At 48.1% G+C, this 72,089-nt stretch overlaps 1 long non-coding RNA gene across 1 annotated transcript; it reads left to right on the top strand.

Annotated features, from left to right (window-relative positions):
• The first annotated feature begins 5,657 nt into the window (after nucleotides 1-5,657).
• LOC116989702 lies at nucleotides 5,658-44,770 on the top strand. The gene is made up of 3 exons (XR_004416301.1): nucleotides 5,658-5,825; nucleotides 32,180-32,273; nucleotides 44,558-44,770. It is a non-coding gene; the product is annotated as an uncharacterized LOC116989702 (long non-coding RNA).
• The last annotated feature ends 27,319 nt before the right edge of the window (nucleotides 44,771-72,089 follow it).

A 72,089-nucleotide genomic window follows, 5' to 3' on the forward strand; every position in this document is an offset into this window, starting at 1 on the left:
CAGCATCTGCAGTTCTTTCCAAAACATTTCCCCAGATCATGATTTGGGTTTGTTTGATTTAATTTCCTTTGCAAGCCAAATTAAATATTTCTTGGTGAAGCAGCCCGACAAGATGTGATCATGTGCAGTCCTCCATTCAAAGGATGACACATTTAATCCACAGTTGGCCCTTGTTATATCTTGGCTCAACAACTTGCGTCTCAGCTTACGCAGGGTGGCCTTTAAGGATGTGCACAACTCTCATCAAAGGGATGCATTAAACAGCTAAAGTCAAAATTTATGACCCACATCAACTAAACATTTAGATACAATCGAATTCTTAGAAACATAGAAAACAGGTGCAGGAGCAGGCCATTCGGCCCATCCACAATCAGCACCTCATTCCTGCTTTCTCCCCCATACCCCTTCATTCCGTTAGCCCCAAGAGCTAAATCTAACTCTCTCTTGAAAACACTCAGAGAATTGGCCTCCACTGCCTTCTGTGGAAGAGAATTCCGCAGATCCGCAAACGTGAGGAGCCGCCTGCCGGAATAATATCAATCCCACGAACAACTTGAGTACAAGCGCGGCGCAGCGGGTAGAGCTGCTGCCTCACAGCGCCACCGACCCGGGTTCCGTCCCGACTACACGGGTGCTGTCTGTATGGAGTTTGCACGTTCTCCCCGTGACCTGCGCGGGTTTTCTCCGGGTGCCCCAGTTTCCACCCACACTCCAAAGACGTGTAGGTTTGTAGGTTAATTGGCCGGTCTGATTTGTAAATTGTCCCTAGTGTGTGTAGGATAGTGCTAAGTGTGCGGGGTGATCGCTGGTCGGCACGGACCCGGTGGGCCGAAGGGCCTGTTTCCACGCTCTATCTCTAGTCTAAAGTCATCAACCTGAAACATTGGGTACCCAAAAAAGCTGGAGAAACTCAGCGGGTGCAGCAGCATCTATGGAGCGAAGGAAATAGGCGTCGTTTCGGGACGAAACCCAGAAGGAAATAGGCAACGTTTCGGGACGAAACCCAGAAGGAAATAGGCAACGTTACCTATTTCCTTCGCTCCATAGATGCTGCTGCACCCGCTGAGTTTCTCCAGCATTCTTGTCTACCTTCGATTTTCCAGCATCTGCAGTTCCTTCTTGAAAACCTGAAGCATTAACTCTGTTGCAACTCAGTGGGCCCTCGAGCCCGTTTCAACGCCGTATCTTTAAAGTCTAAAGTCGAAATCAGAAAGTTGTATTTCTCTGGCATTTCACTCCCTCTCTCCCCCAGCCCAGTCAGTCCCTGGTGTACCAGCACAGAGTCGGGAAGGCTGGCAGCTCACTTGTTTTCAGTAGCCCCCACAAACAACGATTTGATGGTGAACAGACCATCTATTTTTAATGATGTCTGTTGAAACTGTGTCTGTGGAATTCTGTGCCACAGGAGGCTGCGGAGGTTAGGTCAGTGGATATCTTTAAGGCAGAGATAGATAGTACGGGTGTCAGGGGTTTCGGGGAGCAGGCAGGAGAATGGGGTTGAATGGCGGAGTAGACGTGATGGGCCGAATGGCTTAATTCTACTATCCCTTATACACGTCCTGGGATGCCAGAGACATCTCGACACCCATTCTTCAAAATATTATTCATAAACATTATCGGTAGAGTTGCTGTCTCACAGCGCCAGAGACCCGGGTTCGATCCTGACTACGGGTGCTGTCTGTACGTTCTCCCCGGGACCTGCGTGGGTTTTCTCCGGGTGCTCTGGATTCCTCCCACAGTCCAAACACGGGCAGGTTTGTAGGTTAATTGTACTCGGTAAAGGTTGTAGATTGTCACCAGTGCGTGCAGGATAGTGTTAAAGTGTACGGGGATCGCTGGTCGGCGCGGACTCGGTGGGCCGAAGGGCCTGTTCCCGTGCTGTACCTCTGAGCCAAACTAAACTAAAACATCCTTGATCCTTGGGAACTTCGAAAGCCTGACTAATCTTTTATCTAACTATGATACATGTGACATGTCACAAGTGGTAATAAAATATCATTCATTCATTGATAATTTTCTCCACGCTGTGCTGGAAGTTAGAGTTTGTTTTCCTTGCCCCTTTCTGCCTCATGGTGTGAAGTTTCATTCTCCAATTTTCAATAACTAACCTACAAACAACCCCCCCCTCCACCCCCTCCTCTCCCAGTTCCCACCTACACACACCCCTACCCCCAGGTGTCAGGGGTTATGGGGAGAAGGGGGTTAGAAACATAGAAACATAGAAAATAGGTGCAGGAGTAGAGGCCATTCGGCCCTTCGAACCTGCACTGCCATTCAATATGATCATGGCTGATCATCCAACTCAGTATCCCGTACCTGCCTTCTCTCCATACCCCCTGATCCCTTTAGCCACAAGAGCCACATCTAACTCCCTCTTAAATCCAGCCAATGAACTTGCCTCAACTACCTTCTGTGGCAGAGAATTCCACAGATTCACCACTCTCTGTGTAAAAAATATTTTTCTCATCTCGGTCCTAAAGGATTTCCCCCTTATCCTTAAACTGTGACCCCTTGTCCTGGACTTCCCCAACATCGGGAACAATCTTCCTGCATCTAGCCTGTCCAACCCCTTAAGAATTTTGTAAGTTTCTATAAGATCCCCCCTCAATCTTCTAAATTCTAGCGAGTACAAGCCGAGTCTATCCAGTCTTTCTTCATATGAAAGTCCTGCCATCCCAGGAATCAGTCTGGTGAACCTTCTCTGTACTCCCTCTATGGCAAGAGGGAGAGATAGATCAGCCATGATTGAGTGGTGGAGTTGATGGGCCAAATGGCCTAATTCTATTCCTATTACGTATGACCTTATGACCTTAGAAGGGGACGGCAACGGCACCTAATACTCGGGGTATAAATGCCGGAAGACATACCTGGTCCTGTACTCAATTCCTCTCAATGAGAGTCAACAAGCAACTTGCTTCCTGAAGAAAGCAGCTGTAGATGGCAGGCGTTTACGGCGACTGGCCGCACCTACACCTTCCCTAAACCCTCATCATTTAGATAGTGATCAGCCTTCGTGTGTTTACCACCAAAGTGCACAGCCGTCCTGTTCATCCACATTGCGATGCATGCGTCATCACTTTGCAAACACGGTTATAGTATCCAGATCACCCTGACAGCTGCCTCATTCCACACACGCCCACTGTAGTCACAGAGTGATACAACGTGGACACAGGCCCTTCAGCCCAACCTGCCCATACTGGCCAACATGTCTGTGACAATGTCCGTGTAATTTGAGCATAGGAGCTGTACTCATACTCGCGTATATAATTATGTAAATGCCGTCAGTGACTTTTGACCTGGAAATAAATCATTCCTGCTTTGGATCCCAACACGAGTGTGTGTGGAGGCATCTTTCTCTGTCTAATATGTGCTAGTTTTACCTGAAACGTTCCTAATAAATCTTCCCCCCCCCCTCACCTTAAACCTGGTTCTCGATTCCCCTACTCTGGGTAAGAGGCTCTGTGACTACCTGATCTATTCCTCTCATGGTTTTGTCCACAATGTACACAATCGCTGTACCTTGAATCTTGAATACGTTGTATGCTGCCTTTTCCATACACCCACCACCCTGTGTGTGTGAAATAGTTGGCCATTAGTTTCCAGAGACGCTGTCTGTCCCGCTGAGTTACTCCAGCATTTTGTGTCTATCTTCGGTGTAAACCAGCATCTGCAGTTCCTGCCTGCAACACTGAAATCCCTGTCCCTTTGTTCAACTTGAAGCCCGGCAGACCCTGGAGAATATCAATAATCCCACAGCCACTGAAGTACAGGAGGTTCTTTGTGGACTGGCCAAGACAACATTTATCTCTTAAACTGCATTGGAACAAACTATCAGGGCAATCCGATTAGTATTCAATGGGCAATGCTCACATTGGCTGCTGTTATACCTACATTGCAACAGTCATTATATTCCAGAGATACGTTATTGACTACAAGGTCATCTTGAGGTTTAGCGTAAGAAGGAACTGCAGATGCTGGTCTACACTACGATAGACACAAAACGCTGGAGTAACTCAGCGGGACAGGCAGCATCTCTGGATTGAAGGATTGGGTGACGTTTCAGACTGAAGAAGGGTTTCGACCCAAAATATCACCCATTCCTTCTCTCCAGAGATGCTGCCTGTCTCCAGTGTTTCGTGTTCACCTTTAGTTTAGTTTACAGTGCAGAAACAGGCCCTTCGGCCCGCTAGGTGCGTGCCAAACAGTGCTCACCCCCTACATTACTTCTATCCTACACAATAGGGACAATTCAGAGGCCAATTAACCTACAAACCTGCACGTCTTTGGAGTGTGGGAGGAAACCAGAGCACCCGGAGAAAACCCACGCGGTCCTGGGAAGAACTCTGTATGGACAGCACCCGTAGTCAGGATGGAACCTGGGTCTCTGGCGCTGTAAGGCAGCGACTCTGAAGGGCCTGTTCCTGTGATGTACTTTTTTACAATGTTCTAAGCAGGAGAAATGTTCCCCATGTTGGGGGGGAGTCCAGAACCAGGGGCCACAGTTTAAGAATAAAGGGGTCGGCCATTTAGGGCTGAGATAAGGAAAAACTTTTCCCCCCAGAGTTGTGAATCTGTGGAATTCTCTGCCACAGAAGGCAGTGGAGGCCAATTCACTGGATGTTTTCAAGAGAGAGTTAGATTAGCTCTTAGGGCTGACGGAATCAAGGGATATGGGGAGAAAGCAGGAACGGGGTACTGATTGTGGATGATCAGCCATGATCATATTGAATGGCGGTGCTGGCACGAAGGGCCGAATGGTCTACTCCTGCACCTATTTTCTATGTTTCTAAGCATTATTTAAAATAACAGGAGCTTCAAGAGCCCCGTTGTTAGGCCTGGCTCCACCAGGTGGGGTCGAGGCTGGCATGGAGAGGGTTGTGGGGGGGGGGGGGGCTTCTTGTGGGCTCTGCCCCTCACGCCTCAGGGGGCAGTGGCTGTAGGAATCCTGTATTACTGGGGCGAGACGGGACTTGCTGGTTTAACCCCCTCTTTGCCCCCACCGCTCCAGCGCTGCAACTCTCTGTATCTCTCCAACCCTGGCCCCTCCCCACCTCCGGTTAATCCCCCCCCTCCTCACACACATTCTTTCTCCCCCTCTCCTCCATCCCTCCCCCCCTCTCTCTCCCCCTCCCCCCTCCCCTATTATCTCCCCCTCTCTTCCCCTATTCTCTCTCTACCCCCTTCTCTCTCTACCCCCCTCTCTCTCCCTTCCCCCTTCCCTCCTTCTCCACCCTCCCCCCATCACTCTCCCTCCCCCCCACCCTCTCCCCCCCCCCCACCCTCTCTGTCCCCCCCCCCCTTAACAGCCCCCCAGACATTCCCTGCGCCACCCCTTTCCCCACTTCTGCAGGTTTGGGGGTGACGTCTCGCCTGACAAGGTGACAACTCCCCCCCCCCCCCCCCCCCCCACACTAACTCTGGGGGCAACTTTGTGGGTGGAAGACGCAGCCTTGCCCCGTTACAGGGGGCAGCGACCGGCCTGAACCATCCCCCCCCCCCCCCCCCGCGGCCGATTGAGCGCCGAGAGGGTTAAACTGGGGGCTGGCTGCCCTGCGAGTTTCATTCGCAGATAAGCGTCGGGGTTTAAGGAGTATTTGCAGGACTGGCTCTGCTGTGCACACACACATACATACACACACGCACACAAATACCTAGCAGAGAGGCTGCCTGTACTGAGCTCAGGCGCTGGGCGCTGGCAGGAAGATACTCGCTCACTCACTGCAGAGAGTTCGAGTCCCGGAGCCCAGGAGAGCGAAAGAAGTCTCCTAAACTCACTGAAGACAAGTGATGCCTTGAAGCAGCCGAGCTGGGTCGCCGTCACCCGGGTAAGTTGTGGGGAAGTTTTTCTTTAAGCTACTTTAGTTCTTCATGTGTCCACTGCCTACAGCTTCCACATTTCCCTCCTTCACCCTTCGTCTCCTTCGATCTCTCGTTTTCACGCCTTGCCCTTCCATATCTCCGCTCCCCCCTCCCCTCCCCTGACTCTCCGTCTGAAGAAGGGTCTCGACCCAAAACATCACCCATTCCTTCTCTCCAGAGATGCTGCCTGTCCCGCTGAGTTACTCCAGCATTTTGTGTCTACCTTCGGGTACGACTTCGTCCATTGATTAGGCTTTGGGCTGGAGCACGAAGTGCAGTTCTGCCCCCCACCCGTAACACGGTAAAGGGGTAGGGGCTACCTGGGGTTGTAGTGCTCGGGGGGGGGGGGGGGGGGGGGGGGGGGGGGGGGGGGGGGGGGGGGGGGGGGAGGGAGAGAGGGGCTGCAAAAAAAAGTTTCAAAGTTCAGCTCAACCACTGCCCCAGTCTGGATGTTGTTACCGTCCCCGCCTCAACTACCTCCTCTGGCAGCTCGTTCCATCCACCCACCACCCTCTGAGTTAAAACAAAAGTTGCCCCTCAGGTTCCTATTAAATCTTGCCCTTCTCACCTTAAGCTTGTGTTCTCTAGTTTAAAGTGAGTGGGCCAAGATTCAGTGTGAATCTGAGGGATGACTTTCTCACACAGAGGGTTGGTGGGTGGGTGGGTGTATGGAACGAGCTGCCACAGGAGGCTGGGTCAATAGCAACATTTAGACAGGTGCAGCAGCTCAGTTGGTAGAGTTGCTGCCTTACGGCGCCAGAGACCCGGGTTCGATTCTGACCTCGGGTGCTGCGTGTGTGGAGGCTGCACGTTATCCTGTGACCTCGTGGGTTTCCTCCGGGCGCTCCGGTTTCCTCCCACATCCCAAAGACGTGTGGGTTTGTGGTATTAATTGGCCCTCTGTAAATCGCCCCCAGTGTGTGTGGAATGGGCAGGTACGTGGATAGGAAAGGTTTGTAGGTTAATTGGCTTCAGTAAAGTTGTAGATTTGTCCCTAGAGTGTATGATACTGCTGGTGTACGAGGATGGCTGGTCGGTGTGGACTCGGTGGGCCGAATGGCCTGTTTCCGTGCTGTATCTCTAAAGTCCAAAACCTCAACGTATAAAGGAAACTGGGCCAAATGGGACTACCCTGAATGCGGCAATTTGGTGGGAATGGAGGAGTTGGGCCGAAGGGCCTCTTTTTGCACGGCCATGTGACTGAAGATATCTTTCCACTTGTGGAAGATGGCAAAACTCGGAGTTGTAAAATGACTCACAAATCCTGTCAGGAATTCTGGAGAGAACACTTTTTCCCAGAGAGTGGGCTCTGTGGAATTAATGCCCTCGGGAAAGGGTTTAAGGGAAAGACGGATAAACTCGGGAGGCAACGGGTTGTGATAGGAGGATGGAGAGGCGCAAGAGGAGACTAGTACAGAGGGGCCCAATGGCCTGCACAAGGTACAATGTTAAGCAAATTGCTGCAGATGACAGTGGAGGCCATCGATGGGAATTGGTAAAGCAGAGATAGATAGATTGTGGATTGGTACGGGTGTGTGGGGTTGTGGGGAGAAGGCAGGAGAATGGGGATGAGAAGGAAAGATAGATTAGCCACGATTCAATGGTGGAGTAGACTCGATGGGCCAAATGGCCTAATTCTACTCCTATAAAGCTATGAACTTACGAAACAAGGAACTGCAGATGCTGGTTTACACCAAAGGTAGACACAAAATGCTGGAGTAACTCATTGGGTCGGGCAACATCTCTGGAGATTCTTCAATCTAAGTTAGGGTCCCGGCCCAAAACCTCACCTTTCCATGTTGTAGGTTGACCTCATGTCAGGGGTTATGGGGCGAAGGCAGGAGAATGGGGTTGAGAAGGAAAGATGTCAGCCATGATTCAATGGCAGAGTAGACTCGATGGGCCGAATGGCCTAATTCTGCTCCCATGACCTGAACAACTTATAAAGCTATAATGTTGAGCCTGAGTTCTGGGGTGAGTGGAGGGAATGTTTCTGCTCACAGAATGTGCCACAGAACAGCACAGGAACAGGCACTTTGGCCCGTACATCTGTGTCGAACACGATGCCAAAATAAACTCGTCTCCGCTGCCGGAACATGATACATATCCCTCCATCCCCACCGAAAGTTTCGGACACCATGATTGTATCTCCCTCCATCACCACCCCGGGCAGCGTGCTGCACGCTCTCACCACTCTGCAAAGATAATTGGAGTCATAGAGTCACACAGCAGGGAAACAGGCCCTTCGGCCCAACTTGCCCACGCCGACCAACATGCCCCAGCTACACTAGTCCCACCTGCACTAGTCCCACCGGCCCTTATCCCTCCAAACCTGTCCTATCCCTGCACCAGTCCAACTGTTTCTTCATCATGGTGATAGTCCCCGCCTCAATTACCTCCCGCACTTTGTGGGGTTTTTTTTGCGTTAAAATCTTTTCAACTAAGATGTTGAATGTGTCAACGAGCTGCAGTGCAGTGTGAGTGGTCCTCTGCTCCTCTGGCCGTTTCCCCCGACACATCTCATCAGCAGTTTTCCAGAATGTTTCTCCCATCAGGAATCGCACAAAGAATATCTGCGAAGAATAGCTTGGACGAGCAGCGATGTCATAAGTGATAGGAGCAGAATTAGGCCATTCGACCCATCGGGTCTACTCCGCCATTCAATCGTGGTTGATCTGTCTCTCCCTTCTAACCCCATTCTCCTGCCTTCTCCCCGTAACACCTGACACCCGTACTGATCAAGAATTTATCTATATCTGCCTTAAAAATATCCACTGATCTGTGGCCTCCACAGCCTTCAGTGGCAATGAATTCCACAGATTCACCACCCTCTGGCTAAAGAAATTCCTCCTCATCTCCTTCCTAAAGGAAAGTCCTTTAATTCTGAGGCTGTGCCCTCTAGTCCTAGACTCTCCAACTAGTGGAAACATCCTCTACACAGCCACCCTTTCCAGGCCTTTCAATAAGTTCCAATGAGATCCCCCCCCTCATTCTTCTAAACTCCAGCGAGTACTGGCCCAGTGCCGACAAACGCTCATCATATGTTCACCCACTCATTCCTGGGATCGTTCTTGTTTTGATGGGATAAGCTCCTCTCGGCTTTGAGACTAAGTTGATGGATAGCCACAGGACAGGATGCTAAGAGCAGTGTTTGTGTTGCGTTGGCTGCTAGTGGTGGTGATTGCTAAGAGGAGGTTAGGACCCCATTGCAGTATGCTGGGGTGCGTTAATAGTCCATCTTAAAAAGTTATTAATAACTTCAACCCATGTCACTTTATGAGGCAAGCATCCAGTACAAATAGTTTGCATTGCGAAATTAGAATTAGTTTCTTTACTGTTGAGTTTGGCATAGTTTTCTGCAGCGGCCTCTGGAACTTCTAGCAGTAATAATGTATAACTTTTGATACATGCATTCAGATTATGTATAATTCATCAGAAATCGCAGTTCAGTTAACAAAAAGCCTCAATTCAGCTGTCCTTGGGATAGCCAACACTGTGAAACTTTAGTGTGGTTTAGAGACACAGCGTGGAGACAGGCCCTTCGGCCTACCGAGTCCATGCCTACACTAGTTCTGTCCAACGCACTCGGGACATTTTACAGATTATAATGAACCGACAAAGCTGCACGTCTTTGGATTGTGGGAGGAAACCGGAGCGCCCTGAGGGAAAACCCACGCAGGTCACGGGGAGAACGTGCAAACTCCGCACAGACAGCACCCATGGTCAGGAGCGGATTCCAGGTCTCTGGCGCTGTAAAGGGCCTGTCCCACTTGGCCGTCATTAACGTGACAGGCCGGTAGTGAAGCCCCTGTCCCACATACGTGTCCTTGGCACGCTAATTACGCGACCTCGTGGTCGCGTTGAGGCGCGACGGTCCCGTGAAGGTCGCGCGTGACTTCATGCGTCCGCACAGCAGTTTGGAGCGCGTGACGTTATTTGAAGATGGACACAAAATGCTGGAGAGAAGCAACGAATGATGTTTCGTGTCGAGACTCTGCTTCAGTCTGAAAGAAGGGTCTTGACCCAAAACGTTTTGTGTCTATCTTCAATTTTCTTGGCCCCGCTCTGGGAGTAGAAGTGGGGGCGGATCCGGACCGCAACGGCCATGAGCCCCAGGCCGTGCTCAGCGATGGTTTACCGGCTTCTGCTGCTGTTGGAGGTGAGACGTTGCGTCGCGCCAGGGTCTTGGGCCTGTCCCACTTTGGCCGGCAGTTACGCGACAGACCGTTGGTGCGTGAAGATTTTGGAGAGCCGCGCGATGTCGTGCACAACTACATACCCCTCCTCGCTCCTCAGTGGGACCGCCCCCTCGTGGCCACACGATGCCCGTGCGCCTCAACGCGACCACGAGGTGGCGTAAGTTGCGTGCCAAGGACACGCAAGTGGGACAAGCCCTTAACTGTCGCGCTCGTCATCATGCATCACCACAGCCATCTGGAGCGCGTGATGACATTTGAATTCCCAGTGGAAAGTTGTTTAGTGCATATTTTCTTTCGAATTATGGTGTAATTCAGAAAATTGGTCGCTGTGGGTTCTGTATTGTGGGTGGATGGTTCCCTGCACTGAGGGAAATGGTGAAACACCTGGAAATGAAGTAACTTTTGTGGGTTCCCTGGAGGGGGGGGGGGGGGAGTTCGAAATGGGGGTTCGAAATGAGGAGAACTTGACACGTTGTGAGTGAAGAAAAAATAAATAAACAGGTAAAATCAGAACCGACTCGGCGTAGAAGCCAAATACCGAATATTGTTCCTTCACTCCCTGACCTTGCATTAACATTGAACCTTGTTCCGCAAACTCAATTATCGGTGTGGCTGCCCGTTGAACAAAATGTTTAAAACTATAAAAAGTGTCAAGTGTCTGAATATTCGCAATTTTTTATGAATCATCATTAGCATCAAACGTGGCAGATGTGCGGACCACAATATGTCACCTACATGTACACAGGTACAAATGACTCAATAGAGATGACTTATTCTCTGGGGACTTTCTGATTTCAAACTCCATGGCAAACTGCACCTACATCCCACTATCAGAAGCATTTACAATCAAGATAGAAACATAGAAAATAGTTGCAGGAGTAGGCCATTCAGCCCTTCGAGCCTGCACCGCCATTCAATATGATCATGGCTGATCATCCAACTCAGTATCCTGTACCTGCCTTCTCTCCATACCCCCTGATCCCTTTAGCCACAAGGGCCACATCTAACTCCCTCTTAAATATAGCCAATGAACTGGCCTCAACTACCTTCTGTGGCAGAGAATTCCACAGATTCACCACTCTCTGTGTAAAAAAAAAAAGAAAAAAAGATATTCGCGATGGTTGATTCGTATACAACACTACTGCACGTACGAGGTCAGGACGTCAGCGTGCGTACGGGATACGTGATTCCGGAGGCGCGCGAAGATTTTGTGCATTACAAAATCCTGGAGCGCCGCGGGAAACCATACCCCTCCGCGCTTCTCCATGCGACCGTCCCGCACGGCCCACACGCTACCCGTGTGTCTCAACGCGACGACGAGTTCGCGTAATTGGCGCGCAAACGACGGCCAAGTGGGACAGGCCCTTAAGGCAGCAACTCTACCACACTAGATAAAAGTGCTGGAGAAACTCAGCGGGTGCAGCAGCATCTAAAGAGCGAAGGAAATAGGCAACGTTTCGGGCCGAAACCCTTCTGGGTTTCGGCCCGAAACGTTGCCTATTTCCTTCAAGGGTTTCGGCCCAAAACGTTGCCTATTTTGTTCACTCCTTTAGCATTGAAACCCTTCTTCAGGCTGATGAAGCTCCTTGCTGGGAGCGTTGGTGCGGGTGAAAGGACATTAGAGCTAGAGGCAATAACGTCTTTGGAGAGGGGGTGCAGGACTCGATGGAAAAGATTGATAGCTTGTACCGTGTGTCATTGTAAACATCTTCCCCTTTCCAAATCCCTGAACCAGGACAGCTGCAGAAGCCTGGCAGGTGGAAGTTTAATAGGATGACTTGTGGAGCAATGGAAGGGGAAGTGCTGGGAATATGAGGTGACCTGGTTGAAATCCTCCCTCGTGTATTGAACCAATGAACAGCTGATCGATGGTTGGCTCCGATCTAACTAAAGTTAGTCTTCATCTACCTTGTAAAAGTGTCTCATAATTTTAGACAATAGACAATAGGTGCAGGAGTAATAATAATAATAATGGATGGGATTTATATAGCGCCTTTCTAATACTCAAGGCGCTTTACATCGCATTATTCATACATTCCTCAGTCACACTCGGTGGTGATGAGCTACTTCTGTAGCCACAGCTGCCCTGGGGCAGACTGACGGAAGCGTGGCTGCCAATCTGCGCCTACGGCCCCTCCGACCACCACCAATCACTCACACACATTCACACACAGGCAAAGGTGGGTGAAGTGTCTTGCCCAAGGACACAACGACAGTATGCACTCCAAGCGGGATTCGAACCGGCTACCTTCCGGTGGCCAGCCGAACACTTAGCCCATTGTGCCATCTGTTGAGAATAGAAGCAAAGATGTCCTTCTGCAGTTGTACAGGGCCCTAGTGATACCACACCTGGAGTATTTTGTGCAGTTTTAGTCTCCAATTTTGAGGAAGGACATTCTTGCTATCGAGGGAGTACAGCGTAGGTTTACAAGGTTAATCCCCAGGATGGCGGGACTGTCATATGCTGAGAGAAAGGGTTTGGACACGCTTGAGGCAGGAAACATGTTCCCGATGTTGGGGGAGTCCAGAACCAGGGGCCACAGTTTAAGAATTAGGGGTAAGCCATTTAGAACGGAGATGAGGAAACACCTTTTCTCACGGATAGTTGTGAGTCTGTGGAATTCTCTGCCTCAGAGGGTGGTGGAGGCGGGTTCTCTGGATACTTTCAAGATAGAGCTAGATAGGGCTCTTAAAGATAGCGGAGTCAGGGGATATGGGGAGAAGGCAGGAACGGGGTACTGATTGGGGATGATCAGCCATGATCACATTGAATGGCGGTGCTGGGCCTACTCCTGCACCTATTGTCTATTGGCTCACATTCATTTCATTCCTAAACCTCCCACCGACCTGCAGCTACTTTCCCCATTTACAGATCGTCACATATTTCTCAGGGGAGCTTCTGCCTTTCTGTTAAACCCAACGCAACAAGATCTGAAATCTGAGCAGCTGTTTGTGGTTCTCCAGCTCAAACACAACATGGATAGTTCACACACTCATAGTTCCCCTGTTTCCACTTTGTTTCTCTTTCCTGCTGCCTTTCCTTTTCTTTTTCCACAAGTGGAAATGGAGTAGGCCATTTGGCCCTTCGAGCCAACACCGCCATTCAATGTGATCATCCACAATCAGTATCCCGTCCTGTCTTCTCCCCATATCCCCTGACTCCGCTATCTTTAAGAGCCCTATCCAGCTCTCTCTTCAAAGCATCCAGAGAACCGGCCTCCACCGCCCTCTGTGGCAGGAAATTCCACAGACTCACCACTCGCTGTGAGAAAAAGTGTTTCCTTGTCTCCGTTCTAAATGGCTTACCCCTTATTCTTAAACTGTGGCCCCTGGTTCTGGACTCCCCCAACATCGGGAACATGTGTCCTGCCTCTAGCGTGTCCAAACCTTTAATAATCCTATATGTTTCAATAAGATCCCCTAGGCTTTAGAGATACATTGCGGAAACAGGCCCTTCGGCCCATCGAGCCCGCTCCGACCCGCGACCACCCCGCACATTAACTTGATCATGCACATACTAGGGACTATTTTACATTTTTTTACCGAGGCCAATCAACCTCCACAGACTCACAACTCTCTGTGTGAAAAAGTGTTTCCTCATCTCAGTTTTAAATGGCTTTCCTCTTATTCTTAATTTCAATTCATCAGTCGAGTCTTCTCATCACTTCCTGTTTTCCAGATAAAACAGGGTTTGTTTTGTTTTCAGTCTCTTTACATAATTATACTTCCTCATCATTGGAATCATTTCCGGTAAATTCTACACCTTAAATGCGTCTAATGCAGAACTGAAGGCGCTGGAGGTCGCACTGATGTTTCTAACAGCAAGTAAGAATTCCATTGTTCTATCTGGGACATATGGCAATTAAACATTCTTGACTCTAGAATAGACAGTGAGGAGCAAGGTTGCCGGACATGATCTCAGCATGGAAGATCAACCTTGCATAACTCTGTGTGTAAGAAAGAACTGCAGATGCTGATTTGCACCAAAGATAGACACAAAGTGCTGGAGTAACTCAGCGGGTCAGGCAGCATCTCACAGGAGAAAAGGAATAGGTGACGTTTTGGGTCGAGACCCTCCTTCAGACTGGCCCTGTCTAATGAAGGGTCTTGACCTGAAATGTCACCTATACCTTTTCTCCAGAGATGCTGCCTGCCCCGCTGAGATACTCCAGCAGTTTGGTGTCTACCAGCCGGGCAAGAATGATGACTGTTTGTGATCCATTTTATTCAACTCCTTCTGTTGGTCGAGGGAGAGAAAGGCGCTCATATGATGTGGGCAGATCAGATGGGTGGATCAGTGAAAGGCCCTGGATAGAGTGGATGTGGAGAGGATGTTTCCACTAGCAGGAGAGTCTAGGACCAGAGGGCACAGCCTCAGAATATAAGGACGCACTTTTAGAAAGGAGACGAGGAGGAATTTCTTTAGCCAGAGGGTGGTGAATCTGTGGAATTCATTGCCACAGACGGCGGTGGAAGCCAAGCCCTTGGGCATTTTTTAAGCGGAGATTGACAGATTCTTGATTAGTACGGGTGTCACAGATTATGGGGAGAAGGCAGGAGAATGGGGTGAGGAGAGAGAGATAGATCAGCCATGATTGGATGGGCCGAACGGCCTAATTCTGCCCCGGTGATTTATGAACTTATGAACTTGGCTCCAGGGCACGTTGTGAATTCTGGGCTGAAAGGCCAACCAGGAAACCGGAACAATTATGGAAAATAAACACAGTAGTAGTTCCTACATAAGGATTGGTGAACCACAGCTGTAATAACAGGATATGGAGAATTGCAAAAACGATAAACACGACTGGGGCTTATGGATAACTGCGGATATGGGAATGGGAGATGTGGAGGGAGATATGACCAACACTGTTACTGAGGTTAATGTACTGCTCCAGGCAGTGAAGCTGCCGCCAACACAAGCGACTATTCACATGCTCGCCACAGAAACACATCTACAAACTCCTATCACAATCTCTCCACACTCTTCCTGCAGCAACATTTATTACTTCAACTATGATCTATTCTCTGCCTAGGAATTCTCTGGCTCAGAGGGCGGTGGAGGCCGGTTCTCTGAATGCTTTCAAGAGAGAGCTAGATAGGGCTCTTAAAGATAGCAAAGTCAGGGGATATGGGGAGAAGGCAGGAACGGGGTACTGATTGGGGATGATCAGCCATGATCACATTGAATGGCGGTGCTGGCTCGAAGGGCCGAATGGCCTCTACTCCTGCACCTATTGCCTATTGTCTATCTACATGCTGTAAATGGCTCGATTGTAATCATGTACTGTCTTTCCGCTGACTGGTTAGCATGCAACAAAAGCTTTTCACTGTACCTCGGTACATGTGACAATAAACTGAACTAACTCGGCGGGTCAGGCAACGTCTCCGGAGACAAAGGATGGGTGACATTTGAAGTTAAGGTAGACAAAAATGCTGGAGAAACTCAGCAGGTGAGGCAGCATCTATGGAGAGAAGGAATAGGTGACGTTTTGCGTCGAGACCCTTCTTCAGACTGATGTCGGTGGGGGGGTGGGGGGGGGGGGGGGAGGCAGGAAAAAGAAAGGAAGAGGCGGAGACAGTAGGCTTGTGGGAGAGCTGGGAAGGGGAACGGGAGAAAGCAAGTCTTTTTCTTCAGAGGCGCTGGAGTTAAGTCTTCGGTAAACTGCTCAACAGCTCATTGCTTTAAGGTATACAAAATATTGGAGAAACTCAGCGGGTGAGGCAGCATCTATGGAGCGAAGGGATCAGCCATGATCATATCGAATGGCGGTGCAGACTCGAAGGGCCGAATGGCCTACTCCTGCACCTATTTCCTATGTTTCTATGTTTCTATGAAAGAATAGGTGATGTTTCGGGTCTCGACCTGAAACGTCACCTATTCCTTCGCTCCATAGATGCTGCCTCACCCGCTGAGTTTCTCCAGCACTGGAGACCAACGGTCTATCTTTGATCAGACTTTACTGGACTTTATCTTCCACTAAACGTTACTCCCTTTGTCCTGTGTCTGTACACTGTGGACGGCTCGATTGTAATCACGTATTGTCTTTCCGCTGACTGGATAGCGTGCAACAAAAGCTTTTCACCGTACCTCGGTACACGTGACAATAAACTAAACTGGACTGAACTGAAGATTGACAAAAGTGCTGGAGAAACTCAGCGGGTGCAGCAGTATCTATGGAGCGAAGGAAATGGGAAACGTTTCGTGCCGAAGCCCTGAAGGAAATAGGCAACGTTTCGGGCCGAAACCCGGAAGGGTTTCGGCCCGAAACGTTGCCTATTTCCTTCGCTCCATAGATGCTGCTGCACCCGCTGAGTTCCTCCAGCATTTTTGTCTACCGTCGATTTTCCAGCATCTGCAGTTCCTTCTTAAACATCAACTGAAGATTGTGTCACTTTGAAAAGCAGCAAAGCTTGTAGCCCTCCTATCAAGGATGGGCTGAAGGGCCTGTTTCCCCCACTGAATCTCCAAAGTACAGACTTAACTTAAATTTAAAAAAATTAAATTTCTTTATTTATATAGCACATTTTTAGTCAACTTGCATTGACCCCAAAGTGCTTCACATAATTACATCCACACACACAGGCAAAGGTGGGTGAAGTGTCTTGCCCAAGGACACACACAGGCAAAGGTGGGCGAAGTATCTTGCCCAAGGACACAACGACAGTATGCACTCCAAGCGGGATTCGAACCAGCTACCTTCCGGTTGCCAGCCGAACACTTAGCCTATTGTGCCATCTGTCTTAGCTTTAAGATGAAAGGGGCAACGTTTAAATTAGATGTCGGAAGCAAGTTGTATTTTTATTTCACACAGAGAGGGGTGGTGGGTGCATTGAAGGTGCTGCCAGGGGTGATGGTGGCAGAGACAGACACGATACTGACCCTAAAGAGACTTTTAGACAGGCACATGGATTCAGCTTTGTGTTAAAAACATCCGGATACAAAAAACGTTCCAGGCGGATAAATGTTGGCAGTCACTGAGCACGGCGACCAAGCCGTAAACAAGCATCATAGGCCTGTCTTGCTAAGGAAGTGTTTTCATGGAGTTGCCATCCCTGCCCAATCCAGGGGGAATATCTTATTTGTTTAAATCAAAATAAACTTTATTCAGAATTTAAAAAATATATATACACAGCGCCAAACATGGACTGTGTTTGAATGACAATAAAAGGCATTCTATTCTATTCTGCAAAAGTTCTTCCGACATTCTCCGAGGCTCTACTTACATTCGTTAGTGTTTATGAGTTCGTAAATTAATCAGTTATAGGAGCAGAATTCGGCCCCTCGAGTCTACTCCGCCATTTAATCATGGCTGATCTAGCTATCGTTCGTTTTGCGGCACGGTGGCGCAGAGGTAGAGTCGCTGCCTTACAGCGCTCACAGCGCCAGGGACCCAGGTTCGATCCCGACTACGGGTACTGTCTGTACGGAGTTTTACGTTCTCCCCGTGACCTGCGTGGGTTTTTAATCCGGGATCTTCGGTTTCCTCCTACACACTCCAAAGACGTGCAGGTTTGTAGGTTAATTGGCTTTGGTAAATTGAACCTAATCTGTGCAGGATAGTGTTAGTGTGCGGGGATCGCTGGCTGGCACCGACTCGGTGGGCTGAAGGGCCTGTTACCGCGCTGTATCTCTAAACTGAAGTAAACTATACTCTCAACTCCATTCTCCTGCCTTCTCCCCATAACTCCTGACTCCTGTACTAATGAAGAATCTGTCAATCTCTGCCTTAAAAATATCAATTGACGGCCTCCACAGCCGTCTGTGGCAATGAAATCCACAGATTCACCAACTGTGATTAAAGAAATTCCTCCTCATCTCCTTTCTAAAGGTATGTCCTTTTATTCTGAGGCTGTGCCCTCTGGTCCTAGACTCTCCCACTAGTGGAAACATCCTCTCCACATCCACTCTACCCAGAACATATCCTCATATAGTCATAGAGTGATACAGTGTGGAAACAGGCCCTTCAGCCCAACTTGCCCACACTGGCCAACATGTCCCATCTTACACAAGTCCCAGCTGCCTGCGTTTGGTCCATATCCCTCCAAACCTGTCCTATCCATGCACCTGTCTGACTGTTTCTTAAATGTTGCGATAGTCTTCAACTACCTCCTCTGGCAGCTTGTTCCATACACCCAGCACCCTTTGTCTTAAAAAAAAGTTACCCCTCAGATTTCTATTAAATCTTTCTCCCCTTCACCTTGAACCTATGTCCTCTGGTCTCGATTCCCCTACTCTGGGCAAGAGACTCTGTGCACCTACCAGATCTATTCCTCTCATGATTTTGTACATCTTAAAAATAGATAGATAGATAGATATGCCTTTATTGTCTATCAATAGCGCAGTCAGGGTATATGGGGAGAAGGCAGGAACGGGGCACTGATTGGGGATGATCAGCCATGACCACATTGAATAGCGGTGCTGGCTCGAAGGGCCAAATGGCCTCCTCCTGCACCTATTGGCCTACAATGCATTTCGTTGTCTCTGTACTGTACACTGACAATGACAATTAAAATTGAATCTGAATCTATTGTCTATTGTCTATTTCTATAAGATCACCCCTCATCCTACTGCGCTCCAAGGAATAGAGACCCAGCCTTCTCAACCTCTCCTGATAGCTCAGACCCTCTAGTCCTGGCAACATCCTCGGTAAACCAGGCACCCCCGCCACTCATGTGACACCCTGGGGTGCTATCCCTTCCCTAGTTTGTGGGGTGGCTCCAGTGCACTTTCACGATCGTCTCGAAGCAAGCTGTGATGTAGAGAACATCTGTGCAGCACAGAACGCCACAGGAGATCCTTCTTCCCTGTGGCTATCAAACTGTACAACTCCTCCCCCTTCTGTCGTGGGGTGGACTGAGACTGACTCCCCTCCCCCTCTCCCCCTCCCCCCCTCCCCCCCCTCCCCAATCTCTGTGCATCGACGCTTGAAGTTCACGTTTCATGTCTCTTGTGTTTTTATGACTGTTGGCTGATCAATTTCCCTCCTGGGATATATAAAGTTCTATCGACTGGTATCGTATGTAACTCATGCTCGTAGGGTTTAGAATCCTGTCCAGCGCTGAGTTCTGGTGGATTCCAATTTGCAAACATTCAGGACTTTGATTTTTTTTTTGTGATAAATCTTTGAAACAGAGAGAGGAAGTAGGTTTGGTTTCTTCAACAATTTTGAGCTGATTGCATCAAATTGTGTGTCAACCTTTGGCATGTGTTCACTTCCATGCTGTGTCCATTACACAACAGGACCACGGTTCAGTGGTGGGGTCGACGAGAGTGTCATAAACCCACGACCTTGTGTTGACCTCCGAGGTTGGATTCCAAACCCCTCCATGGGCTTGCCCCTCCTTTACCTCAGAGAGTCGCAGAGGGATACCATCAATGATAAGTGCAGAATTAGGCCATTCGGCCCATCAAGTCTACTCTACCATTCCATCGTGGCTGATCTACCATTGATCATATCCCCTGTCATTTTCCTGTAAAACGCTATCCAGCAACGGGGCAAAGCTCGTAGAGTTGCTGCCTCACAGCGCCAGAGACCAGGGTTCGATCCTGACTACGGGTGCTGTCTGTACGGAGTCTGTCCCTTCTCCCCGTGACCTGCGTGGGTTTTCTCCGGGTGCTCCGGTTTCCTTCCACACATCAAAGACGTGCAGGTTAGTCGGTTTATTGGCCTCTGGCAATTGCCCCAAGTATAGGGGGGTTGCACGTAAGGTCACTGGGTCATAGGGCTTGACGCACGGAGCCGCTCAATCCATCTGGAGGACATCTGTAACTTCCGATATATGTTATTAATGCAAGAAACGCGTACTTTCCTACCTGTTAAAAACAGCCAAAATGTTGAATTTTTGTGCTGAAAATTTTTTGTGGGAAGTCGGGGTAAGTGTGAGAGACATCGTACCCAACTTCAGAATTCCAAAAGTGAAGCGAAATGAAGGTAAAGAGAAGCGAGAGCTGAAGGGACAACAGCAGCTAAAGCGCTTGGTAAACATTGGCCGTGCAGATATCGGAATTGAAAATATTGGGAATTATCGCGTTTGCTCACTGCATTTCATCAACAGTAAGGCATTATTTGTGTTTTTTCTTGATTCCTTTGGTATCTAAAAAGCCTCAGAAGTGATAAATCTGGCTGTAAATTTTGCTTCAGATGCGTTTTCATTTTGTATGTAAAAACCCACTTGAGAACCATGGGCGATTTTAAAATTTTACAGCCAGATTTATCATTTCTGAAACTTTTTAGATGCCCAAGGAATCAAGAAAAAACACAAATAATGCCTTAGTTGATGAAATGCAATGAGCAAACGGCCAATGTTCGCCAAGCACTCTGGCTATTGTCCCTTCAGCTCTCACTTCTATCTACCGTCATTTCTCCTCACTTTTGGAATTCTGAAGTAGGCTAAATGTCTCACACGCTTATCCCGATTTCCATAATTATTCACAGCGCAAAAATTGACAATTTCGGCGGGTGTTAACAGGCCCGCTACGCTGGAAACAATGGTCAGTGCCTACCTGCAGTTCATCGCGTGTACTCCACTTGGAGTAGCATAGCAACAGTACGGGTCATGGGTCGTGACCCGACTGCCGGGAAACCTCCCTATAGATGGATGATGGGATGTAGGGAATTGATGGGAATGCAGGGGGAATATAATAAAGGGAGTATTAGTGTGGGAATGGGATTTTTCTGTGAACAAAGATAGACACATTGAGGCCCATTTTATATCATATGGAAATGTGGATTAATGTAATGAAACTTGGGTGGCACGGTGGCGCAGCGGTAGAGTTGCTGCCTCACAGCGCAAGAGACCCGGGTTCGATCCCGACTACGGGTGCTGCCTGTACGGAGTTTGCACGTTCTCCCCGTGACCTGCGTGGGTTTTCTCCGAGATCTTTGTTTTCCTCCCACACTGCAAAGACGTGCAGGTTTGTAGGTTAATTGGCTTGGTGTAAATGGTGTAAATTGTCCCTAGTGTGTGTTAGTGTGCGGGGATCGCTGGTCGGTGCGGACTCGGTGGGCTGAAGGGCCTGTATCCGCGCTGTATCTCCAAACTAAACTAAAGTGAACTTCACAGCGAAGGTGTACTTGAATGCCACTGTAGATTATTACCAACAGGGCCTTAAATATACGATCACCCACTGGCCAATATGTACAAACTCACCAGGCCTTGGGTTCCCCCCTGGGTCATAGGGTCATAAGGAATAGGAGCAGAATTAGGCCATTCGGCCCATCAAGTCTACTCCGCCATTCATTCATGGCTGATCTATCTCTCCCTCCTAACCCCATTCTCCTGCCTTCTCCCCATAATCTCTGACACCTGTACTAATCAAGAATCTATCTATCTCTGCCTTAAATATTTCCACTGACTTGGCCTCCACAGCCGTCTGTGGCAAATAATTGCTCAGATGCACTACCCTCTGACTAAAGAAATTCCTCCTCATCTCCTTCCTAAAAGAACGTCCTCTAATTCTGAGGCTGTGCCCTCTAGTCCTAGACTCTCCCACTGAATCTGGATTGAACCACAGTAGCTGATCTGCACGGGAGGTAAAATATTTGAGCCACAGAGCCAGAGTGCCTGGAAACAAACCATTTGGCCCAGTTTATCCATGCCAACCAATATGTCCCATCTACACTAGTCCCACTTGCCCACATTAGGTCCCTATCCCCACAAACATTTCCTATCCATGTACCTTCCAAAATAAAACTCAAATGCCGTTATAATGCATGCCTCAACTACTTCCTCCGGCAGCTCATTCCACACACCCAACACCCACTGTGTATAAACATTGCTCCTCAGATTCCTTTCCCTTCTCGTCTTAAACCTGTGTCTGGAAGAATCTGTTTTGTTTAGTTTACATCATCAGTTTTAGGTACAGCATGGAAAACAAGTCCACTCGGCCCATCAAGTCCGAGCTGACTAATTATCACTCATTCTTAGGCCCCCCTCGGTCGTGGCTGACCTGACCATGGGTGTCTGTCTCCAGGGTTGGAGGACACCTGTGCGTGACTTTGTTTAACGTGGGGAGACTGGTGCACAGACAGCCACCCCACACACGGTCCTTGACAGATCTGGGTCAGGATCCAGTGGCATGGAGTCCAAGACGACCGGAGACCCTTTTCCGCCGCAGCCTTCATCCGCCTTCCCAGCCGTTGTGACGTTAGCTCCACTAAGGTCAGCCATCGTCCTCCGCCTGTTCCACCGTTGAGGTCTTGGTTGGATTGGCTCTTTGTCAGCTAAACACTAGCTCTATCCTACACACACTAGGGACAATCTACAAATCCCAATTAACCTACAAACCTGCACGTGTTTGGGATGTGGGAGGAAACCGGAGCAGCTGAAGAAAACTCACGGGGAGAACGTACAAACTCCGTACAGACAGCACCCGTAGTCGGGATCGAACCCGGGTCTCTGGCGCTGTAAAGGGCCTGTCCCACGTGGGCGCACGGTGTGCATTACGCGCGCATGGTGCGTGGTGACGCACGGTCGCCCGCGTCTCCCCAGGATTTTGGGATGTACAAAATCTTCGCATGCCACCTGCGTGACGCGCAAACAACGCCCAAGTGGAACAGGCCCTTGAGGCAGCAACTCTACCGCTGCACCACCGTGCCGGCCTGATCTGCTGCTGCGATGTGTTTACTTGCTTTGTTGGTTGTTGTTTGGAGCCAGTGATGAATGAGCGATAAATGGTGCAGCGGCCAACCAGGGTCAGGGCAACTGGCTCTGTTTGCCAGAGATGTTGGGATGTTATCAGAAGCCAACAGTCTGGAACCAATTTTCCACGTGGCCATTTTACAAATATTTTCCTTGGGCTCACGATTATTTCTCCACAATTTAAATTAGAAAGCCGACTTCACGACTTATTGCTTCATGATGGTACGTGCGATTCTGGACACAAACAGGCCATTTGGCCCATTGCTTATACCCTTGCTGCTCACTACAATTGCCTAGAACATGTGAAACAAGGAACTGCAGGCGCTGCCTGACCCGCTGAGTTACTCCAGCACTTTGTGTCTATCTTCGACATCTCTGGAGAAACTCGATCCCAGTTTGAAGCAGGGTCCCAACACGAAACATCATCTATTTATTTTCTCCGGAGATGCTGCCTGACCCGTTGATCTACTCCAGCACTGTCTGTCTCTGGAGAAAAAGGATGGATGACGTTTTGGGTCAGGATCCTTCTTCAGACCGAATCGTCACCCAGCCTGTTTCTCCAGAGATGCTGCCTGACCCGCTGAGTTACTCCAGCACTTTGTGTCTATTTTTGGTATAAACCAGCATCTGCAGTTCCTTGTTTCATAAGTTCTAGGAGCAGAATTAGGCCATTCGGCCCATCAAGTCTACCCTGCATTTCAATCATCGTTGATCTATCTCTCCCTCTCAACTCCATTCTCCTGCCTTCTCTCCATAACCCCCGACACCCGCACTAATTAAGAATCTATCTCTCTCTCTGCCTTAAAAATATCCATTGACTTGGCCTCAACAGCCTTCTGCGGCAATGAATTCCACAGATTCATCACCCTCTGATTAAAGAAATTCCTCCTCATCTCCTTTCTAAAGGTATGTCCTTTTATTCTGAGGCTGTGACCTCTGGTCCTAGACTCTCCCACTAGTGGAAACATCCTCCCCACATCCACTCTATCCAGGCCTTTCACTATTCTGTAAGTTTCAATGAGGTCGCCCCCTCATCCTTCTAAACTCCAGCGAGTACAGGCCCAGTGCCGACAAACGCTCATCATAGGTTAACCCACTCATTCCTGGGATCATTCTTGTAAACCTCCTCTGGACCCTCTCCAGAGCCAGCACATCCTTCCTCAGATATGGGGACACAACTGCTCACAATATTCCAAGTCTTTATAAAGGAGAAGCGAAGGAATTTATTTAGTCAGAGGGCGGTGAATCTGTGGAATTCATTGCCACAGAAGGCTGTGGAGGTCAAGTCAGTGGATATTTTTAAGGCAGAGATTGAGAGATTGTTGATCAGTATGGGTGTCGGGGGTTATGGGGAGAAGGCAGGAGAATGGGGTTGGGAGGGAGAGATAGATCAGCCATGATTGAATGGCAGAGTAGACTTAATGGGCCGAATGGCCTAATTCTGTTCCTATAACTTATGAACAAAGTGCTGGAGTAACTCAGCAGGTCAGGCAGCATCTCTGGAGAAGGTGGATAGGTGATGTTTCGGGTCGGGTCGGGTCGGTTCGGGACCCTTCTTCAGACAGGGTCTCGACCCAAAACAACACCAACATTTTCCATAGTTAGACACACAAACCTGGAGTAATTACTCCAAATGACTCCAAATACCCGGTAGTCTCTACCTATGTTCCGCGCGGTCTCTCCCCCCCCCCCCCCCCCCCCACCCCCCCCAAACTCATCCACAGACAGGGTCCACGTTCCCCGAACGCTGCGAGCCCTGTGTCACCAGCCATCTCCCTCTCCTGACATTCCAGCATGGATTGAATCTCAGCCGTTCCCCGTTTATCAAGGGGAATGAGCGCTGCCTTCTAATTGACCTCTCGGCATTGTATGCGTTGCTTTAATCTAGAATGAACGAGCTTATCACAATCCGCGATGATAGCACGTAGAGGGGACATTGACTGTTGCTGTTGCTGCCCTACAGTGGTGCGTGACTGTGTGACGTGCTGTTTGTCAGGAGCCCGGGGGGAACAGTGCTGGCTTTATTGGGACGTGAGTGAGCCCGCCCGCACTGTTTTGGCTGGTTGCTGTGTGGCTCGCTACAGTGTAGTGTGTTTGCCCTGTGACACACTCGACGTAAATATACTCACACGTCATTGAGAGACCGGGTGGGGGGGGGGGGCATTGAGAACGTTGTACCTGACCTGACTCTTCAAGAGAGTTTAAGAAGGAACTGCAGATGCTGGAAAATCGAAGGTAGACAAAAGTGCTGGAGAAACTCAGCGGGTGAGGCAGCATCTATGGAGCTGTTTACATGTTTTTCCTCTACATGCTCAATTTTTGTAAGGTGTCCTTGAGACTCTTGAAAGGCGCCCATAAATAAAATGTATTATTATTATTATTATGGAGCGAAGGAAATAGGCGACATTTCGGGCCGAAACCATTCTTCAGAGTGAGTGCTACCTTCATGAGAGTTCTTTACTAATCCTCCTTTGTCTGCAGCCCCTGTCGTTCCTTTTCGACTGTTTCTCCACTTCTCTTGTGAAAGTTCCTCTTCCATTCCGCTTCCACTTCCAGCTCCGGCAACATGAACCAGTTCACGACAACTCGCAGAGGTTTTTTTTTTTAACCTTGGGTAGACAAAAATGCTGGAGAAACTCAGCGGGTGCAGCTGCATCTATGGAGCGAAGGAAATAGGCAACGTTTCGGGCCGAAACCCAGAAGGAAATAGGCAACGTTTCGGGCCGAAACCCAGAAGGAAATAGGCAACGTTTCGGGCCGAAACCCAGAAAGAAATAGGCAACGTTTCGGGCCGAAACCCAGAAGGAAATAGGCAACGTTTCGGGCCGAAACCCGGAAGGGTTTCGGCCCGAAACGTTGCATATTTCCTTCGCTCCATAGATGCTGCTGCACCCGCTCAGTTTCCCCAGCATTTTTGCCTCCCTTCGATTTTCCAGCATCTGCAGTTCCTCCTTAAACATTTTTTTTAACCATCCCGTCAGAACTATCAATATTGATACTCTTGTGGTAGAGTCCGAGAGTCGTACTGCGTGGAAACAGGCCCTTCTCCCCCAACTTGCCCATGCCGACCAACATGTCCCACCTACACTAGTCCCACCCGCCCGCGTTTGGCCCATTTCCCTCTAAACCTGTCCTATCCATGTACCTGTCTAAATAGACAATAGGTGCAGGAGTAGGCCATTCGGCCCTTCGAGCCAGCACCACCATTCACTGTGATCGTGGATGATCATCCCCAATAGTTCCTGCCTTCTCCCCATATCCCCTGACTCCGCTATCTTTAAGGGCCCTATCTAACTCTCTCTTGAAAGCATCCAGAGAACCGGCCTCCACTGCCTTCTGAGGCTGAGAATTCCACAGACTCACAAATCTCTGGGTGAATTTTTTTTTCTTTTCTCCGTTCTAAATGGCCTTCACCTTATTCTTAAACTGTGGCCCCTGGTTCTAGACTCCCCCAACAGGGGGAACATGTTTCCTGCCTCTAACGTGTCTAATGTCTCTGAAACGATATGATAGTACCTGCCTCAACTACTCCCTCCAGCAATAGACACAAAATGCTGGAGTAACTCAGCGGGTGAGGCAGCAGCTCTGAAGAGAAGGAATAGGTGACGTTTCGGGTCGTGACGAAGGGTCTCAATTTGAGTTCCTGATTTACTCCAGCATTTTTGTGTCTTCCTTCGGTATAAACCAGCATCTGCAGTTCCTTCCGACACATAGAAACATAGAAACATAGAAATTATGTGCAGGAGTAGGCCATTCGGCCCTTCGAGCCTGCACCGCCATTCAATATGATCATGGCTGATCATCCAACTCAGTATCCCGTACCTACCTTCTCTCCATACCCCCTGATCCCCTTAGCCACAAGGGCCACATCTAACTCCCTCTTAAATATAGCCAATGAACTGGCCTCGACTACCCTCTGTGGCAGGGAGTTCCAGAGATTCACCACTCTCTGTGTGAAAAAAGTTCTTCTCATCTCGGTTTTAAAGGATTTCCCCCTTATCCTTAAGCTGTGACCCCTTGTCCTGGACTTCCCCAACATCGGGAGCAATCTTCCTGCATCTAGCCTGTCCAACCCCTTAAGAATTTTGTAAGTTTCTATAAGATCCCCTCTCGATCTCCTAAATTCTAGAGAGTATAAACCAAGTCTATCCAGTCTTTCTTCATAAGACAGTCCTGACATCCCAGGAATCAGTCTGGTGAACCTTCTCTGCACTCCCTCTATGGCAATAATGTCCTTCCTCAGATTTGGAGACCAAAACTGTACGCAATACTCCAGGTGTGGTCTCACCAAGACCCTGTACAACTGCAGTAGAACCTCCCTGCTCCTATACTCAAATCCTTTTGCTATGAAAGCTAACATACCATTCGCTTTCTTCACTGCCTGCTGCACCTGCATGCCTACTTTCAATGACTGGTGTATCATGACACCCAGGTCTCGCTGCATCTCCCCTTTTCCTAGTCGGCCACCATTTAGATAATATTCTGCTTTCCTGTTTTTGCCACCAAAATGCATAACCTCACATTTATCCACATTATACTGCATCTGCCAAACATTTGCCCACTCACCCAGCCTATCCAAGTCACCTTGCAGTCTCCTAGCATCCTCCTCACAGCTAACACTACCCCCAGCTTAGTGTCATCCGCAAACTTGGAGATATTGCCTTCAATTCCCTCATCCAGATCATTAATATATATTGTAAATAGCTGGGGTCCCAGCACTGAGCCTTGCGGTACCCCACTAGTCACTGCCTGCCATTGTGAAAAGGACCCGTTTACTCCTACTCTTTGCTTCCTGTTTGCCAGCCAGTTCTCTATCCACATCAATACTGAACCCCCAATGCCGTGTGCTTTAAGTTTGTATACTAATCTCTTATGTGGGACCTTGTCGAAAGCCTTCTGGAAGTCCAGATACACCACATCCACTAGTTCTCCCCTATCCACGCTACTAGTTACATCCTCGAAAAATTCTATAAGATTCGTCAGACATGATTTACCTTTTGTAAATCCATGCTGACTTTGTCCAATGATTTCACCACTTTCCAAATGTGCTGCTATCCCATCTTTAATAACTGACTCTAGCAGTTTCCCCACTACCGATGTTTGACTAACTGGTCTGTAATTCCCCGTTTTCTCTCTCCCTCCCTTCTTAAAAAGTGGGGTTACGTTTGCTACCCGCCAATCCTCAGGAACTACTCCAGAATCTAAAGAGTTTTGAAAGATTATTACTAATGCATCCACTATTTCTGGAGCTACTTCCTTAAGTACTCTGGGATGCAGCCTATCTGGCCCTGGGGATTTATCGGCCTTTAATCCATTCAATTTACCCAACACCACTTCCCGGCTAACCTGGATTTCACTCAATTCCTCCAACTCCTTTGACCCGCGGTCCCCTGCTATTTCCGGCAGATTCTTTATGTCTTCCTTAGTGAAGACGGAACCAAAGTAGTTATTCAATTGGTCCGCCATATCCTTGTTCCCCATGATCAACTCACCTGTTTCTGACTGCAAGGGACCTACATTTGTTTTAACTAATCTCTTTCTTTTCACATATCTATAAATACTTTTGCAGTCAGTTTTTATGTTCCCTGCCAGTTTTCTTTCATAATCTATTTTTCCTTTCCTAATTAAGCCCTTTGTCCTCCTCTGCTGGTCTCTGAATTTCTCCCAGTCCTCCGGTATGCTGCTTTTTCTGGCTAATTTGTACGCATCATCCTTCGCTTTGATACTATCCCTGATTTCCCTTGTTATCCACGGATGTACTACCTTCCCTGATTTATTCTTTTGCCAAACTGGGATGAACAATTTTTGTAGTTCATCCATGCAGTCTTTAAATGTTTTCCATTGCATATCCACCGTCAACCCTTTTAGAATTAATTGCCAGTCAATCTTGGCCAATTCACGTCTCATACCCTCAAAGTTACCTTTCGTTCAGAACCATTGTTTCTGAATTAACAATGTCACTCTCCATCCTAATGAAGAACTCAACCATATTATGGTCACTCTTGCCCAAGGGGCACGTACAACAAGACTGCTAACTAACCCTTCCTCATTACTCAATACCCAGTCAAAAATAGCCTGCTCTCTCGTTGGTTCCTCTACATGTTGATTTAGATAACTATCCCGCATACATTCCAAGAAATCCTCTTCCTCAGCACCCCTGCCAATTTGATTCACCCAATCTATATGTAGATTGAAGTCACCCATTATAACGGTTTTGCCTTTGTCGCACGCATTTCTAATTTCCTGTTTGATACCATCTCCAACTTCACTACTACTGTTAGGTGGCCTGTACACAACACCCACCAGCGTTTTCTGCCCCTTAGTGTTTCGCAGCTCTACCCATACCGATTCCACATCCTCCAAACTAATGTCCTTCCTTTCCATTGCGTTAATCTCCTCTCTAATCAGCAACGCTACCCCACCTCCTTTTCCCTTCTCTCTATCCCTCCTGAATATTGAATATCCCTGGATGTTCATCTCCCAGCCTTGGTCACCCTGGAGCCATGTCTCCGTGATCCCAACAGGCTGGCCACATCTTTGCCGTGGGTAACGGGGTAACCAAAACCGAGCACAACCCTCTAAATGTGGCCTCAACACCATCTCGTACAACTGTTACATAATTTCCCAACTTCTATACACATCATGTGCGGGGAGGAAGTACAGGCGCTGGCTTCAACCGCAGATAGACGCATAAAGCTGGAGTAACTCAGCGGGAACAGGCAGCATCTCTGGAGAGAAACACCGGTGACATCACACTGACTGATGAAGGCCAAAGTGCCGACAGCTTTCTTGAACACCTGCGACGCCACTTGCTTTGAACATGTACCTGCACTGAGATCCCTCTGTTCCACAACACTACCCAGAGCCCCACCATTCACTGTGTAGGCTCTGCCTGGTCTAACTACTGTAAATGCAACACCTCGCACTTCTCTGCATTAAACTCCATCAACCATTCCCCAAAGAGTGAATCACCTCCTGTCCAACCTGCTTTATCCCCTTGTATTCCCTTTTCTCTCATAAACTCAACAAGTTCCCTTTAGAACATTGACTTCTCTAATTTCAGGTAGTCCTTGCTTTCTCCCTCCTTCTCTTCCCCTTCCCAGCTCCCCCACAAGCCCACGGTCTCCGCCTCTTCCATTTTTTCCCCCACACCTGCCCCCCCCCCCCCCCCCCCATCAGTCTGAAGAAGGGTCTCGACCCGACATATCACCCATTCCTTCTCTCCACAGATGCTGCCTGTCCCGCTGAGTTACTCCAGCATTTTGTGTCTATCTTTGGTTTAATACCAGCATTCCAGAACTAGGGGGTCACAGTTTAAGGATAAGGGGGAAGTCTTTTAGGACCGAGATGAGAAAATCATTTTTTACACAGAGAGTGGTGAATCTGTGGAATTCTCTGCTACAGAAGATGGTTGAGGCCAGTTCATTGGCTATATTTAAGAGGGAATTAGATGTGGCTAATTTAGCCCTTGTGGCTAAAGGGATCAGGGGGTATGGAGAGAAGGCAGGGATGGATGATCAGCCATGATCATATCGAATGGCGGTGCAGGCTCGAAGGGCCGAATGGCCTCTACTCCTGCACCTATTTTCTATGTTTCTATGTTTCTATCTGCAGTTCCTTCCCACACCGATAAAATGCTGGGTAGACAAAAATGCTGGAGAAACTCAGCGGGTGAGGCAGCATCTATGGAGTGAAAGAATAGGTGATGTTTCGGGTCTCGACCTGAAACGTCACCTATTCCTTTGCTCCATAGATGCTGCCTCACCCGGAAGGGTCTCGACCGGAAACGTCACCTATTCCTTCTCTCCATAGATGCTGCCACACCCGCTGAGTTTCTCCAGCATTTTTTGGCTTCTTTTGATTCTCCCAGCATCTGCAGTTCCTTCTTTAACAAGTTCCCTTTTTAAGTTATTGGTCTTAACTATTTCCTGTGGACCTGAGTTTCACATTCTCACTCCCGCCCCCTTCCCTCTCCCCCCGTAAAGACTTCACTGGAATTATCTTTTGGATTTGTCTGGTGTTTTTATGACTTCTAGATTTGGGTTCTTCTAGAAGAGGAGAGTGAAATGATTAATGATTCATCTGGTTCATTAATACATGCCCCATCTATACTGGTTCTACTTGCCTGCGTTTTGTCCATATCCCTTCAACCTTGTCCTTTCCATGTACCTGTAGGGGCAGGGGGTGGTGTCAGGGGGGAGGGGGGAGTGTCGGGGGAGAGGGTAGTGTCGAGGGAGAGGGGGTGGGAGGAGAGTGTGGGGGGTATGGAGAGAGTTGGTGGGGAGAGAGGAGAGGGGAGGGGAGAGGTTGGAGTGCCGGTAGTGGGAGGGGGAGTGTTGTGGGGGGGGGGGGGGGGGGGTGGAAGGGGGGGGCATCGGGGGGGGAGGGGTGTATGGGGTGTATGTCGGGGGGGGGGGGGGAAGGACGAAGGAATCCACCATGGAAACAGGCCATTCGGCCCAACAAGTCCACGCTGTCCATTGATCACCTGTTCACACTAGTTCTATGTTATAAGCAATAAGAATAAGGGGTAAGCCATTTAGAATGGAGACGAGGAAACGCTTTTTCTCACAGAGAGTTGTGAGTCTGTGGAATTCTCTGCCTCAGAGGGCGGTGGAGGCCGGTTCTCTGGATACTTTCAAGAGAGAGCTAGATAGGGCTCTTACAGATAGTGGAGTCAGGGGGAGAAGGCAGGAACGGGGTACTGATTGTGGATGATCAGCCATGTTCACATTGAATGGCGGTGCTGGCTCGATGGGCCGAATGGCCTACTCCTGCACCTATTGTCTATTGTCTGTCTAACTGTTTCTCTTGGAACCATATGGTGCAACACAATTATAGAAGCTTACTGCTTCAGGACTGGACGAGGGATGGTCGAGATTATAAACAATGATCTCCTTACTTCTTTTCTTTATGTCTTATTATCTTTTTCCTATTTTCTTTTCTTCAACTTTCTTCATTCATTCTTCTATTTTTCTTCTTCTTCACACACTATATATCTCACGTCTTTCTATCCTTTACTATCTGATTTATTTTTCTTATTCTTATTCTTCCTTATTATAACCAAAAAAAAAAAATGAGAAGCTGTACATAAAATGTATTATGAAAATATATATTAGGCACTTTGGTGCCATATGATTGTACTTCTAATAAAATAAAATATAATAAAAAACCAAAAAACAAAACAAAACTGTTTCTCACCAGCCTCAACTACCTCCTCTGGTAGCTCGTTCCATACACCCACCCCTCAGATTCCTATTAAATCTTTCCCCCTTCACCTTAATCCCATGTCCTCTGGTCCTCGATTCTCCTGGTCTAGGCATGAGATTCTGTGCATCTACCCGATCTATTCCTCTCATGATTTTGTACACAGTTAGCAGAGAACCTATTCATCGCTGACTTACAAAAAAGCAGACACTGGGCGGGCTGGGCTGGGCCGGGCCACATCTCTGTATTAAACATTGTTCTGTCTCTTGCAGGGGAATATCCAGTTCGTTGGGAGGTGGATTGTGCAGCCAGGAACTCCTCAGAATGAAGAAAAGCTGGAGCTCCCTCTGTGTTGGCAGCGTGGAGGTAAGCAGGGTATTGGGCCACGGGTGCTTGTTGTGTAGAACGCCAGGAGTGGGTAACCCACCCAACCTCCCCCAGCGAGTCTGACTCGTGCCCCGTTAAATCCCACTCTTCCTCAGTCACACAAACCAACCTCCCTTCCATTGACTCCATCTACACCTCACGCTGCCTCGGCAAGGCCAGCAGCTTCATCAAGGACCAGTCTCACCCCTGGTCACTCCCTCTTTCCCCTCTCCCATCAGGCAAGATGTACAGAAGCGTGAAAACGAACGCACACACCTCCAGATTCAGGGACAGTTTCTTCCCGGCTGTTATCGGGCAACTTAAATTCCCACATAATCAATAATAATATAAATGTCCTGTTCTAGTTTATTGAAGGCCGTTCATAAGTCATAGGAGCAGAATTAAGCCATTCGGCCCATCGAATCTACTCCGCCATTTAATCGTGGCTGATCTATCTCTCCCTCTCAACCCCATTCTCCTGCCTTCTCCCCATAATCCCTGACACCCGTACTAATCAATAATGTATCTATCTCTACCTTAAATAGTCCCAATGACTCGGCCTCCACAGCCATCTGTGGCAAAGAATTCCACAGTTTCATGACCCTCTGGCTAAGAAAACTGCTGCTCATCTTTTTATAGATGTCTAAGGCTGCGCCCTCTGGTCCTAGACTCTCCCACTAGTGGAAACATCCTCTCCACATCCACTCTATCCCGGCCTTTCACTATTCGGGAAGTCTCAATAAGTTCCCCCACACAACTCTGTCGGTGTTCACATTGGGTAATTGGCTCCCGACTGGAGTAAATCTCCCAGTGACTGCGGGAGGATCGATGTCCTATCAACGAGCCATCCCCCTCTCTGTACCTGTCCCCTCCAACAGCCGGATCCAGCAGCCACCTCCAAACCATGCCTCCCCACAGGAAATAGACTCCAATTACAGATCTAAACCTTCCCTGGTCAAATATATAACTGTTGAAGAGTCAAGAGTGTGTCATTGTCATGTGTCCCAGATAGAACAATGACATTCTTACTTACAGCAGCACAACACAATATGGAAACAAATATGTGAACATAGTACTGTATATAATAACGAGGGAGAAAAAAAGTTCAGTGTGTATTTATATATATATGTGTGTGTGTGTGTGTGTGTGTGTGTGTGTGTGTGTGTGTGTGTGTGTATATATATATGTATATACACACACACATATATATACACACACACACACACACACACACACACACACACACACACACACACACACACACACACACACACACACACACACATATATAAACATATAGATCATTTACATATATATACAAGCACACATACGCACACACAAAATGACAAACAATAATAGTACAATAATAATAATAGTCTATGTAGTTCAGAACTCATTTCAGGTTGTCGTGTAGGAAGGAACTGCAGATGCCGGTTTAAACCAAAGATAGACACAAAGTGCTGGAGTAACTCAGCGGGACAGGCAGCATCTCTGGAGAGAAGGAACGAGTGACGTTTCGGGTCGAGACCAGACTACTTTAGTCACGAAACATCACCCGTTCCTTGTCTCCAGAGATGCTGCCTGTCCTGCTGAGTTACTCCAGCTTTGTGTGTCTAACTATGGAAAATGTTGGTGTTGTTTTGGGTCGAGACCCTGTCTGAAGAAGGGTCCCGAACCGACCCGACCCGACCCGAAACATCACCTATCCACCTTCTCCAGAGATGCTGCCTGACCTGCTGAGTTACTCCAGCACTTTGTTCATAAGTTATGGGAACAGAATTAGGCCATTCGGCCCATCAAGTGTACTCTGCCATTCAATCATGGCTGATCTATCTCTCCCTCCAAACGCCATTCTCCTGCCTTCTCCCCATAACCCCTGACACCCGTACTGATCAAGAATCTATCTTTCTCACCTTAAATATATCCACTGACTTGGCCTCCACAGCCGTCTGTGGTAATTAATTCCACAGATTCACCACCCTCTGACTAAAGAAATCCCTCCTCGTCTCCTTTCGTTTGTGTCCGAAAATGCAATGTGTGTATGAACTGCTGCTTCATGTGGTCTGTAGAGGGCAGAATTACCCCTCGTATAGTCTGCCGTCAATGTGGAAAACTGAAGTTGTATAGTCAGAACGGTTTGTTTCATTAGAGCAATTAGTTGGAATGAATAGGGCCACTGTGAGCTGCAGAGATACCGAGAGACTCGTGCTCCCACCCCCCTCTGCATTTATCAAAGGGTAAGAAGGTTATTCAAACCCTGGAGCCGATCTCCTCCATCACATGTCCTCATCTGCCACAAACTATGTCACCAGGTTCAGGGCCAAGTTCACATTCCTTGTCACATGCACCGATTAAGGCCCAGTGATATTTGAGTGGCCGAACTAAGTGAAAAGCAACGTCACACAGCACATAATATAAAGTTTAACATCAATGCGCCAACACCAACGCTCAAAATGTGGATTTCAAATATGTCGGAAACGGCATATCTGGAATAAATGCAACTCCTTCTCGCAGGTAAAGCAGACCAGTTCTTATTGATTTGATCTCCTTTTATCGATTTCTTACAAGCATAGGGTGCAACACAACCATAGAAATAAAATGGTGATGGGTGGCCTGGAACATTAAATAGGTATATAGCTTCCAATCTCCTTTTGCCCTTTTATCTTCTTTTTTCTTTTCTTTTTTTCGTCTCTTTCTCTTTCTACTTCTTCTTCTTTCTTCTCTCGGACAATCTTTCTATCTCACGCGCCTCTTATCTCCTCTTTTCTACTCTGTTCTTCCTAATTCCTGTTTTATTATTAAATTAAAAAATAAGAAGTTGTATATGAAATGTAACATGTCGACAAGTATTAGGTACTGAGGCACCACATTATTGTACTTACTACTAACAAAAATAAACACATAAGTTTAACATCAACATCCACCACAGAGGGATCCACATTCCTCACTGTGATGGAAGGCAATAGAGTTCAGTTACCTTCCTCCTTTGTTCACCCGTGGTTGTGGCTGTTCAACCCTCCGCAGTCGCTGCTGCCGACGGTCCGATGTCCGAAGCCCACGCGTCGGGATGACGGGAACTCCGGCCTCGGGACGGATCGGAACATGGAGATCCCAAGTCGGCCTCTTCTTACCAGAGACCGCGGGCTTCACGGTGTAATGAGGATGCAGGGTGACTTGGACAGGTTGGGGGAGTGGGCAGATGCATGGCAGATGAAGTTTAATGTGGATAAATGTGAGGTTATCCACTTTGGTAGCAAAAATAGGAAGGCAGATTACTATCTGAATGGTGTCAGGTTAGGAAAAGGTGCAGTACAACGGGATCTGAGGGTCCTCGTTCACCAGTCTATGAAAGTAAGCATGCAGGTACAGCAGGCAGTGAAGAAAGCAAATGGCATGTTGGCCTTTATAATAAGAGGAGTCGAGTATAGGAGCAAAGAGATCCTTCTGCAGTTGTCCTAGTGAGACCACACCTGGAGTATTGTGTGCAGTTTTGGTCCCCTAATTTGATGAAGGACATTCTTGCTATTGAGGGAGTGCAGCGTAGGTTTACAAGGTTAATTCCCGGGATGGCTGGACTGCCATATGCTGAGAGAATGGGCTTGTACACTCTGGAGTTTGGAAGGATGAGAGGGATTCTCATTGAAACATATAAGATTGTTAAGGGTTTGGACACGCTCGAGGCAGCAAACATGTTCCCGATGTTGGGGGAGTCCAGAACCAGGGGCCACAGTTTAAGAATAAGGGGTAAGCCGTTTAAAACGGAGACGAGGAAACACTTTTTCTCACAGAGAGTGGTGAGTCTGTGGAATTCTCTGCCTCAGAGGGCGGTGGAGGCCGGTTCTCTGGATACTTTCAAGAGAGAGCTAGATAGGGCTCTTAAAGATAGCGGAGTCAGGGGATATGGGGAGAAGGCAGGAACGGGTACTGATTGGGGATGATCAGCCATGATCACATTGAATGGCGGTGCTGGCTCGAAGGGCCGAATGGCCTGCTCCTGGCACCTATTGTCTATTGTCTATTGTCTATTGTTAAAGTCCACAGGCCCCCCCTCGGAGCTCCTTCACTGGCGATCCTCGGGAAAGGACCGCAGGCTCCGCGGTGTTAAAGTCCGCGCGCCCGTGACTTGAAGCTGCGGGCCGGACTCCCTGAACTTACCTAACATACTGGCTCCATCATTGGCCCTCTTTAATAGAAGATAGACACAAGATGCTGGAGTAACTCAGCGGGACAGGCAGCATCTCTGGAGGGAAAGAATGGGTGACGTTTCTGGTCGAGACCCTTCAGCGATTGGCCTTTTTTACCTTTATTTATACCTTTATTTGTCATTCAGACCTTTCGGTCTGAACGAAATGCTGTTGCCTGCAGCCATACATGTAATAATAACAAAACACAATAAACACAAATTAACATCCACCACAGTGAGTTCACCAAACACCTCCTCACTGTGATGGAGGCAAAAGTCTTAGAGTTACTGTCTCTTCCCTCCTCTTCTCCCTCTGCGCCGAGGCGATACCCCACCGGGCGATGGCGGCCCGGGGGGTGGTCGAAGCTGCCCGCAGCTGTTGCAACGGGTGCTCCGGAAAACAGGCACCAGCCAGTGACCTGCGAGCTCCCGACATTGTCCTCCACCGGCCCGCGGCCGAGCCCAGGATCCAGGTCGCCGCCGCCTCAGCCGCCGTAGCACCGTCTCCGCTCCGCACCGGGCCGCCCACAAGGCAGCGTCTCAGCCCCGCACCGCACACGGAAGCACCTTCCAGCCGGTAGCCGGTCCGCCCTCACGGCAGCGTCTCAGCCCCGCACCGGTTTAGTTAGTTTAGTTCCGTTTAGTTTATTGCCACGTGTACCGAGGTACAGTGAAAAACTTTTGTTGTGTGCTATCCAGTCAGCAGAAAGACTATACATGATTACAATCGAGCATTTACAGCTTTAGAGATTTAACAGAGTCTGCAGGGTAGCTTTCTTTCCACAAAGGGTGGTGGGTGTATGGAACGAGCTGCCGGAGGAGGTAGTTGAGGCAGGGACTATCCCTACGTTTAAGAGACACTTAGACAGGTACATGGATAGGACAGGTTTGGAGGGATATGGACCAAACACGGGCAGGTGGGACTAGTGTAGCTGGGACATGTAGCTTCTCTTCCCAACTAAACAACATCTTTCCTATAACATGACGGCCCAAACTGAACACGGTACTCTAAATGCTGCCTCACCAAAGCCTTGTACATTAATTTGTACGTTCTCCCTGTGACCGTGTGGGTTTTCTCCGGGTGCTCCGGTTTCCTCCCAAAATCCCAAGACGTGCAGGTTTGTAGGTTAATTGGTTTCTGTAAGTTGTACCCAGTGTGTAGGATGGAACTAGTGTAAGGGGCGATCGCTGGTCGGTGCGGACTCGGTGGGCCAAAGGGCCTGTTTCCACGCTGTATCTCTAAACAATGTAGAGAGAACTAAAGCGCCTGTTCTGGGAGTGTTCGATGTTCCGCCAAGGCTGGAGCTGTGTTTTAGTTTTTAGTTTAGAGATACAGCGCGGAAACAGGCCCTTCGGCCCACCGAGCCCGCACCGACCAGCGATCCCCGCACACTAACACTACCCTACACACACTAGGGACAATTTACACTTACACCAAGCCAATTAACCTACAAACCTGCACGTCTTTGGAGTGTGGGAGGAAACTGAAGATCTCGGAGAAAACCCACGCAGGTCACGGGGAGAACGTGCAAACTCTGTACAGACAGCGCCCGTAGTCAGGATCGAACCCGGGTCTCTGGCGCTGTGAGGCAGCAGCTCTACCTGCTGCACCACCGTGCCGCCCTTGTTATGTACGCACTGTGAATACTAGTTCTTGGGATGGAAGAATGTTATGTTTCATGACGTCAAGCATGCAAGAATGTTTATAAAACTATATATATCCTAATGGCACTTTCCCAAAGCTGCGTTGAATTATGTAAATAAATGCGCAATAATTTATTAGCTTACCAACAGATATTTGCAGTTAGTTTTCCACAAATTCTACTAAAAGTGCCTTATTTAAAGATGGAGCCAGTCACTGGGAAAATGTACAAACTGCATACGGAGATTGTACAGAGTTTGCACGTTCTCCTCGTGGGACCTCGTGGGTTTTCTCCAGGAGCTCCAGTTTCCTCCCACACTCCAAAGACGTGCAGGTTTGTAGGATATTTTGCTTTGGTAAAGATTGTAAATTGTCCCCAGTGTGTGTAGGGTAGTGCTAGTATACTGGACACAGACTCGATGGGCCGAAGGGTTTGTTTCTGCGCTGAATCTCTAAACTAAATTAAACTAAACTGAAGATTTAGCTGGAGTAAAAATTGGCCCTAGTGTGTGCAGGATAGTGTTAGACAATAGACAATAGACAATAGGTGCAGGAGTAGGCCATTCGGCCCTTCGAGCCAGCACCGCCATTCAATGTGATCATGGCTGATCATCCACAATCAGTACCCCGTTCCTGCCTTCTCCCCATATCCCCTGACTCCGCTATCTTTAAGAGCCCTATCTAGCTCTCTCTTGAAAGTATCCCTCTAGTTTCCCTCTCCCCTGACTGTCAGTCTGAAGAAGGGTCTCGACCCGAAACGTCACCCATTCCTTCTCCATTCCAGAGACGCTGCCTGTCCCGCTGAGTTACTCCAGCATTGTGAGTGTGACATTGTTAGATAGACAATCTTGGGTGTAAACCAACATCAGCGGTTCCTTCCTACACATTCTCTCCTGTTGGCGGTTGGGTGAGACATGCAGCAGCTATAGGCAGCCGCTTCCAGAGAGCTGGGGCTTGCGAGCGTTTTAATGAGTTTTCCCGGCTGCCTGTCGGGCCGAGAACCAGTCGGTACGTTTACGCTCCATATCATGACACACAGACATTGATTTGTCAGTTAATTAGCTTCCCCACTCATTCTGCGACACCCACTCATCGATGGCCTGTGACCTCTACAGTGGGGGAGCAGCACTTCACCGCGTTAATGCAATGACACGTTTAACCCCTTCCCTTCTCGATCACAATCTGGTTTTTATTTCATCCTGGGCTGATTCAGCAGAGATCGACACCGACGTAACAAAACCCAGGCTCAGTTTACAGAGACAGATGCTCAGTAAAGGTTAATAAACATTCAGACAGGTACATGGGGCGGGACAGTCCAGGACCAGAGGTCACAGCCTCAGAATTAAAGGACGTTCTTTTAGGAAGGAGATGAGTAGAATTTCTTCAGTCAGAGGTCGGTGAATCTGTGGAATTCTTTGCCACAGAAGGCTGTGGAGGCCAAGTCAATGGATATTTTTAAGGCAGAGATAGATAGATAGATTCTTGATCAGTGCGGGTGTCAGGGGTTATGGGGAGAAGGCAGGAGAATGGGGTTAGGGGGGAGAGATACTGTAGATCAGCCATGATTGAATGGCGGAGTGGACTTGATGGGCTGAATGGCCCAATTCTACTCCTATTCCTTTCAACCTTGTGATAGGGCAGGTTTAGATGGATATGGGCCAAACGCAGGCAGGTGAGACTAGTGTAGACGGGGCACGTTGGTTGAGTTTCCACACTGTATGACTCCAACTGTGGTCGAAAATAGCAATAGATAGGTTTAGTTTGAGATACAACATGGAAACAGGCCCTTCTGCCCACCGAGGCCTTGCCGGCCAACAATCACCCTGTACATTAGTTCTCTCCCATACACACACTATGGACAATTCACCAAAGCCAATTAACCTACAAACCCGCACGTCTTTGGAGTGAGGGAGGAAACCCACGCAGTCACGGGGAGAACGTACAAACTCCGTACAGACAGCACCCGTAGTCTGGATTGAACCCTGGACTCTGGTGCTGAAAGGCAGCGACTCTACCACTGTGCCACTGTGCTGCCCTTCGAGAATACAGTGTGGAGTCCAAGACATTGGGTATTTTTAAAGTGTAAGAAGGAACTGCAGACGCTGGTTTGAAGTGAAGATAGACTCAGAGTGCTGGAGTAACTCAGCGGGACAGGCAGCATCTCTAGAGAGAAGGAATGGGTGACATTTTGGGTCGAGACCCTTCTTCCAAATGTCCCCCGTTCCTACTCTCCCGAAATGCTGCCTGACCCACTGGGTATTTTTAAAGTGGAGATTGCCAGACTCTTGATTAGTGTGGTGGGGAGGGAGGGGTCAGGGGTTATGGGACGAAGGCAGGAGAATGGAGGTTGAGGGGGGAAAATAGATCAGCCATGATTGAATGGTGTACTAGACCCGATGGGCAGAGTGGCCTGATGCTGCTCCAATGACTTATGAATTTGTCACTTTTCAGACTGGGTTTCAAAAATGTGACCTCAGATGTTAGCTAAGTTCTAGAGCCATTCATTTGCCCTTATCTGCATGATGAAAGTCTCCAGTGTTTGAGTCCAGTTAATATGATGTTGCTTTCACTGATCCCATCCTGCAAACATCTTTCAGATGGAATGTCGGGCCTGGGAGTATCGTCATCCCAGAAATATTCCTTGGCACCAGATCCATTTTCCACCAGCGTCTGGGAATCTGTTTCATTTCATTTTCTGACATCACTCAGAATCTCTGGGTCTAACTCAAGTGCGACCAAGGAATGTAGTGTCTTTTACTCAAAGTAATGTTCACTGCACTCCGACCCTTCGGTTCTTTAAGGGCGGCATGGCGCCAGAGTCCCGGGTTCGATCCTGACTACGGGCGCTGTCTGTACGGTGTTTGTACATTCGCACCAGCTTTTCATTTTCACCCTGCAAACAGCTAACAATGGCCTGTTTCCTTTAGCATTTGTGTTTAAGAAGGAACTGCAGATGCTGGAAATTCGAAGGTAGACAAAGATGCTGGAGAAACTCAGCGGGTGCAGCAGCATCTATGGAGCGAAGGAAATAGGCAACGTTTCGGGACGAAACCCTTCCGGGTTTCGGCCCGAAACGTTGCCTATTTCCTTCAAGGGTTTCGGCCTCAAACGTCGCCTATTTCCTTCGCTCCATAGATGCTGCTGCACCCGCTGAGTTTCTCCAGCACTTTTGTCTACCTATGACATTTTCCTTATAGAAACTTACAAAAAACTTACAAAATTCTTAATGGGTTGGACAGGCTAGATGCAGGAAGATTGTTCCCGATGTTGGGGAAGTCCAGAACAAGGGGTCACAGTTTAAGGATAAGGGGGAAGTCTTTTAGGACCGAGATGAGAAAAACATTTTTCACACAGAGAGTGGTGAATCTCTGGAATTCTCTGCCACAGAAGGTAGTTGAGGCCACAGTTCATTGGCTATATTTAAGAGGGAGTTAGAGTGGCCCTTGTGGCTAAAGGGGGTTCAGGGGGTATGGAGAGAAGGCAGGGATGGGATACTGAGTTGGATGATCAGCCATGATCATATTGAATGGCGGTGCAGGCTCGAAGGGCCGAATGGCCTACTCCTGCACCTATTTTCTATGTTTCTATGACATTGTCTGCTGCTCAGGTAACGTTGCCTATTTCCTTCAAGGGTTTCGGCCCGAAACATTGCCTATTTCCTTTGCTCCTTTAGCATTGTAACTTTTTTTGCATATCTTTCATTCATTGTTCCTTATCTCTCCATATCGCCGTCTATATCTCTCGTTTCCCTTATCCCGAACCATTCTGAAGAAGGGTCTCGACCCGAAACGTCACATATTCCATCTCACCAGAGATGCTGCCTGTCCCGCTGAGTTACTCCAGCTTTTTGTGTCTATCTTGAGTTTTTTTGAAGATGTGACCAAAATAGTCGATGAGGGCAGAGCTGTAGATGTTGTGTACATGGACTTCAGCAAAGCATTCGACAAAGTTCCACATGGTAGGCTGCTCTGGAAGGTTAGATCCCATGGGATCCAAGGAGAGATACATAGCTGAATGGATAGAAAATTGGCTCCATGGAAGGAAGCAGAGGGTGATGGTGGAAGGTTGCTTCTCGGACTGGAGGCCTGTGACTAGTGGTGTGCCACAGGGTTCGATGCTGGGCCCGTTACTGTTTGTCATCTACATCAATGATTTGGATGAGAACACACAGGGCAAGATTAGCAAGTTTGCTGATGATACAAAAGTGGGTGGTTTAGAAGATAAGTGAAGATGGTTGTCAAAAATTGCAGCAGGATCTTGATCTTTTTCGATCCAAGATCTAGCCTACTCAACCTCGCCCTGTAGCTCAGGCCCTCGAGTCCTGGCAACATCCTCGTAAATCTTCTCTGCACCCGTTCCAGCTTAACAACATCTTCCAAACTCTGTTGACTGATACGGAACACAATACGCTAAATGTGGCCTCACCAACATCTTCTATGCAACATGACATCCCAACTTCTGTACTCGGTAGTCTACCTGCGATGTCTCTTTCAAGGAACTATACACCTACACTCCTAGATCCCTCTGTTCTGCAGCACTCCCCAGAGACCTGCCATTCACTGTGTAGGTCCCTTCTCCGTGGATTGTCACCTTGTCGTGGTGGAGAAGCTTGTGTGGACCTGAGATCCTGAGAGCGATGCCGTCTGGAGCTGTGCTCCCGGTAGGGCCACCCATGGCGGTAAGGTCGAGGGGGAGGTCTCTGACAAAGAGCAATCCAACCAGGACCTCAACGGTGGAACAGGCGGAGGATGATGGCTGACCTTAGTGGAGCGTCACAACGGCTGGGAAGGCGGATGGAGGCTGCAGCAGAAAAGGGTCTCCGGTCGTCTTGGACTCCATACCACTGGATCCTGACCCAGATCTGTCAAGGACCATGTGGTGGCCGTCTGTGCACCAGTCTCCCCACGTTAAACAAAGTCACGCACAGGCGTCCTCCATGAGAGGACAGTCATACACGTTTCGAGTGACCACCGATGATGAGGTCCTGCCCAAATTACACGCCTCAAAATACAACACCTCACACTTCTCTGTATTACATCCCATCAACCATTCCTCAGCCCATCTGGCCAATCGATCCAGATCCTGCTGCAATTTTTCACAACCATCTTCACTATCAACAATATCACGTTAGTATCAGCTGCAAACTTGCTAATCTTGCCTTGTCTGTTTACTTCCAAATCATTGATCTAGATGACTAACAATATTTGAGGAAATACCAACTTTTGCTGCCCTTGTCAATTGTTAGTCTCTGACTGATACCGATTTATTGACGTATGTTTAAGTGACGTATATCTCTTAACGATTCAGAATTTACTTTGATTTAAGAAGGCACTCAAAACATTAAGAGGTCACTTTCCTCATGATAAATCGCTGAGAGATGTGACTCTCTTATACACGTGACAATAAACTAAACTGAAATGATCTGAAAATCTATCATAGACAATAGACAATAGGTGCAGGAGTAGGCCATTTGGCCCTTCGAGCCAGCACCGCCATTCAATGGCTGATCATCCCCAATCAGTACCCCGTTCCTGCCTTCTCCCCATAGCCCCTGACTCCGCTATCTTTAAGAGCCATATCTAGCTCTCTCTTGAAAGCATCCAGAGAACCGGCCTCCACTGCCCTCTGAGGCAGAGAATTCCACAGACTCGCCACTCTCTGTGAGGAAAAAGTGTTTCCTCGTTTCCGTTCTAAATGGCTTACCCCTTATTCTTAAACTGTGTGTGGTCCCCGGTTCTGGACTCCCCCAACATTGGGAACATGTTTCCTGCCACTATCGTGTCCAAACCCTTAAAAATCTTATATATTTCAATAAGATCCCCTCCTATCCTTCTAAACTCCAGAGTGTACAAGCCCAGCTGCTCCATTCTCTCAGCGTATGACAGTCCCGCCATCCCGGGAATTAACCTGGTGAACCTACGCTGCACTCCCTCAATAGCAAGAATGTCCTTCCTCAAATTAGGAGACCAAAACTGCGCACATTACTCCAGGTGTGGTCTCACTGGGGCCCTATTGTTGCAGGAGGTGTGTATGCTCCTGTTTGCAAGGACTTTCAGGAGTTACATGCAGCCACAAGGAATTGCAGATGATGGTTTATTTAAAAAAAAGACACAAAGTGCTGGAGTAACGCAACGGGTCAGGTGAGACCTCTGGAAATTGAGAGAAGGAATGGTGACATTTCGGGTCAAGACCCTTCTTCAGATATCCTCTCCCCTGACTCAGTCTGAAGAAGGAAGGGTCTCGACCCGAGACGTCACCCGTTCCTTCCATCCAGAGATGCTGCCTGTCCCGCTGAGTTACTCCAGCATTATCTGCAGTCCTACCCCTCACACAAACCTAAACCTGGTGACAGGCAAGAAGTTTCTGGAAAGTTTATCCCGTCCAGCGTTTTTCCTCCTGTTGCGAATGTCCTGCTGGATTTTTCACCCCCGTTTTTCCCACGTCTCCATCCTTTCCCAGAGACACCGAGATTCCCCGGACATGCTGACTCCGTGCCAGCCCTCCACATTCGGCCTGGTCAAGCGACGATCATCTGGAACCATGCTGCTCCCTCCGTTGTCGTGGCGACAGTCCAGACTGTCCGACGGATATCGGACATTGAGGGAAGACTCGGGGCTGAGGATAAGTGTTCCTGTTCAGGGGGAACCTCAACTGCAGGACGCCGGCAAAAGGTAGGACCTGGTCTTCCTGACGCCTGTTGTCCAAGGGGTGTGCAGGAAGGAACCGCAGAGAAACATCGAAAATAGGTGCAGGAGTAGGCCATTTGGCCCATCAAGCCAGCACCGCCATTCAATGAGATCGTGGCTGATCATCCAGAATCAGTACCCTGTTCCTGCTTTCTCCCCATATCCCTTGATTCTGTTAGCTAGAGGCTGGTAGATGAGTTAACCAGAAGATAGACACAAAATGCTGGAGTAACTTAGCGGGACAGGCAGCATCTCTGGAGAGAAGGAATGGGTCACGTTTCGGGTCATAAGATCATAAGTGATGGCAGTAGAATTAGGCCATTCGGCCCATCAAGTCTACTCCGCCATTCAATCATGGCTGATCTATCTCTCCCTCCTAACCCCATTCTCCTGCCTTCACCCCATAACCCCTGACACCCGTACATCCGAAGGGCTGTGACCCTTCTTCAGACTAGAATCGGAGGGGGGGGGGGGGGGATGGAAACTAGAAATATATGGATATCGATATATCTCTCGTTTCCCTCGCCCCTGACTCTCAGTCCGAAGAAGAGTCTCGAACCGAAACGTCACCCATTCCTTCTCTCCAGAGATGCTGCCTGCCCCGCTGAGTTACTCCAGCATTTAGTGTCTATCTATTGTCCTAGGGATGCTGCCCGAATGTTAGGGTGAATTGCTTCTGTCTTTGCACTGAGTCTGTGGAGAAGATGTTTCCACTGGTGTGAGAGTCTAGGACCAGTCAAGGCACACACAGCCTCAGAATAAAAGGATGTCCCTCTAGAAAGAAGAGGAGGAATGTCTTTAGTCAGAGAGAGGTGAATCTGTGAAATACATTGGGGATGATCAGCCATGATCACATTGAATGGCTCGAGGGGCCGAATGGCCTACTCCTGCACCTATTGTCTATTGTCACAGAAGGCTGTGGAGACCAACTTGTAAGGTATTTTCATGGTGGAGATAGATAGTTTCTTGATTGGTACGGGTGTCAAAGGTTATGGGGAGAAGGGTTGAGAATGGAGTTGAGAGGGAGAGATAGATCATCCATGATAGAATGGTGGTGTAGACGTGATGGGCCGAATGGCCTAATTCTGCTCCTATCACTCATGAACATGGTCAATTTTCAATTCCTTTACCCTGGTACCTCACGAACCAGTGTGCGGTCGAGAGACTGGCCGCAGGACTGAACTACTCTTCGCCCTCCATGGCTGCTGACCGACCCGCTGAGTATTTATTTCACCTGAGTTTGTATTTGTTGCTGAGAGCTGGCAGTTGTAGAGCAGCGATCTGCAGGAGGTGACACCAGGTGTTTCAACATGAATAAATATTGAAGTTCACCTATAATCATTTTCAAACACACGGTAAATTTGAAGGTTATCGGATTTTATTTAATTAGTTTTTTTTTGTGTTTTTGCTAAAAGTCACAGGTTGGCTGTTGGTCGGTCGAGGGTTTGTATTCCGTCACACCGCCATTACCTTCGGCCGTGACTAATTATATTCTGTTCCCTCGTTTAACCTGGACTGATTATTATAGCGTGCAAACATCACAGGGCGATAAAGATTTAGTGGGGACAAAGTTACCTGAGCAGCAGACAATGTCATAGAAACATAGAAACATAGAAACATAGAAAATAGGTGCAGGAGTAGGCCATTCAGCCCTTCGAGCCGCACCGCCATTCAACATGATCATGGCTGATCATCCAACTCAGTATCCTGTACCTGCCTTCTCTCCATACCCCCTGAACCCCCTTTTGCCACAAGGGCCACATCTAACTCCCTCTTAAATATAGCCAATGAACTGTGGCCTCAACTACCTTCTGTGGCAGAGAATTCCACAGATTCACCACTCTGTGTGAAAAATGATTTTCTCATCTCGGTCCTAAAAGACTTCCCTCTTATCCTTAAACTGTGACCCCTTGTTCTGGACTTCCCCAACATCGGGAACAATCTTCCTGCATCTAGCCTGTCCAACCCCTTAAGAATTTTGTGAGTTTTTTGTAAGTTTCTATAAGAAAAATGTCATAGGTAGACAAAAGTGCTGGAGAAACTCAGCGGGTGCAGCAGCATCTATGGAGCGAAGGAAATAGGCAACGTTTCGTCCCGAAACGTTGCCTATTTCCTTCGCTCCATAGATGCTGCTGCACCCGCTGAGTTTCTCCAGCATCTTTGTCTACCTTCGAATTTCCAGCATCTGCAGTTCCTTCTTAAACACAAATGCTAAAGGAAACAGGCCATTGTTAGCTGTTTGCAGGGTGAAAATGAAAAGCTGGTGCGAATGTACAAACACCGTACAGACAGCGCCCGTAGTCCACCTTCGATTTTCCAGCATCTGCAGTTCCTTCTTAAAGACAATGTCATAGAGTGACTGGAGCACTCTGGGAGAGGGGAGGGGCGGAGATAGGGTTTGTGTGGGAAGGAACTGCAGATGCTGGTTTAATCCGAAGATAGACACAAAAAGCTGGAGTAACTGGGCGGGACAGGCAGCATCTCTGGCGAAAATGAACAGGCGATGTTTTGGGTCGAGACCCTTCTTCAGACCGAGAGTCGGGGGGAAGGAAACGAGAGATATAGACGGTGATGTAGAGAGAGATATAGAACAAATGAATGAAAGATATGCAAAAATGTAACGAAGATAGAAGAAATAGGTCTGAAGAAGGGTCTCGACCCGAAACGTTGCCTATTTCCTTCAGGGTTTCGGCCCGAAACGTTGCCTATTTCCTTCGCTCCATAGATGCTGCTGCACCCACTGAGTTTCTCCAGCATTTTTGTCTACCTTCGATTTTCCAGCATCTGCAGTTCCTTCTTAAACAACATGCTGTCTGACCCATTGTGTTACTCTAGCTTTTTATGTCACTCTTCAGAGAAAGAGTTTAGTTTAGTTTAGAGATACAGCGTGGAAACCGGCCATTCGGCCCATCGAGTCCATGCTAATCCGTAATCACCGCACACTAACACTATCCCACACACACTAGGCAAAATTTACAATTTTACAGAAGCCAATTAACCTACAAACCTGCACGTCTTTGGAGTGTGGGAGGAAACCGGAGCACCCGGAGAAAACCCACGCAGTCACGGGGAGAACGTACAAACTCCGTACAGACAGCGCCCGTAGTCAGGATCGAACCCGGGTCACTGGCGCTGTGAGGCAGCAACTCTACCGCTGCTCCACCGTGCCGCCCAGGTTAAGGGTGGTTTGAACAAAAGAGAGAGAAATGGGCAGGAGATAAAATGGCAGCGGAATTAGACCAATTTTAAGGAGGAAAGATGCAGATCTAATACTCCTCCAAATCCCATTCTGCAGTGTCAACAAGGCCATTGGTCTGAGTTGGATTTACAGTAAACCAGCCACGAAATTACACTCTTAAAAAAAACCGAGTGAGTAATAGGGAAATATCTCCTTGAAAAAACACAAATCGGTTTGCTAAACTCAAAGCAAATATCTTAAATCACTTCTGTGTAGAAAATTAAATTGCATTAACCGGACAAAACAGATCACTTTCATTAAGTGCGGAATTAAGTTGGAGAGAAAACTCTGCTCAGCAATTAAACTACACAGAGCCACCATCTATATCCTTTATTAGACCACATAGAAGAGATTGATGTAATGATATTATTGTGTGAGTGATCTAGGGTGATGGAGTGATTGCCGCTCCGGGCTCCATTCAACACATGAAGTTGGATCTTGACTCAAGCGGGTGAGGCAGCATCTCTGGAGAAAAGGAATAGGTGACGTTTCGGGTCGAGACCCTTCCTCCGACCTGCAGTAACATCATCCCCGCACATTAACACTATCCTACATGCACCAGGGACAATTTACAATTTTACCAAAGCCAATGAACCTACAAACCCGCACGTCTTTGGAGTGTGGGAGGAAACCGAAGGTCTCGGAGAAAACCCACGCAGGTCACGGGGAGAACGTGCAAACTCCGTACAGACAGCACCCATAGGCGGGATCGAAACCGGGTCTCTGGCGCTGTGAGGCAGCAACTCTACCGCTGCACCACCGTGACGCCATTGTTATTAGTCATTTATATTCGATATAATCCAACTGAATTTATCCAACTTAATTCTGCATTTAATGAAAGTGATCTGTTTGTCTGGTTAATGCGCTTTAATTTTCTACACAAAAAATATAATAATTCATATTTTTATTATTATTAATGATATTGTTATTAACAATTATTAATAATCTTAGTTCCAATTATTCAATTGAAATAATTAAACGAATTTTCCAACTTAAGTTTTGTTAGCTTGCTGCCAAGATAATGAGAGCTGCACCATTCTCTTGCGCTGACTCACCTATGTTGATGTATTGTTTGTGGAACTATATTGGAACAGGCACAAAATGCTGGAGTAACTCAGCGGGACAGGCAGCATCTCTGGAGAGAAGGAATGGGTGACGTTTCGGGTCCGAAGAAGGGTCTCGATCCGAAACGTCTCCCATCCCTTCTCTCCGGAGATGCTGCCTGTCCCGCTGAGTTACTTTAGACACAAGGAACTGCAGCTGCTGCAAAGTCAAAGATGAGTTAAGGAACTATCGCACTATCAGACTGTCTACTTCAGAAGGTAGACACAAAATGCTGGAGTAACTCGGCGGGACAGGCAGCATCTCTGGAGAGAAGGGAATGGGTGACGTTTCTGGTCGAGACCCTTCTTCAGACTGGGTCTTGAATCGAAACGTCACCCATACCTTCTACCCAGAGATGCTGCCTGATCCGCCGAGTTACTCCAACACTTTGTCTCTTGCTTCGGTGTAAACCAGCATCTGCAGTTCCTTCCTACATATGTACAAAACAGGAGCCTTTCCCCCACTCACCCATTCACTTGCACCATGGCTAACTGTGTTAATGAGACTTGCCTTGGCTTCTTCACATGTAAACCCCATGTCTAGAACATTTTATTCCACTTTAATGTTGACATTCTCATTTAATCCTGCTCCTTCTCCACACCCTGGCAAAGAAAACTCACCACATGCTCACTGCCGTCCAATCCCCGCTGAAAACAGAGAGGTCGGTAAGACTGAAATAATCTGATGTGGGTTGACTTGACTGACCTGTGGCCAGGTGGTGAATCTGTGGAATTCTTTGCCACAGACGTCTGTGGAGGCCAAGTCGATGGATATTTCATAGGCAGAGATAGATAGTTTGATCCTTGATTAGTACGGGTGTCAGGGGCTATGGGGAGAAGGCAGGAGAATGGGGTTAGGAGGGAGAGATAGATCAGCCATGGTTGAATGGCGGAGTAGACTTGATGGGCCGAATGGCCTAATTCTGCTCCGATCTTTAGTCAGAGGGTGGTGAATCTGTGGAATTCTTTGCCACAGATGGCTGTCAAGGCCAAGTCAGTGGATATTTTTAAGGCAGGGATAGATTCTTGATTAGTACAGGTGTCGGAGGTTATGGGGAGAAGGCAGGAGAATGTGGTTAGCAGGGAGGGATAGATCAGCCATGATTGAATGGCGGAGTAGACTTGATGGGCCGAATGGCCTAATTCTGCTCCTATCACTTATGACCTTATGACCAGCTTAGTGCTTTTAAATAATGATAGATAGCAACAAAATGCATTGAATTCAAAGTTAATTAAAAAAAACTGCAATAACTGAAGCTTGCCTGCCTTGGTGTGAGAGTGTCTAAATACAGAATCAATCTTTCACCACATATTGCCGCATTGTCAGCATGTGTGTGAGTGTTTGCAACACAGCCATAATTACCTTGCACAGCGACGGTGTTAGGATGCTGGGGAAAAGTGGCTGTTTAAATAAGTACTGATCCTGACACAAATATCCATCATTTCTCCACTCAGCAATTATTCCAGTTAGAAACATAGAAACATAGAAAATAGGTGCAGGAGTTGGCCATTCGGCCCTTCGAGCCTGCACCGCCATTCAATGTGATCATGGCTGATCATCCAACTCAGTATCCTGTACCTGCCTTCTCTCCGTACCCCCTGATCCCTTTAGCCACAAGGGCCACATCTAACTCCCTCTTAAATATAGCCAATGAACTGGCCTCAACTACCTTCTGTGGCAGAGAGTTCCACAGATTAACCACTTTCTGTGTGAAAAATGTTATCCTCATCTAGGTCCTAAAAGATTTCCCCCTTATCGTTAAACTGTGACCCCTTGTTCTGGACTTCCTCAACATCGGGAACAATCTTCCTGCATCTAGCCTGTCCAACCCCTTAAGACATTGTAAGTTTATATATGATCCCCCCTCAATTTTCTAAATTCTAGCGAGTACAAGCCGAGTCTATGCAGTCTTTCTTCATATGAAAGTCCTGACATCCCAGGAATCAGTCTGGTGAACCTTCTCTGTTCTCCCTCTATGGCAAGAATGTCTTTCCTCAGATTAGGAGACCAAAACTGTACGCAATACTCCAGGTGTGGTCTCACCAAGACCCTGTACAACTGCAGTAGAACCTCCCTGCTCCTATACTCAAATCTACAGTTACAAGTATCGTACTTGCATTTATCTGACTGATTGATAACAACAGCTTGCATTTGCGTGGGGCATTTCCCTTGATCAGTGCAGGTGTCAGAGGTTATGGGGAGAAAGCAGGAGAATGGGGTTAGGAGAGAGAGACAGATCAGCCATGACTGAATGGCGGAGTAGACTTGATGGGCCGAATGGTCAAATCTATTATTCCTTATGACCTTACAACTACGCAACATGTCCTCGAATGCACAGCAGCCATCATTCTTCAAGCATTTGACGAGAACCTACACATTAGGACTAATTTAGTGTCAATGAATATCTCAAAGGCGGAGGGATTTAGGTACGGCATTGGGAACGTTAGGATTGAATGCGTTAATGAATTAATTGATGAATGCTTTATGAATTAATACTTTATTGTCCCAAGGATTGGGAAAGTATTGAGATCACGGAGCTTCCTAGAATTCAACGAGGTTTGAAAATAATGAGCGAAGACATTTGAGACAAAGTCAAAGTCAAATTTATTCGTCACATACACCCGAAGGTGCAGTGATATGAATTTGTCAGCAGCGATACACTTAAAAAGTACACACAATACACAATAAGATTTAACACAGACATCCACCACAGCATTCTTCACTGTGGTGGAAGGCACAAGGTTCAGCCAGTCCTCCTCCTTGTTCATCCGTGGTCGGGATCATAAAGACTATGGAGATACAGTGTGAAAACAGGACCTTTGGCCCGCCAAGTATGTGCCAAACAGCGATCACCCTGCACACACGAGCACTACTAATAAGCAATGGGGGCCATCGGGCTGAGTAACCTGACATTAAGGTGCAACAAGAAGGATATCAGCGTCGTCATCAAAATCTGACCCTGTTGGGAATTTTACAGTGAAGGTACAGACATGCATTGGCAAAGAGTGGGTAACTCAGAAAGACTGGAGAAACTCAGCGGGTGCAGCAGCATCTATGGAGTGAAGGAAATAGGCAACGTTTCGAGCCGAAAACCCTTCTTCGATGAGACTGTGATTGAGTTCTCTGGACTCTTCTTCTGGCCTGCTTGTGAACCTCCATGGTCCAATCAAGCCCCATTCACTGTCACCTCTCTGCACGTTGGGTTTTCAATGTTGAACTCAATTTCAAGATTCTCAGTGCAGTTTTCCAATCTCTCCCCAAGGCTTCAGTTTAGTTTAGTTCAAAGATACAGCATGGAAACAGGCCCTTCGGCCCACTGAGCCCGCGCCAACGAGCCATCTCCCATGCGCCAGGTCTATCCTACACACTAGGGACAATTTACGGAAGCCACTTAACCTACAAATCTGCACTTCCTGGGAGTGTGGGAGGAAACCGGAGCACCAGGAGAAAACCCACGAGGTCACAGGGAGAACGTACAAATTCCGTACAGGCAGCACCCCAGGTCAGGATTGAACCCGGGTCTCTGCAGCTGTGAGGTAGTAACTCTACCGCTACGCTCCCCTGGCCTTGACTTCTCTATTCTTTTTCACCTCTTGTTCTTTACCCAATTGTTCTTAATATTCTCAAGTATCCAACTATTTGTGTATTTATATTTAGACAATAGGTGCAGGAGTAGGCCATTCGGCCCTTCGAGCCAGCACCACCATTCAATGTGATCATGGCTGACCATCCCCAATCAGTACCCCGTTCCTGCCTTCTCCCCATATCCCCTGACTCCGCTATCTTTAAGAGCCCTATCTAGCTCTCTCTTGAAAGTATCCAGAGAACCGGCCTCCACCGCCCTCTGAGGCAGGGAATTCAGGGAATTATAGCAGGGAACAAGATAAGATCAACTCTACAAAACAGATCTAATTTTCATTCATTTAATCTCTGAATCAGGGCAACAATTCCTGCAACAATCTGCTCAATCTGTTCAGTATCAAACTGCCAATTAATTGGCTTGAGCAGCATAACTTATTTTTCTGACACTTTGCATTATTGTGAAATTGCCAAGTGTTTTGTTTTCTTCCCGAAAGGAAATGTTCCACCATTTTGTTGGTGGCTGGATCATTGTCCATCAGTTATCTTCACTGAGGTCTCTTGGGATCCAGTTCCTATATTACCCCAGCGTGGAAACAGCCCCTAATCTGCCCATACACTACTTCAATCCTACACGCACGCACTAGGAACAATTTATAGAAGCCAATGGCTGGTTGGCGCGGGCTTGGTGGGCCAAGGAATCTAGTCCATGCCACCAGGGACAATTGACAACATTGCCACAGACATCTGTGGAGGCCAGGTCAGTGGGTATTTCCAAAGCCGAGATTGACCGGGGCTTGATTGGTGCTGGTGTTGGGGGGGGGTTATGGGGAGAAGGCAGTAGAATGGGGTTGAGTGGGAAAGGTAGATCAGCCATGATTGGATGGCGGGGTAGACTTGATGGGCCGAATGGCCTAATTCTGCTCCCATGATTTATGAACTTATGAACTCCATTGATGACATCTATCGGACTCTTCCCTCATTGTTCAAAGTCTCCCAAATATTGTCTATGCATGAGGATGTAAGCGTGTGGATCTTCCTGAGAGAGGGAGATGTGTTTTAACCACTGCTTTTTCATCTGTATTTGTGTTCGGGCGCTGTGTTGCCCGGTTCTGGTTGAGGGAGTGTCAGTGCTGTCCTTCAATCAATGAATCCACAAGCTGAGCCTACGAATCAGGTTTGAGTTGCACAACCTGGTGTTGAATTCCTGGTGCGTTTATCCCTACTGTGAGAGGGGAGGGGAGGATTGAGTGCAAGTGAGCACCGCTCTCGCTGCTGGAGGCTTGAGTCTGTGGAGAGACAGAGAGAGAAATCTGCTTCAGCGCTGGTGCTGGGGATAAAAACGCGGATGAGGCTCGGACAGGAGATATCTTCCCTCTGCTCCGTCGCTCAAGCGGCTGCCGTTTGGTTGTTTGTACAGTGTCTGGGAATTGAAAGATTCGTCGAAGCTCTCAACCCGGACCCGAATTAAATCGGATTGAAGGAAATATCATCTTCGATCTTCGAACTCCGATCTCGGCAGCACGAAACCATTCCAACCCCAGCCCTTTAAAAAAAAAAAATCTGGGGTACAAAATATACCAATATTAACACAGAGATGTCGGAAAAATCCAACCCAAAAATTATCCTTTCTGAGATGGTGAAGGCTCAGTTTTTCATTTGAAGGATAAAGTTTTATTGAACTTTGACTCGGATTATAACTTAAATGTTTAAAGTTGTTTTTTTTTGCCTAAAATGTAATTTCTGCGACTCTTGGCTCGATGGATTGAACAGCAACAGGTTTCACTAGCCCCCTATTAATAATTCATCGGCGCTTAAAGATACTGATCGGCTGTAATCGGATTGCAAATCTTTTAATAGATGGTTGAGGTTTAGACATTCAGACCGGCTTTTTGTCTAATTCAATGGAAATGAGTTGGAGCGTCTAAAATGTTTCACGCTGAACTTTCAGCACCAGAGTTGTGGACAGCGCCTTGATTCAGAACCGGGCTGATCGGGTTAGTCAGACTACATTTATTTGCCTTTGGTCGCTTCAGATTTGAATGCATTTGTAGTTGAGGAGAAAATGGATCGCTGCCTTTAAATATCAGTTCAGGGTTGAGATAAAGGGGCCTCTACGCCACTGGGGTCCGGCCAACTTCAACTGTTTCCATTGAAGGTGCGGCGAGCGCTCTAGTTCCCCCCACCCCTCCGTTTCAGTTCATTCTCCCCAGAGATACAACCACGGGCCACAAGACCACGAACATGGAACCGGGGAAGTGTTCAGCCCTGTTCCGGGAGACGGCAGGGGCGGCCAAACCTGCCAAACACCTGTGGAGGCAACCCAGGACCCACATCAAGATCAAGCAGCGTTTTTACTCGGACACTGAGAGACACATGCGTCAGCGGGCCCTCGATAACCTCCACCCTCTGGAGAACGGTGACCGACCCAGCCTGAAGAAGCCACGGATGTCCTGGCCCTCCACCTTCCACGGCCTCAGACGGTAAGCCACACGCCCACCCACCCACCCGAGTGGTCACCCAGCATGTTGTAGACAACCACCAGGGGTTATCTAACACACCACCCAGAGCCCCTTAAAATACCTGCTAGACCTGCCCTTATAATAATAATAATAATAATGGATGGGATTTATATAGCGCCTTTCTAATACTCAAGGCGCTTTACATCGCATTATTCATTCACTCCTCAGTCACACTCGGTGGTGGTAAGCTACTTCTGTAGCCACAGCTGCCCTGGGGCAGACTGACGGAAGCGTGGCTGCCAATCTGCGCCTACGGCCCCTCCGACCACCACCAATCACTCACACACATTCACACACAGGCAAAGGTGGGTGAAGTGGCTTGCCCAAGGACACAACGACAGTATGCACTCCAAGCGGGATTCGAACCGGCTACCTTCCGGTTGCCAGCCGAACACTTAGCCCATTGCTTATGGGTGGTTTATGTGTGTGTGTAGGTGTTTAAATGTGTAGGAAGGAACTACATTTTGTCATTGACTTTTGTATTCTGGTTAAATCATCAGAATGGTGAATTAGACTCGATGGGCCGAATGGCCTAATTCTGTTCCTAGAACTAATGAATTGATGACCTATTAAGTTTGATTATCAGTTTTTACACTTTTGTTCTTAAACTAATTGTGTTTTACACTCCACGTTTACACCTTCACCAGGTGAGCTTTATTTCCCCTTTTACGGCCTTAATATTTAATTTTCATATCTGATATTTTCACTCTGACTGCTGGGTTTCATGACCCTGTGTCCTGCAAACGCCGTTGGGTGAAATAATCTAGTCGTAGATCTTCATTGTGTAGGAAGGAACTGCAGATGCTGGTTTAAACCGAAGACAGACAAAAAATGCTGGAGTAACCCAGCGGGACAGGCAGCGTTTCGGGAGAGAAGGAATGGGTGACGTTTCGGGTCAAGACCCTTCTTCAGAGGGTCCGCACCCGAAACGTCACCCAACCCTTCCTTCCAGAGGCGCTGCCTGCCCCGCCGAGTTACTCCAGCATTTTGTGTCTGTCTTGGGTGTTTAAAGGAGTTTAAACCAGGGCAGGTTTCCTTTCCACACATGGTGGTCGGCGCCTGTTTGTGTTACCAAGGGTTGTGGTGTTGGCATATAACAAAGTGGCAATTCTGAGGTTTTTAAATAGGCGCATGACTATGCATAGAATGGGGGGGGATATGCACCATGTACATGCAGAGATTAGTGTGGCTTGGTGTCATGCTCACAACTGACTGTGGGCTGAAGAACCTGTAAGATCATTGGATATAGGAGCATAATTAGGCCACTCGGCCCACCATTCGATTATGGCTGATCTGTGTGTGTGTGTGTGTGTGTGTGTGTGTGTGTGTCTGTGTGAATGTGTGTGTGTCTGTGTGTGTGTGTGTGTCTGTGTGTGTGTCTGTGTGAATGTATATGTCTGTGAATGTGTGTGTGTCTGTGTGAATGTGTGTGTGTATGTGTGTGTCTGTGTGTGTGTGTGTGTGTGTGAATGTGTGTGTGTCTGTGTGAATGTATGTGTCTGTGTGTGTGTGTGTGTCTGTGTGAATGTATGTGTCTGTGTGTGTGTCTGTGAATGTATGTGTCTGTGTGTGTGTGTGTGTGTGTGTGTGTGTCTGTGCATGTGTTGGGTGTGGGTGTGCACATGTGTCTGCGTGTGCGCACGTGTGTCTGTGTGTGTGTTCGCGTGGGTGTCTGTGCGTGTGCACACGTGTGTCTGTGTGTGTGTTCGCGTGGGTGTGTGTGTGTGCGTGTGTGTGTGTGTGCAGGGTGTGCGTGTACACGTGTTAGTGCCACACAGCCATTATATAAAGCAGATGAACCGTGAGAGTGTAAGTGTGGATATTGCTCTGTCATGAGGCTGCTGTGTAAACAGAGAGAGGTGTTGAGACTTGCTGCATTATCCAGACTCCTGCAGCATCCCATTGTGCACTGCCCTTTCACAGCTTCATTTCCCATTCCTAAAATATACCGTTTCATTTCATCGCCCACTGACACCTATTTGACCATAGTCTGTGACTCTCAATTGGGGAGCTGAAGGATTTAATCACAGTCCACCTGTTTTGCCCCAGTCCACCTATATTGTAAGCAAACCCAGGGTCTCAAACCAAAACGTCACCCATTCCTTTTCTCCAGAGATGCTGCCTTTCCCGCTGAGTTACTCCAGCTTTTTGTGTCTATCCAGTGGTATGAATCCTGATTTCAAGTAACCCTTGCATACCCCGTCTCTCTGTCCATCCCTCCCCCATCCAAGTTGCCTTGCTAGTTCTTCACTATTTATCACCTCAACCACTGCCAACAATGGACCATTGTGGGCTCCACCTTTCTCGAGTCATCGGTGCCAGCTCTGATTTGTTCTTTGTACCTTTCCATTCCTCTTGTTTCCCTCTCCCCGGCTCTCAGTCTGAAGAAGGGTCTCGACCCGAAACGTCACCTATTCCTTTTCCTCCAGAGATGCTGCCTGACCCGCTGAGTTACTCCAGCACTTCGTGTCAGTTAATGTGGCTAATCTGGAACCGTGGACTCTGAGAGATTAAACGCATGAAACAAAAATGTACATGGAAATTTAAAAAAAATCTGTAGATGCTGGAAATCTGAAATGAAAACAGAAACTGCTGGTAACATTGAGTGAGTCAGAGGTATCTGTGCTAACAATGGGTCACAGACACAAAACATTCACTCTTTCTCTGTGTTCAAGAAGGAACTGCAGATGCTGGAAAATCGAAGGTAGACAAAAATGCTGGAGAAACTCAGCGGGTGCAGCAGCATCTATGGAGCGAAGGAAATGGGCAACGTTTCGGGCCTGAACCCTTCTTCAGACTGATAGGGGGTGGCAGGGAGAAGGAAGGAAAAAGGGAGGAGGAGGAGCCCGAGGGCTGGGGGATGGGAGGAGACATCAAGGGCTAACAAAACTCTTTCTCTGTCCCTGGCTGAGTTTGGTGTTGACTTTTTCCACCATTCTCTGTTTTAGGAGTTTAGAAGGATGAGGGGGCACCTCATTGAAACGTACAGAATAGTGAAAGGCCTTGATAGAGTGGATGTGGAGAGGATGTTTCCACTAGTGGGAGAGTCTATGACCTTTTAGGAAGGAGATGAGGAGGAATTTCTTTAGTCAGAGGGTGGTGAATCTGTGGAATTCTTTGCCACAGACGGCTGTGGAGGCCACAAGTCAGTGGATATTTTTAAGGCAGAGATAGATAGATTCTTGATTAGTACGGGTGTCAGGGGTTTAAGAAGGAACTGCAGATGCAAGAAAATCGAAGGTAGACAAAAATGCTGGAGAAACTCAGCGGGTGCAGCAGCATCTATGGAGCGAAGGAAATAGGCAACGTTTCGGGAGAAACTCAGTGGGTGCAGCAGCATCTATGGAGCGAAGGAAATAGGCAACGTTTCGGGAGAAACTCAGTGGGTGCAGCAGCATCTATGGAGCGAAGGAAATAGGCAACGTTTCGGGCCGAAACCCTTCCGGGTTTCGGCCCGAAACGTTGCCTATTTCCTTCGCTCCGTAGATGCTGCTGCACCCGCTGAGTTTCTCCAGCACTTTTGACTACCTTCGGGTGTCAGGGGTTATGGGGAGAAGGCAGGAGAATGGGGTTAGGAGGGAGAGATAGATCAGCCACGATTGAATGGCGGAGTAGACTCGATGGGCCGAATGGCCTAATTCTGCTCCTATCCCTTACAATCTTATGATCTTTTAGCCTGCACGTGTGCTACGGAGAAGGAGATGCAGAGGGTGGAACACATGTTGAAGTTTGCAGCAGCTGTCGGCCAACAGTTGATGGTATTTGCATTTGGTTTATTGATGACAAGCGCTCTCTTTAAAGTACTTTGCAAGGTTAGCTTGGAAAGGTGTGAGGCTGGAAGGTTTACCCTGGCAAGCTGTAGGTTCTGTCAGGATGATGGCTGGAGTTACTTCCACCTGAATTCACTTGTCGAGAGTGAGGAATAAAAATAAGTGATGCTATTGATGGATCGGACTTCTGATACGCTAATCACAATCGTAAGGCAGGAGGCAGCTCAATAATATATGCTGCCAACCCTGATGGGATTGGTTTGAGAATTAAGGGACAGATGTTTAGGGGTAACATGAGGGGGAACTTCTTTACTCAGAGAGTGGTAGCTGTGTGGAATGAGCTTCCGGTGGAAGTGGTGGAGGCAGGTTCGATTTTATCATTTAAAAATAAATTGGATAGGTATATGGACGGGAAAGGAATGGAGGGTTATGGTCTGAGTGCAGGTAGATGGGACTAGGGGAGAATAAGTGTTCGGCACGGACTAGAAGGGCCGAGATGGCCTGTTTCCGTGCTGTCATTGTTATATGGTTATATGGTTCCATTAAAACAGCTGTGGTTGGGGAAAGGTTGGAGGATTCGCGAATACATGAGCAAATGTTGCTCGGTGTTAGTGTGGGAAGGAACTGCAGAGGCTGGTTTAAAATAGACAACAGGTGCAGGGGTAGGCCATTTGAGCCAGCACCGCCATTCAATGTGATCATGGCTGATCATTCCCAATCAGTACCCCGTTCCTGCCTTCTCCCCATATCCCCTGGCTCCGCTATTTTTAAGAGCCTTATCTAGCTCTCTCTTGAAAGCATCCAGAGAACCCGCCTCCACCGCCCTCTGAGGCAGAGAATTCCACAGAATTACACCGAAGATTGACACAAAAAGCTGGAGTAACTCAGCGGGACAGGCAGCATCTCTGGAGAGAAGGAATGGGTGATGTTCTACTGCAGTTGTACAGGGTCTTGGTGAGACCACACCTGGAGTATTGCGTACAGTTTTGGTCTCCAAATCTGAGGAAGGACATTATTGCCATAGAGGGAGTGCAGAGAAGGTTCACCAGACTGATTCCTGGGATGTCAGGACTGTCTTATGAAGAAAGACTGGATAGACTTGGTTTATACTCTCTAGAATTTAGGAGATTGAGAGGGGATCTTATAGAAACTTATAAAATTCTTAAGGGGTTGGACAGGCTAGATGCAGGAAGATTGCTCCCGATGTTGGGGAAGTCCAGGACAAGGGGTCACAGCTTAAGGATAAGGGGGAAATCCTTTAAAACCGAGATGAGAAGAACTTTTTTCACATAGAGAGTGGTGAATCTCTGGAACTCTCTGCCACAGAGGGTAGTCGAGGCCAGTTAATTGGCTATATTTAAGAGGGTTAGATGTGGCCCTTGTGGCAAAGGGGATCAGAGGGTATGGAGAGAAGGCAGGTACGGGATACTGAGTTGGATGATCAGCCATGATCATATTGAATGGCGGTGCAGGCTCGAAGGGCCGAATGGCCTACTCCTGCACCTAATTCCTATGTTTCTATGTTTCTATGTTTTGGGTCGAGATCCTTCTTCTGACTCTCATTCTGAAGAAGGGTCTCGACCCGAAACGACACCCACTCCTTCTCTCCAGAGATGCTGCCGGTCCCGCTGAGTTACTCCAGCATTTTGTGTCTATCTTAGCTTTATAACTGTTGCATTTTAACTTCTGACGTATGAAAACACCTACTCCATCTCAAACTTGTCAAACTCCTTTGTAGTTCAGTGTTTTTAGTTTAGAGATGCCAACTTGCCAATGCCGGCCCAACATGTCCCATCTACACGAGTCCCACCTGCCTGCGTTTGGCCCATTTCCCTCCAACCCTGTCGTGTCTATGTACCTGCTGTCTAAATGTTTCTTAAACATTGTGATCGACAGTACCTGCCACAACTACCTCCTCCGGCAGCTCGTTCCATACACCTCTAAGATATAAGACCACACCTCATCCTCCTGCTCTCCAAGGAATAAAGTTCTAGATTGTCTAACCTCTCCCTGTAGCTCAGGCCCTGAGTTGTACAAGGTCATGAGAGGGATAGATATGGTAAATGCGCAGACTTTTACCCAGAGTAGGGTCATTGAGAACCAGAGGACATAGGCTTAAGGTGATAGATTTCATTAGAGCCTGATAGGTAACTTTTTTACACAGAGGGTGGCGGGTGTGTGGAACGAGCTGCTGGAGGAGGTAGTTGAGGCTGGGACTATCGCAGCATTTAAGAAACATTTAGACAGGTACATGGATAGTACATGTTTAGAGGGATATGGACCAAACGCAGGCAGGTGAGACTAGTGTAGATGGGGCATGTTGAGCTGACAGGCCTGTATTCGACTGGTGGTGTACAACTCTAGGACTCTATGACTATTGTCGAGGAGGGGGAGCAGGACAAGTTGAATGAAGAAGCCAGAATATGTCGGATGTTGTGGGGAAATGTGAGAATTCACATTGACGAAAAGAAAAGTGAACCATAATATTTTTCTATGCGGCAATTAACTGGTAAAATGTTCATTTACAACTGATTATGTTGATTCATGAATCATAGCAACCAAACTGGAATCCAAATATTGACCTAATTGTAAAGGGTTGGTGTGTAAAGAGTAGGGAAGTGTTAGTTTAGCGATACAATGTTCTTCATCTATTCGTGACCATCTTCCATGTCTGTGGAATTTTCTGCCTGAGAGGGCGGTGGAGGCTGGTTCTCTGGACGCTTTCAAGAGAGAGCTAGATAGGGCTCTTAAAGATAACGGAGTGAGGTGATATGGGGAGAAGGCAGGAACTGGGTACTGATTGGGGATGATCAGCCATGATCACATTGAATGGCGGTGCTGGCTCGAAGGGCCGAATGGCCTACTCCTGCACCTATCGTCTGTTGTCTATTGATCCAAATGTTGACATCGCTGTCATCTTCTGTCCTGAAAAGGAGGCAAGCATCCGACAACAATGAGTGGGAGCCATCATTTGTTGCAACAGATGATGTTGGTAGCGGAATTAGCTCAGGATACTTCCAGTTGCCAGCCCCCCCCGCCACATGGACACTTCTACTGTGGGGCCGATACAATGTTGAAACAGGCCCTTCGGCCCACCAGGATCCATGCCGACCAGGATAAGGGAATAATGTATAATGCAAGACAAAGTCCAGTAATGTCCGATTAAAGATAGTTCAAGGGTCTTCAATGAGGTAGATTTATTAGTACAGGTGTCAGAGGTTATGGGGAGAAGGCAGGAGAATGGGGTTAGGAGGGAGAGATAGATCAGCCACGATTGAATGGCGGAGTAGACTCGATGGGCCGAATGGCCTAATTCTGCTCCTATCCCTTACGATCTTATGATCTTTTAGCCTGTACGTGTGCTACGGAGAAGGAGATGCAGAGGGTGGAACACATGTTGAAGTTTGCAGCAGCTGTCGGCCAACAGTTGATGGTATTTGCATTTGGTTTATTGATGACAAGCGCTCTCTTTAAAGTACTTTGCAAGGTTAGCTTGGAAAGTTAGGTGTCAGAGGTTATGGGGAGAAGGCAGGAGAATGGGGTTAGGAGGGAGAGATAGACCAGCCACGATTGTATGGCAGAGTGGACTTGATGGGCTGAATGGCCTAATTCTGCTCCTATCACATGACCTCATGAGATAGTAGTTCTAGTTGGTGAGAGGATATTTCAGATGCTTGATAACAGCTGGGAAGAAACTGTCCCTGAATCTGGAGGTGTGTGCGGTTTCACACTCCTGTACCTCTTGCCCGATGGGAGAGGGGAGAAGAGGGAGTGACCGGGGGGGTGAGACTGGTCCTTGATGATGCTGCTGGCCTTGCCGAGGCAGCGTGAGGTGTAGATGGAGTCAGCAAGCTATGGCGTTTCAAAAAACCTAACTACATACGCAAAAGAGATCTTGGCAGAAAGATCAAAAAATGTGTTTCAAAGGGAATAACATATAGTGTAAGATTAAGTCCGATAAAAGGTAGACACAAAATGCTGGAGTAACTCAGCGGGACAGGCAGCATCTCTGGAGAGAAGGAATGGATGGCGTTTCGGATAGTCCCTGAGTCTCCAATGAGTCTCCAATGAGATGGATGAGAGGTCATGACCATTCTCTAGTTGGTGATGGAATAGACAATAGGTGCAGGAGTAGGCCATTCGGCCCTTCGAGCCAGCACCGCCATTCAATGTGATCATGGCTGATCATCCCCAATCAGTGGTTTGATTGTGGATAGTCTGGTTGTTTACTGAAAGTTGAGTTACCATACGAACACAATACACAATAGAGTTTAACATAAACATCCACCACAGTCTGTATAATATAATGATAATAATAATAATAATAAATACTTTATTAATCCCCTTTTCAGGGGAAATTCAGATGTCCTTGCAGCACACTAATACTAATAAAAAATACAACATAACATTAAGGAAGAAATTTAACATTAAAACATAAAACCACCCCCCCACAACGGTTCCCACTGTGGGGGAAGGCACAAAGTCCAGTCCCCATCCCCATGTCCACCCATGGTCGGGCCTATGGGGGCCGATGTTTCAGGCCCTCTCGAGGAGAACTCGGGAGAACTCTCTCAGTGGCTTGGGATGCCTGGAACATAGACACATAGAAACATAGAAAATAGGTGCAGGAGTAGGACATTCGGCCCTTCGAGCCTGCACCGCCATTCAATATGATCATGGCTGATCATCCAACTCAGTATCCCATCCCTGCCTTCTCTCCATACCCCCTGATCCCTTTAGCCACAAGGGCCACATCTAACTCCCTCTTAAGTATAGCCAATGAACTGTGGCCTCAACTACCTTCTGTGGCAGAGAATTCCACAGATTCACCACTCTCTGTGTGAAAAATGATTTTCTCATCTCGGTCCTAAAAGGCTTCCCTCTTATCCTTAAACTGTGACCCCTTGTTCTGGACTTCCCCAACATCGGGAACAATCTTCCTGCATCTAGCCTGTGCAACCCCTTAAGAATTTTGTAAGTTTCTATAAGATCCCCCCTCAATCTTCTAAATTCTAGCGAGTACAAACCGCATCCTTACCGGAGACCGCGGCTTCCGAAGCCGAATATGTATATATATGTATATATATATATATATATTGGGGTTTATATAATACAAACAAGCGGTGATGTGTTTTTTCCCCGTGGGTTAGCAAGTTTGTTTCCAGCCATGATCGGTTGCAATGGCAACTATTTCATCAGTGAGAGACCGGTTAGACAGCACTTTCGTTGACTTGCAAGCTGAATAGCTGATGAGCTGCGATGGTGACTAAGTCTTTGGTGCGTTGCTGGAGCCTCTTGTGCTTCTGGGTGAAGTGTGTGAAGCACCACCGTCACAAGCTCGTGCGTGGGCTGTGGCTGTTTGCACCGCTGTATAACGCAGATAATGTGTCGCAGGGATAGCAAGGGTGGTCTTCCCCCCCCCCCCCCCACCCAATCTCTGCAGTCACATCTCTCACTATACACGAGAGAGAGAGAGAGAGAGAGATTCATTAATTTTACAAGCAGTAATTTTACGAGCGAGATTCAATAGGAAAGATTCTATTAAATCAAACAGATAAGCGATACACAGGAGTGTCGGAGGGAAGTGCAGGTTCCAAAGAGGTGCAGTTTGGTGGGTTAGTCATCCACTCCCTACACCCCAGGGGCAATCCACAGAGGGCCAACTAACCTGCAGACCCGCACGTCATTGGGATGTGGGGAGGAAACCCGTGTGTGGTCACAGGGAGAACGTGCAAACTCCACCTGGAAAGCAACAGAGGTCCGGATTGAACCTCCCCCACTACTACTAACTTCCAGACCTTGCAGTCGTGGGTGGGATGGGGTGGGAGGATGAGAGAACGATGTCTGACAATATCACATGTGCTCTTTGTAAATTAAACCTTGGCTCTGTGATGAGTCCACGCACACGCACAGTAATTCAAAACAGGCCCTTCAGCCCAACTTGCCCAGACCCACCAACATGTCCCATCTACACTAGTCCCACCTGCCCGTGTTTGGTCCATATCCCTCCAAACCTGTTCTATCCATGTACCTGTCACACTGTTTTTTAAACATTGGGATAGTCCCCGCCTCAACTACCTCCTCTGGCAGCTCGTTCCATACACCCACCACCCTCTGTGTGAAAATGTTACCCCTCAGATTCCTATTAAGTCTTTTCCCCTTCACCTTGAACCTATGTCCTCTGGTCCTCGATTCCCCTACTCTGGGCAAGAGACTCTGTGCATCTACCCGATCTATTCCTCTATGTACACCTCTATAAGATCTCCCCTTATCCTCCTGCACTCCAAGGAATAAAGTCCTAACCTGTAGCTCCTCCACTCCCCGATCTATTCCGCTTAGTAATCTTCGACAACCTTTTAAGATCACACCTCATCCTCCTGCGCTCCAAGGAATAAGAGTCCTGGCCTGCTCAACCTCTCCCTACAGCTCAGGTTCTCGAGTCCTGGCAACATCCTTGTAAATGCATGCTTCTTCTCCTTGCATTTGTGGCGACAGGGGTCGTGTAACAGCCTCCAGGCGCTGCGGCCAGTTCAACGTGCTGTTGTCGAGGGTGATGAGGTCTACCCCTCCACCAGGGGAGCGGAGGACAGCGCAGTCAGAAATGCCGCGCTTCGCTACTTGCTGGTCTGCTCCACACACGCAGGCTACTGATGAGCCCAGCCCCAAGCGACGCATGTTGGCGTTGAACCAGCCGACCCCTGTACAGAGCATGGAGAACCAGCTGGGAACAGACTTGGTGAAACCTCCCCGACCACCGCAGCCCCAGCCGGCTCAGACCTGCCCCGTAAACGCATTGAGACTTCTTAAGGGTTTGGACACGCTAGAGGCAGGAAACATGTTCCCGATGTTGGGGGAGTCCAGAACCAGGGGCCACAGTTTAAGAATAAGGAGTAAACCATTTAGAACGGAGACGGGGAAACACTTTTTTTCACAGAGAGTTGTGAGTCTGTGGAATTCTCTGCCTCAGAGAATTCCACAGACTCACAACTCTCTGTGAAAAAAAGTGTGGAGGCCGGTTCTCTGGATACTTTCAAGAGAGAGCTAGATATGGCTCTTAAAGATAGCGGAGTCAGGGGATATGGGGAGAAGGCAGGAACGGGGTACTGATTGGGGATGATCAGCCATGACCACATTGAATGGCGGTGCTGGCTCGAAGGGCCGAATGGCCTACTCCTGCACCTATTGTCTAAATATAAATACACAAATAGTTGGATACTTGAGAATATTAAGAACAATTGGGTAAAGAACAAGAGGTGAAAAAGAATAGAGAAGTCAAGGCCAGGGGAGCGTGGCGGTAGAGTTACTACCTCACAGATGCAGAGACCCGGGTTCAATCCTGACCTGGGGTGCTGCCTGTACGGAATTTGTACGTTCTCCCTGTGACCTCGTGGGTTTTCTCCGGGTGCTCCGGTTTCCTCCCACATTGAGACCCGGCTGTTCAGCGATTTCCTCCATTGCCAACTTTGTACCTGAACCCTTTACATCCAAGCCCGACAAAGATGTTGATGAGACAGTGCAGCAAACGGGCTCAGGTCTGAGAAATAGTTTTGGAAATAGATTTCTTTGTTGAGTTCCATTCTTTTTTTTTTTTCTGTAATTGGCTTCTGAGTCACCGGTTATTATTCAAGGTTTTCACAAGGCATTTTGTTTTTACGTTCCACGCAGTCTCACACCCCCTCTGTGGAGAATTTTAAGAAGCGGCGTGCAGGTGACATTGTGTGTGGTGCGGTCTTTAGTCATTCTGTATCTGCTGGCCGCTGCTGGCAGTGATGCAGAACATCGGGCGATCTTTACATTTACATAGAAACATAGACAATAGGTGCAGGAGGAGGCCATTCAGCCCTTCGAGCCAGCACCGCCATTCATTGTGATCATGGCTGATCGTCCCCAATCAATATCCCGTGCCTGCCTTCTCCCCATAATCCCTTGACTCCACTAGCCCCTGGAGCTCTATCTAACTCTCTCTTAAATCCATCCAGTGACTTGGCCTCCACTGCCCTCTGTGGCAGGGAATTCCACAAATTCACAACTCTCTGGGTGAAAAAGTTTTTTCTCACCTCAGTCTTAAATGACCTCCCCTTGATTCTATTTACCCCGAGCCTCTGTCTCCTCTGCCTCCTCCTCATCCTTGGCCTCCTCTGCCTCTGCCTCCTCCTTAGGTGTCCTTGAGACTCTTGAAAGGCGCCCATAAATAAAATTTATTATAGAGTAGGTTTGTAACGCCCATCGCAAAGCCCATTCCGTGCTCGTGGTGTCTACGTGGGGCCAAGGAGGACCCGGGTTAGATCCCGAATCGAGCTCCCTCTACGCCATTCATTGCCACAGAAGGCTGTGGCGGACAAGCCAATGAAAGTAAACATCATTTTCCATCAAACTGTGTGATACTTGCCCTTGGAGTTCACTAATCACTACAAACTTCAAAGTTAGTCTTAAAGCCCTGTCCCACGGAACGAGTTCATTCCAAGAGCTCTCCCGAGTTTAAAAAAAATCAAACTCGGTGTAAGCACGGGGAATGAACGTAGCGGGTACGTCGGAGCTCGGGGACGTCGCTTAGCGCTAACGACAGGTACTCGGGAAGACTCGCTAACGGCAGGTAAGCTCGGGAAGACTGGTGAAGATTTTTCAACACGTCCACGAGAGCCCCGAGTACCGACGAACGGCCATTACCGTAAATCTCCGAGTTCGAATCAGGGCAAACTCGGGGAGAACTCGTACCGTGGGACATGGCTTTTAGATAGAGACAAATGCTGGAGAAACTCAGCGGGTGAGGCAGCATCTATGGAGCGAAGGAATAGGTGACATTTTGGGTCGAGACCCGGAAGGGTCTCGACCCGAAACGTCACCTATTCCTTCGCTCCATAGATGCTGCCTCACCCGCTGAGTTTCCAGAAGGGTCTTGACACGAAACGTCACCTATTCCTTCGCACACATTCACACACATTCACACACAGGCAAAGGTGGGTGAAGTGTCTTGCCCAAGGACACAACGACAGTATGCACTCCAAGCGGGATTCGAACCGGCCACCTTCCGGTCGCCAGCCGAACACTTAGCCCATTGTGCCATCTGTCGTCCCAATGGATGTGGAGGAGTAAGGAGTTGGACAGGCTAGATGCAGGAAGATTGTTCCCGATGTTGGGGAAGTCCAGAACAAGTGGTCACAGTTTAAGGATAAGGGGGAAATCTTTTAGGACCGAGATGAGAAAAACATTTTTCACACAGAGAGTGGTGAATCTCTGGAATTCTCTGCCGCAGAAGGGAGTTGAGGCCAGTTCATTGGCTATATTTAAGAGGGAGTTAGATGTGGCCCTTGTGGCTAAAGGTATCAAGGGGTATGGAGAGAAGGCAGGTACAGGATACTGAGTTGGATGATCAGCCATGATCATATTGAATGGCGGTGCAGGCTCGAAGGGCCGAATGGCCTACTCCTGCACCTATTTTCTATGTTTCTATGTTTCTATGTATTCACTTCTTAGAAACATAGAAAATAGGTGCAGGAGGAGGCCATTCGGCCCTTCGAGCCAGCACCGCCGTTCGTTGTGATCATGGCTGATCGTCCCCAATCAATAACCCGTGCCTGCCTTCTCCCCATATCCCTTGACTCCACTCGCCCCGAGAGCTCTATCTAACTCTCTCTTAAATCCATCCAGTGACTTGTCTCGACCCGAAACGTCACCTATTCCTTCGCTCCATAGATGCTGCCTCACCCGCTGAGTTTCCAGAAGGGTCTTGACACGAAACGTCACCTATTCCTTCGCTCCATAGATGCTGCCTCACCCGCTGAGTTTCTCCAGCATGTTTGTCTACCTTCGATATTTTCCAGCATCTGCAGTTCTTTCTTAAACATCAAAGTTAGTCTTTATTAATTAAAGACTCAGAATTAAAGGACGTTCCTTTAGGAAGAAGATGAGGCGGAATTTTCTTTAGTCAGAGTGCGGTGAATCTGTGGAATTCATTGCCACAGAAGGCTGTGGAGGCCACAAGTCAGTGGATATTTTTAAGGCGGAGATAGATAGATTCTTGATTAGTGTGTCAGGGGTTAAGGGGGACAAGGCAGGAGAATGGGGTTGGGAGGGAGAGATAGATCAGCTATGATAGAATGGCGGGGTAGACTTGATGGGCCGAATGGCCTAATTCTGCTCCTATCACTTTATAAAGGACTCCATGACAACACAGTGGCACAGCTGGTATAGTTGCTGCCAAGCATCGCCAGAGACCGGGTTCGATCCGGTGCTGTCTTTACGGAGTTTGTCCGTTCCCCCTGTGCCCGGGTGGGTTTTCTCTGGGTGCTCCGGTTCCCTGCCACATCCCAAAGATGCGTGGGTTTGTAGGTTAATTGGGCTTCTGTAAAAATTGCCCCCAGTTTGTAGGGTTTGGACAGGCGATCGATGGTTGGCATGGACTCGGTGGGATGGACAGTGCCCCTCCCCAACAACCCCCCCCCCATGCCCCTCCCCCCACAATGCCCCCTGCCCCTCCCCCCACAACGCCCCCCCTGCCCCTCCCCCACAACGCCCCCCTCCCTTGGATTTACAGAACAGTGGGTCTAATAGGTGACTGGCAGCATGGTGGTGCAGCGGTAGAGTTGCTGCCTCACAGCACCTGAGACCCAGGTTCGATCCTAACTACGGGTACTGTCTGTACGGAGTTTGCACGTTCTCCCCGTGACCTGCGTGGGTTTTCTCCAGGATCTCTGGTTTTTTCCCGCACTCCAAAGTCGTGCAGGTTTTTCGGTCGATTTGTCACTAGTGCGTTAAAGATAGAATTAGTGCGCGGGGGGGGGGGGGTGATTACTGGTCGGCACGGACCCACTGGGCTGAAGGGTTTGGTTTCCACGCTATATCTCTAAACTACACTAAAGCTAAATATCAGCGAGGAAAGCGAGGAGCCCAAGATTGTGGCTCGAGTCCTCTCACTCCTGGGCCCATGGCCGTAATAGAGCGGAAAATTGTTCCTTGAATTCCACGAGGTTTGAATTACCTTGGCAACTTGGCCACAGGTAGTCGAACCGGATTTTGGGATCTCTTCCCAAGATCTTGGCAGGAATGCTGCTATTCTCACTGCAACGTGTTTGATGTTGGCAGCCCACAGAAGAACAAGAATCTCAATCATTAGTTCTTCATTCTTTGGAATCATGCCACCTTCTCATAAGAATTACTGTAGACTGCAGAGATACAGCATGGAAACAGGCCCTTCGGCCCACCGAGCCTGCGCCGACCAGCGATCACCCCGTATACTAGCACTATCCCACACACACTGGTGACAATTTACATTTATACCAAACCAATTAACCCACAATCCTGGATGTCTTTGTAGTGTGTAGCACTATTCTACACACGAGAGTGTGTCTCCAGTGTGTACTAAGGATGCAATGCTGAGGCTCTATAAGGCACTGGTCAAGGCCGCATTTGGAATATTCTGAGCAATTCTTGTTTGCAAAGTAATTAAAATTAAATAACAGAAATATCACATTTACATAAGTATTCACACCCTTGGCTATGACACTCAAAATCGAGCTTAGGTTCATCCTGTTTCCATTGATTATCCTTGAGATGTTTCTACAACTTGATTGGAGTCCACCAGTGGTAAATTAAATTGATTGGACATGATTTGGAAAGGCACACCCCTGTCTATATAAGATCCCACGGTTGACAGTGCATGTCAGAGCAAAAACCAAGCCATGAAGACGTAGGAATTGTCCGTAGACCTCCGAGACAGGATTGTGTCGAGACACAGATCTGGGGAAGGGTATAAAACAATTTCTGCAGCATTGCAGGTCCCAAAGAGCACAGTGGCCTCCGTCATTCTTAAATGGAAGAACTTTGGAACCACCAGGACTCTTCAGAGAGCTGGCCACCCGGCCAAACTGAGCAATCGGGGGAGAAGGGCCTTGGTCAGGAAGGTGGCCAAGAACCTGATGGTCACTCTGACAGAGCTCCAGAGCTCCTCTGTGGAGATGGGAGAACCTTCCAGAAGGACAACTATATCTGCAGCACTCCACCAATCAGGCCTTTATGGTAGAGTGGCCAGATGGAAGCCACTCCTCAGTAAAAGGCACATGACAGCCTGCTTGGAGTTTGCCAAAAGGCATGAGAAACAAGATTCTCTGGTCTGATGAAACCTAGATTGAACTGTTTGGCCTGAATGCCAAGCGTCATGTTTGGAGGAAACCAGGCACCGCTCATCACCTGGCCAATACCATACCTACGGTGAAGCATGGTGGTGGCAGCATCATGCTGTGGGGATGTTTTTCAGGAACTAGTCAGGATCGAGGGAAAGATGAACGGAGCAAAGTACAGAGAGATCCTTGATGAAAACCTGCTCCAGAGTGTTCTGGATCTCAGACTGGGGCGGAGGTTCACCTTCCAACAGGACAACGACCCTAAGCACACAGCCAAGACAAAGCAGGAGTGGCTTCGTGACAAGTCTGTGAATGTCCTTGAGTGGCCCAGCCAGAGCCCGGACTTGAACCCGATCGAACATCTCTGGAGGAACCTGAAAATAGCTGTGCATCGACGCTCCCCATCCAACCTGACAGAGCTTGAGAGGATCTGCAGAGAAGAATGGGAGAAATTACCCAAATACAGGTGCGCCAAGCTTGTAGCATCATACCCAAGAAGACTTGAGGCTGTAATCACTGCCAAAGGTGCCTCAACAAAGTACTGAGTAAAGAGTCTGAATACTTATGTAAATGTGACATTTCAGTTATTTATTTTTAATTACTTTGCAAAATTTTCCAAACACCTGTTTTTGCTTTTTTATTATGCGGTATTATGTGTAGATTGGTGATTTAAAAAAAAAAAAGAATTTAATCCATTTTAGCATAAGGCTGTAACGTAACAAAATGTGGAAAACGTGAAGGGGTCTGAATACTTTCTGAACGCACTGTAAATAGGAATCATGTACAGGGTTGTGCTTGCTGCAGGCGGATGTGAGCAGTTCATTCATTGCTTCTGTCCAATGGCTCCAGATGTATCCAGTTGCTCAGTTCATGTAAGCTGGGAAAGTTGTGCGTGTTCAGTCCCATGACCTTGCATTGTGCGATGTCTAGAAATGAAGACATAGACCACATTGTATCCAAGGAGCCTGTGCAG

The sequence above is a fragment of the Amblyraja radiata genome, chromosome 29 (assembly GCF_010909765.2).
Source record: "Amblyraja radiata isolate CabotCenter1 chromosome 29, sAmbRad1.1.pri, whole genome shotgun sequence".
Taxonomy (NCBI): Eukaryota; Metazoa; Chordata; class Chondrichthyes; order Rajiformes; family Rajidae; genus Amblyraja; species Amblyraja radiata.